At 42.6% G+C, this 70,629-nt stretch overlaps 2 protein-coding genes across 3 annotated transcripts; one reads left to right on the top strand and one right to left on the bottom strand.

Moving 5' to 3' along the window:
• Positions 1–27,261: 27,261 nt before the first annotated feature.
• Positions 27,262–29,217, top strand: LOC147449543 (pentatricopeptide repeat-containing protein At2g33680-like). The gene has a single exon (XM_086521588.1). The coding sequence runs from the start codon at positions 27,262–27,264 to the stop codon at positions 29,215–29,217; it is 1,956 nt and encodes a 651-aa protein (XP_086377714.1).
• A 163-nt stretch (positions 29,218–29,380) lies between these two features.
• ABCI20 (non-intrinsic ABC protein 9) lies at positions 29,381–60,220 on the bottom strand. Of its 2 annotated transcripts, XM_086521972.1 has the most exons (10): positions 60,158–60,220; positions 59,902–60,061; positions 33,380–33,513; positions 33,179–33,298; positions 32,968–33,063; positions 32,819–32,895; positions 32,705–32,741; positions 30,860–30,937; positions 30,570–30,735; positions 29,381–29,697 (listed from the first exon to the last, which is right to left on the bottom strand). In XM_086521972.1, exons 1-10 carry the CDS (start codon positions 60,203–60,205, stop codon positions 29,405–29,407), a joined length of 1,209 nt encoding a protein of 402 aa, XP_086378098.1. In that variant the 5' UTR covers positions 60,206–60,220; the 3' UTR covers positions 29,381–29,404. The 2 variants fall into 2 exon arrangements, with proteins under 2 accessions (XP_086378098.1, XP_086378096.1); XM_086521970.1 differs by lacking the exons at positions 29,381–29,697; positions 32,705–32,741; positions 60,158–60,220 and having other exon boundaries at positions 30,422–30,735; positions 32,743–32,895.
• Positions 60,221–70,629: the final 10,409 nt, after the last annotated feature.

The following is a 70,629-nucleotide window of genomic DNA, read 5'->3' on the forward strand; positions in this document are numbered from 1 at the left end:
TGGGTTGCTCTAACGATTCTCCTCTTTTGCGTCCTAGTTCGCTCTTAAACTAGGTGGTGTCCCTTGTGTAGTTGGGATTTGGTTGTGGGTTTGTTGTTTTGGTTTGTGTTGTGTTGTGCCCCAACCCCATTGAGCAGCACGGGAGCCTTGAAGGGTGTCTAGAGGCCACTCTTCTTGTTGCTCGCCCTGGACCGCCTCATTAGATTGAGCATTAGATTGTGTGTGTTTTTCTTCTTTATTAAAAATAGTTGCTTGATTATGTGTGTCTTCTTCTTGCTTTTCCCACTTTTTCCCTCTTTCTTTTTCATGCTAAATTGTTTTGCTTGAGATAATTGGTCAAGAATTGATGTGTGTGTGTGTGTGTATGTAGATGCTTTCACAAGCTTTATTATGCACTAAGGTATGCCATTTTTGGCAAGAATTAAGCTATTACCGATGGATTAATATCCTCATGCTTTATGCTTAGTTCCTCTTATTAATTTCTTGCTTAAGTGTGTGTGTGTGTGTGTGTGTGTGTGTGTGTGTCTCTCTATGTGAGCTCACATTGAGTGTAATGAGTGGCCTAAAAGCCAAATAAACACTTTTCAATCCCTTTGAAAAGTCTTCTTGGTGGAGCAAACTTTATGACTTTTTCTTTGTTATGCAACTTTGGCCACTTTTGCACACCTATCATTTACAAAGTTCGTCAGTCATCAATCAACACCTGCTAAAAACATCTCTCTTCACATGAAGAATACACTTCCACTTCATCAATTGATTGCTCATCATTGCTTGCATCATCCTTCCCCTCCAGCAAGCTACTCGTTATCACCCAAGTGGGCATACCAGTGCTTTGCAAATTTGGCCAGGCTATCTATTGCGCGTCATTACTCTACTAGCCCCTGATGCTAAGCACCATCCTAGTAGCTCGGTTACCTCTCTCTCTCATCTACTTATTCTTAATGTCTTCTCAAAGATGAATTCATTATCTAAATAGTGAAATAGTGCAAGAAAACTCTAAAGAGAACAAAATGTTGAAGGAAAGGTAATAAAGAAGAAATATAGAAATGTATGAAGTCACACAATGCAAAGTAAACTGCCTCCTTATATAGGCATGGAAAATCTCTTCACTTTCATAGGGCTTTTCATTTTCTATACTCACCCTTCACTTATGCACTCAATATATTTTGAAAGAATTTTTATCTTCATAAGTTTAAGGAGACCTAATCTACTTATTCCTAAATGTTATGTTATGAATCTCTTAATATGATGGTCTTGTTGGTCTATCCAACATGTGCATTATCCACCCACATGTGGGAGGGGTTGAATGCTTAAAGCCCTTTTCTTTTACCACACTCTATTAAAAGGGTTCTTAGGGGAATTCTTTTGGGCTTTTGATGAAGGGTTGATATTGTAGGCCTCTTGAAGCTTCCAAGGTTTGGAATATGCTAGTAGCATACAAACTTGGGACAACTTGGTGACATTTTTATCTTATATTTTCTTGGAGGTTGATATGAACCAAGCCCCAAGGGCATACCCGATACATTTGACAGCTCTAAATTTCTCAACATACATGGCTACGAACCACATTCTAGCACATGCAACTACTCTCATATGGGCATCAAGGTCACACATTTTGAAGTTCTACTTGTATTTTTGTCTTTCAAATTTTCATTTGAATAAGATTTCTCTGTTGTGCAAAGCAAAGTTCTTTGACAAATGTACGACAAACCATGGCTTCTACTACGTGGCACAATACTATCCTTTGACTTAGGATCAAGGATAGTGGTTCATCAATTTGGCAATAAGAGGATATAAGCTCACAATTGTAGTTGGCAATAACCAACTATGATGTATCCATGCCAATACACATCGTGCAAGGCACATAGGGCATTTGCACACATTGTGCAGACCATCATGGAAGTCAAGGGCTCATCACACTATGTCAAGGGCTTATCACATGATTTTTTTGCTATGCATGCATGGCATGCCAATATTGTGGATTCATTCCACAAAAGTATGGTTTACGTCTCTGCTATACCATCAGCTACTTTGTTCAAGAAGAATTAAGGCTAGTAGATTAACTTGTGATCATTGCATATGTCTACAACAGTGAGCACTTTACATCATTGGCTCGATGCACAAGGTGCAACTAATATAGATGACTCTTTACTATGATCACAAGTAGGCATGGCTTACTTATCAAGCACCTAATTCATGCAATGATAGGAATAATCTAAGAGCTCCTCAAAGTAGGGGATCTCTTGTTTTTAAACCCAAGGAAATTTAGTCGGACTACATTTTTTGGTGTGTTCGACATCTTTCTCTTATGTTCATAGCAACAGAAGAGATCTAATTGTGAATAAGATTCCAACTTGCAACAATCTGTTGCTTTGTTCCTCCAACATTGATTGTCTCCATAGGATTGGCACTTTTAGGGATATGATCCACCTAATACACAATCACTCCACAGGTTTTGAAGATCATCGCTTGATCTCATAACAATTGTACTTTTAAGGAAAGAAGTCCGCAATCTGATAAGGGATACTGGACAAGTTTAACTTTCCAAATTGATTCCAATCATTAGTAGACACGGTAGCCCATTTGGGTCAACGTTGGCTACTAGGTTGAGCAGTTTTCATACAGAGTCTAACCAACATTCCCAATTTTAACAAAGGGGTTTGGATTGCAAGGGCAACACCCAGGGTTATCACTGCAATACTGCTTCATTTTTGCTAAGTGTAACAGGATATGGCTATAACATTGATTATAGCGTAAGTAACATTAGTGAGCATTTCCTTAAGAGAAAAGAGCATAAGGAGAGCACTTGATTAAAGGTAGCAAAATGAACATTATACCTAGTTATCTTGGCATGAACAATACTTGTAAAAGAGAGTGAGAATTAGAGGAATTTACAACAGTTGAGGATTGCATTTACTTAGAGCCGGTCCCCCCTCCAAAAGGCTTTTTTATTATAGATTCTCCCATGAAGAGAGACTTGGTATAATACATGATTTTTTTCCTTGAGACCTTGTTGATGCAATGAAGATGGTAAACTTCATGTAGCAAATTTATGGCCGTAACTACCTTGCAAAAACATTAACTTGTCCCTGGCCTCAATCCCAAGACCTCAAAAAACTTCAAAGGTGGAGAGAGCTAGCAAGGAGTGAGGAAGAGAAGAGGAAGAATATGTAGTATACGAGAGAGAGAAGTAGTTTATTCACATATCATTACTCATAGAGCATAGCATAGCACAGTAATTATGATGAAGAAGATGGTAAGCATTGCTTTGAAGCATGACTCTTGGTTGGATTTACATTTCATAGCCAGAGGTGTTGGTGTAGTCTCTCTACTTCTCAAGCTTGGAGAAGGAGATGGGTTCTTGATCAACATCATGAGAGAATGTGTGAGTGTGTGGGAGAATGAGCAAAAAGGAGCCTCCCTCCTAGCTTTGCTCGACCCCTCTCACTCCCTACTGATGCTTGCACCTCATTGGCCCTTGCCAATCTCAGCCAATCATAAGCTTAGGTCATAACTAGCAATAGAGATAGCATTTGGACAAGTTTCCTCCTTGTCCCTTTGAGAGAGAGGGCTTGAATAATGCTTGAATAATTATTTAATTATTTTAAATTCTTATTGGACCTCTCTAAAGGTCATCCAATAGGCTTTAGGCACAATATGAAGGCAACCTTGCTAGGGACTTGACATGTATCCTATATGCCTCTTGTGGAAGAGGTGGCTCTTGGTGTGTGTGGGTGAGGTTCTCTCTCATCCCCTACTTCTTGGGCTCGCCCCGTCCTTTGTAGGCCACTTAATGACTTTCAAGCACCTTAGTCAGCTCAAGCACAACAAGCACCTCAAGCACAGGCCTAGCTTGCCTAAGGTCTAAAGCACCTAAAGGTCATAGGTCTAAGGACTTTTAACACTAACCTTTGGAGGTCTTTAATGAAGCTAACCCTAAAGTCTTTTAAGCTCCATTACCTGCTCATTGCTCGTTGGTAGACCATCTCCCTTTTGGACCTTGTGTTGAGATAGATCTAAAAGCACATATCTATATTCTTAAATGATCATTTCAATATGAGAAAATCATTTGCGATAGTTAGATATTATATTTTATGACATTACCCTTCTCTTTAAATCATAGTCCTCCTTGACTATGAGGTAGATAAGATAAAGCCTTAGTCATTAGTCTATGTTTCTTAGCGGGTAGAGGATCCCTTTTTACCCTACGACATCGTTCCAAAATGGATGACCAATCCATTTGGTTCTTGGGAGACTTAACTGCCACAAGAATGTATGCTCTTTAGTCCATATCATACTCCAAAAGTAGAGTGACAAATTCTACTTGGTGTTTGGGAGACATCGTCATCACAAACATGATTCTAAGTATGCATACTACTTAAATTTGTGCACAATAAAAAGAGAACTAGTCTTATAAGACAAAAACATTGTTCATTCAAAAAGCATTTACATTTTCTTACTCTAATGTAGCATTGTAATCATTGACAAGATTGTACTATCCTTAAGTTGTGTTCCTTGCATCCATCTAGTATCTTCAAAAGGATAATTTTTTAACCTAATAAGATACCATCGGCGGATAATCTTACCATGTCTTAGTACCTTGTCTTCATGTTGAAGGATGGATTTGGGCTAGAGCACCTCTTCCTGATCCTTGATCTCGAGTGGATCTTCAATTATCGGTTCTCTTGGTGTCTCTCATTTAAGGCTTAAGTAGGCTCACATGAAAAGCATTGTGTATGAGCCGATGATTGGGCAATTTTAGTTGATAGTCCATCGCGTTGATTCATTTTAAGATTTGAATTTTTTCCTGTTGTTTGCCTCAATCAAGCCTTGGGAAACTTGAGTAGGACCCAGAGTCATTTTCCTTGAAAGTTAAGGCCCTTCTTTGTTTGTTAGTAACAGATTTTTTCCTTTGATGTGAGATGGATATAGCCTCCTTAATCTTTTGAAAATATTCTTGTAGGTTTCGGCTATATTCATCAACAGTGAAGATCTTCCCATGCACCTTAAGCAGCAAGGGACTCTTAGGTCTTCCCTCAACAATTTTGAAGGGTGCCTATCCTGTAATAGTATGGACAGTGTTATTGTACACATACTCTACAAGAGATAGGTACTTCTCCCATTGTGAGTATTGATCTAATTCCGTGACATAGGTCTTGAGTAGATATAGAATTTTACTGTTAGCTATCTCACTTTGGCCATCCGTTTGTGGGTAATAGGCCGAAGGGAAATTTAGCCTTGTATCTAGATTCTCAAAGAGACCCTTCCAAAAACTACTGGTCATTTGCGGATCTCTATCTGACACTATGGGATGTTGGCAAGCCATGGTGTTTGAAAATTTGTGATATGAAGAGGATTGCCATTTGATGTGCCTTAATAGTCTTTTTGATAGGTATGACATGTGCTTGTTTACTAAACATGTCAACTATTGTCCATATTCCCGTATTCTCACAGATAGACTTGATTAATCCAAAGATAAAATACATAGATATACTCTCCCATGGTGAATTAGGAATTGGAAATGGCTGGAGTAATCCAAGTTGCTTCCCTCTATCATACTTGGTCTTTTAGCATACCACGCATTTTGAAACATACTCTTGTATGTCTACTTTCATAGTAAGCCAATAGAAATATGTCTCTACTCCTCGAAGAGTAGGTTGAATCCCTCTATGTCCCACATAGGGAGGAGCATGAGATTCATACATTACTTTCTCACGAAGGGAGTTAGTAACACATAGCCTATTTCCATGAAGAAGATAACCATCCTGCAAGGTGAACGGTTCTTCTTGCTTCCCTAAGGCAAGGACTGACATTATATCCTTGAAATCAAGGTCAGTATCATACTCATCTATCATAGAAGATAGACCATTGTGAGTTATTATAGACAGTGCATTTACTTTTGGTCATCGTGATAGCGCATCGGCCACTTGATTGTGCTTGCCAGCATTATGAGAAATATGAAAATTAAATTGTGAAAGAAAATTTACCCACCTCATTTGTTTGTCGAAAAGCTTGGTTTACGTCATGAAGTACTTAAGACTTTGGTGATCTGTTGGTAGGATGAATGAAGTCCCCAAAAGATAATGCTTCCATGTGTCAAGGTAATGTAGAACATCTAGTAGCTCCTTTTTATATATGCCCAACACTCGCTCATCGAAATTGAGTCTTCTACTCTTGTATGTTATGGCATGCCCTTCTTGAAGCAAAACTTCTCCAAGGCAATCTCCACAAGCATCACATTGGACCTCAAATGGTTTTGAGAGGTCCAACACTGTAAGAACAAGTTGAGAGGTAAGCTTTCTTTGAGCTTGTCAAAATCAGTTTGCTCTTTTGCAATCCATGTATACTTAAAGTTCTTCTTTGTTAAGTCATGTAATGGTCCTGCTATTTGCGAGAATTTCTATGAAGCATCCATAGTATGGAAACATACCAATAAAGCTTCGTAGCTCATGTAGATTCCTTGGGTTAGGCCATCTTTTTATTACCTCTAACTTTGTTGGATCCATACGGATACCATCTTGAGAGATCATGTGACCTAAGTATTGAATCTCTTGAAGGAAAAGTTCACTCTTCTTTTGATTGAAAAGTTTATTCTCTCTCAAAGCTTGAAAGATTACCTGGAGATATTGCTTATATTCCTCGAGAGAATTGAAGTAGATGATGATATCATCAAAGAACACTCCAGTAAACTTGTGGTAGGGTTTAAAAATTTTCTCCAATAGGCAGTTGAATGTGGCCGGAGCATTTTTCAAGCCAAAAGGACTGACAAGATATTCATAAAGACCAAATGTTGTGCAGAAAGCGATCTTTACTGTATCTTCATTCATTATCCTTATTTGATGATAGACACTTTTGAGGTCAATCCTACTGAAGTAGGTAGAGTCTTGTAGCTTATCAAATAAATGTTTTACCCGTGGTATGGGAAATCTATTCTTGATAGAAATCCGATTTAGTGCTCTATAGTCAACACACATACAGTATGTGCCATCTTTCTTTTGCATTAATAGGTCGGGTGAACAAAAGGGAGAGGAAATAAGACTCACCATCCCCTTGTGTACCATTTCATGAACTTGCCTCATAATCTCCTCTTGTTGATCTTGAGAAACTCTATAAGGAGGCTTATTAGGCGGTGAGCTTCCAGGTAGAAGCTCTATCGTATGGTCATCATCCCCTTGTTTTGGAGGTGACTCTCCAGGGATGTCATTGATAAAAACATCTTGGAATCCATTTAGGAAAATAGACAGCTCTAATTCGTCTTTATTCCTACCATTTCCATTGGATAAAACATCAAAATCATTTATGGACTCTTTGACAAAAATCATATACGTGGAAATTGAGCTTTTCATTGACTTATCAAAAGCAAGGGATTTTACAAGATGACGTATAGTATGACCGGACTCTTTAGCATCTATATACATGTTCTTTTCCCTGTTAAATTCTCCTTTCAGGGAAAGTCATATTGGCAGCCATGCAATTGAACCATGGTGCCCCTAGGATAACATCCTCTTGTTGGAGAGGGGACATGAAAAAGTCCTCTTTGTCGACGTAGCTTTGGACACATGAAGCATCAATTCCCCAATCAAGTGAGTAATGGAGGCTTGTTGTCCCTTGAATTCTCCATTGGTAGTCACACCATCTCCCATCTTGAAAGCTTGTATGCCCAGCTTAGTGACCAACTCCGTTGATATGAAGTTGTGATTAGATCCAGGGTCAAAAATGATAAAGGCATCATGCTCCCTCACCTTTCCCCAAGCATAGGAAAGGGATGATCCTTTGCAATGAGTATCCTCTTTTAGAGCTTCAACCTTGGAAGCTCTAGGAGTTTCATTGCGTGCATTTCTTTTGGGGCAAGAATGATAGCCATGTCCTTGCTCCCCACACTTGAAACTTTTATGGTCTTTGCAAAAAGCTTCTAACTCTTCATGAGAGAGTAAATTTTTACCTTTCTAAACTCCTTTCTCCTTATTGTTATTGTTGTTGTTGTTGTTGTTGTTGTTGTTGTTGTTGTTGTTGTTGTTGTTGTTGTTGTTGTTGTTGTTGTTGTTGTTGTTGTTGTTGTTGTTGTTGTTGTTGTTGCTGCTGCTAGAATTGCCTTGGGAAGAGTTTTGAGCATTATTCTTCCCTCTAGGTTCATTTTGGTCTTTAGTTTCTATGGGCTTAAAATTCCTTTTAGCTCCTTGTTGGAAACTGATTCGTGAAGCGGCCATAGTATGGTGTATCACTTCACTGATGGTCCTAGGCCTTTGAGAGTTAACATACTCGGCCATATCTTCAGGTAGTCCCGCACAATTTTATTGCTTTTGTTTGGCGAAGTCTATCTTTTGGTAGACGGTAGCTTTGAGATGTAAATCCCAAAACTTGTCCACATACTTGTGGATAGACTCATTGCAAGTTAGCTTCAAACTTTGCCATTCAGTAATAAGCACTTTGTCTTGGGTGTCGCTTGCAAGAAATTGCTTCATTATGGAAACTCGTAGAGTTTCCATGTCTTGGGAGCTTTGCCATTACCTCGGAAACTAGCCCACCATTGTCACGTGGACTTTTGAAAATGCATAGTTACATGATGTAGCTTGGAGGACTCCCTGAAGCCTGGTGGCTGCATCAAATTGTTGGATGAAGGCCAAAACTTTGTCCGTAGCACCAAAGGTGCCATCATAGGTGAGAAAAGAGATGCTCTTTCCTCCCTCCTTGAACTTCTTAAGCTTGTAGGACCTTTTCCAAGCAGCATAGGATTTGCGATGTCCTCCCCTCTTGTATTCTCTATGAGAAAACCCGTTGCTTTCATCGGAAGAGGAGGAAGATGAAGAAGATGGAGAAGAGGGTGACCTCTTTCTTGCAAGGCCAAAACTTTGTCTGTAGCACCAAAGGTGCCATCATACGTGAGAAAAGAGATGCTCTTTCCTCCCTCCTTGAACTTCTTAAGCTTGTAGGACCTTTTCCAAGCAACATAGGATTTGCGATGTCCTCCCCTCTTGTATTCTCTATGAGAAAACTCGCTGCTTTCATTGGAAGAGTAGGAAGATGATGAATATGGAGAAGAGGGTGACCTCTTTCTTGCCTTTTTCTTCTTTTGATTCCTCTCTTTCCTCTCAGAATGACGAGGAGAAGAACTATATGATGATCCTTTTCTCTTGGGAGAAGTTGGGGATTGTTGAGGCCGCCGCCTTTGTGGAGCCACATCCTCTAAAGAATTTGGAGATTCACTTCTTTCTCTTTTATAGGGTTCCTCCTCTTCTCTCACCAAAGAGAGTCTTCTTTTGGAATTCTCTACAAGAGGCTTCCGAAGTTCTGTCTCCTCTTGGGGAGTTGGAGAATCCCATGAGTGGAAAGTTGTTGGTTAACTTTGGCTTGCAAGGCACGGTTGCCCATAGCTTGTTGCAACCTAGTAACAGGATAGTTCATAAACATGGAGGAATCATTAGTAGCAGCTTCATGTGAAAAATCAAAGTTGTCAATATTCATTCTACTCTCTTTATTATTGTCAACCATGCTAACTAAATTTATATCTATGCTACTTTGTGCTTTGGCAACTCAAAACTTTAGTTGCTACTCTTCTTTACTCTTTGAAAATTAGCTCTCAAGCAGGCACACCCATGGTTAGAGGTTGTTGATTGCAAAGAGTAGTGGAGAGGGTCTAGCATTGCTCGGTTGATAATGGTTCATGTTGAGCTTGCTAGTAGCTCAATAATGGTTAAGCCAAAGGCAAGCCCCGAAAGACCCCATTATTAAGCCTATAGTTCCCAACGGTGTACCTCAAACTAAGTTCTTTTCAACCGGGATAATAAATCCATGTTCCACTTACCCTCTTGCAATGAATAGGTCCAACCTTTCATGGAAAACTTAAGGACCTCTCTTCTTAAGCAAGAAAAGAGAAACCAATAGCTCTGATACCAGTGTAACGGAATATGGCTATAACATTGATTGTATCAGAATTACAGTAACATTAGTGAGCATTTCCTTAAAAGAAATCTTAAAGAGAATAAGGAGAGCATTTGATTAAAGGTAGAAAAATGAACATCATACCTAGTTAGCTTGGCATGAACAAAAGAGGTTCATCCATGACTATACCCAAATATTATAAGGGAATCAAGCAAAAAGTCATCTTCAAAGTACATGATTCACCTTTTGTGTGTCATTTAGGCTATGCAAAGTTGCTAAGTCCATTTAAAAGATTTTCTTTTAAGCACCTTTTTGGTGGGATGTACTCAATTATGTGGTCTTAGAACCTCTCTTAAACCAAGCAAAGTCTTTTTTGGATAAAGGAGATTTTTTTTAAATCTGAAGTGGAATGCCCCTCTTATTTTAAGCTCCCTTTTTGAGTTTATCTAATATGAGAAAATATATACCCGCACAGAGACCAATCAAACCCAATTTTTTTATTTCATCTCCTTTCCATTTTCCTTTGTTTTTGCATGCAATCTTTGTGCATAGACAAAGTATGTTTTCATAACATGGCATCCAATAGTTCCAACCACAAAATGTCTTGGATATGAAGTGAGAATGCATCTGTTGGAAATACATCTACAAGAATGCATATGAATATGGAGAAGATGAAGAAGAAGCTCAAGGAAACACAACACATGAAGAAGTATCAATAAATGTGCTTGCACAAAGATAAGCTCGCCTTAGAATGATATACATATATACAAGTTGGCCAAAAAAAAATCAGCAATATGTTCTTCGCTTGGTCAAATGAGTAGAATGTCACCAACCTAGAGAACAATGATCAGTTGAACACCATGTGCACGCTTGATATACAAAGTGCTCTTAAATCAGCCTTTGTGAAACACTAGGGGCCATAACACCTAGTGTGCATGCATTCAACACAAACAGATTCGAACCCGCATATCCATAACTATACTGGCCAATGCTTATGGCTAATGTTATGCTCACAGCTCACGAGGAAAGAGCTAATTACTTTCCACGTGAAAACCATGCTAACATATTTAGACCATAATAGAATGTGAGAATCATCATATCTAGATACCAAATGAACTAGTTCATTAATTGAACATAGCTTTGCTACATATATAAACAACCATCCATTAAAGTTGCTTAACAATACTTGAACCTTAACAAATCTTACTAAGTATCCGATAACTTTTTTTCACTGAAATTGTTCCTAATACAGTGTGCTCAAAATGGTCTAACAAATGGAGTTGACCAACACCTAAGGACTTTGTTGCGACACATAATTGAAATAACGTGTGCCAGTGTCAGTCCAGAGACTCATATTCTCCACATTTGGAATATGTCTCAGATAAGGATATGTTAAAAAACACCATCCTACAAGTATGAGATATACTTGTATATGGAGGTAATTGTAAACACTCTATGACAAGAGTGAGAGGGACCCTCGTTATCCTTACTCCACACTGGTTAAACTGAACTCTTGAGTTCTTAAACCATGTTGTATCCCATGTGACAACATGTGCCAAACCAAACTCTACATGTAAGTTCATAACTGCATAATGCAAAAATGTATGTTGGATAGGCTACAGCCCAAAATAATTTGCTCCTACATGACCTTGTCATGTGTCTTGAAGAGAAAAATGGATGAGAGCATAGAAGCTTATATATCCTACTTGTAAAAATTGATGAAAATATATTAAAATATGAAATAAAACCAAATCAAATGTGTACCTGGAGGTTGATCATAGTGTTCACTTACCCGTAGTCAAATGCACAAGACCAAATCTCCTACCTGAAAAGTCCTAGGAACACTAATTGAAAGATAAGTGTCATAAAATCTAATATCTAACTATCCCATATGATTTTCTCATATTGAACTGATCATTTAATGTGGAAAAATAAATGGGAACAAGAGTTAGAATATAGATATGTGCTTTAAGACCTATCTCAGCACGGGACCAAATGGAGAGAAGGCTACATCTCACGAAGGGTCCAAAGGGGAGATGGTCTACCAAAGAGTAATGAGTAGGTAATGGAGCTTAAAAGACCTTAGTGTTAGCTTCATTAAAGACCTCCAAAGATGAGTTTTAAAAGTCCTTAGACCTAGGACTTTAGTTCCTTTAGACCTTAGGCAAGGTAGGCATGTGCTTGAGGTGCTTGTCGTGCTTGAGTTGACTAAGGTGCGTGAAGTACTTGAGCTGACTAAGGAGCTTGAGGTGCTTGTCAAGCTTCATGACTAAGGTTCTTGAGGTGCTTGATGAACAAGGTTCTTAAGGTGCTTGAAAGTCATTAAGTGGCTACAACGGAGGAGGCGAGCCCAAAAAGTAGGGGATGAGAGAGAATACTCACCCACACACCAAGAGCCAACTCTTTCACAAGAGGCATATAGGACACATGTCAAGCCCCTAGCAAGGTTGCCTTCATATTGTGCCTAAAGTCTATTAGATGACCTTTGGAGAGGTCCAATGAGAATTTAGAATAATTAAATAATTATTCAAGCAATATTCAAGCCCTCTCTCTCAAAGGGAAAAGGAGGACACTTGTTCAAATGCTACCTCTATTGCTAGTTATGACCTAATCTTATGATTGGATGAGCTTGGCAAGGGCCAATGAGGTGCAAGAAAGAGTAGAGAGTGAGAGGGGTCGACCAAGGCTAGGAGGGAACTCCTTTTTTCTCATTCTCCCACACACTCATACATTGTCTCATGGTGTTGAGCAAGAACTCCATCTCCTTCTCCAAGCTTGAGAAGTAGAGAGCCTACACCAACACCTCTTGGCTATGGAATGCAAATCCAACCAAGAGTCATGCTTCAAAGCAATGCTTACCATCTTCTTCATCATAATTACTATGATATGCTATGCTCTATGAGTAATGATATGTGAGGAAACTACTTCTTTCTCGTATGCTACATCCTCTTCCTCTTCCCTTCCCTCACTCCCTCTGTTGCTAGCTCTCTCCACCTTTGAAGGTATTTGAGGTCTTGGGATTGAGGCCGGAAACAAGTTAACGTTTTTGCAAGGTACTTACGAGCATAACTTTGGTGCATGAATTTTACCATCTTCATTGCATCAACAAGGTCTCAAGGAACACAAAGCATGTATTGTACCAAGTCTCTCTTCATGGGAGAATCTATAATACAAAAGCCTTTTGGAGGGGGGACCAGCTCCAAGTAAATCTGGTTCTCAACTATTGTCAATTTCTCTACTTCTCTCTCTAAAAAAAAGCTTGACATTGCATAATAGCAACCAATATTTTGAGTGCCTACATGCTTTGGAGCAACGTCAGTGCCATCACAGCCATTATAATATTGGCAAGTGTGAGGGATTTTGCTAGCTATGGCTACAAGGGAAGTTTTTAAGGCAGGTACCTGCATATGCTTTTGCGCTTTCTCTCTCTCTCTCTCTCTCTCTCTCTCTCTCTCTCTCTCTCTCTCTCTCTCTCTCTCTCTCTCTCTCTCTCTCTCGCACACACACAAACACGCACACACACACACACATAGTGTTAAGAAGGTCATCTCTCTCTCTCTCTCAGCAAGTTGTGGGCAGGGACAATAGAGATTACATGATAGGTGTGTGAAGCAGCTATCACTCTTTCTCCCCCTCTCCCTCCTCTCTCTCTCTCTCTCTCTCTCTCTCTCTCTCTCTCTCTCTCTCGATGAGTGGTGCAGTCAAGAGGCAAAGTGGGGCGAGGGGCTATGTGTAGCTGGAAAGGGAGGAAAGCATTCACATCTTGCCCATCTAGATACCTTAGAAAAAACAAATTTCTTTTGAATCATACCCATAAAAAGCAAGTACGTACTGGTTCGTCCACCATGATTGTGAAAAATTAAAAATCTATTGGAGATTCTCCCCTTTCTCTCTCTCTCTCTCTCTCTCTCTCTCTCTCTCTCTCTCTCTCTCTCTCTCTCTCTCTCTCTCTCTCTCTCTCTCCCAATGTGTGCAATCTAGCCACACACACAATTTCATATCAACTAGTTGTATGGGATTGCGCACACACGCCTTAAAGCCCCTCGCCTTTACCACACTCCATGGGGAGGGTTCTTAGGGTAATGCTGTCATAAAAATCTACAATCGAACCAACCCAAATGATTTTTTCATAATAAACTGATCATTTAATGTGGGAGAGTAGATGGGAACAAGGGTTAGAATATAGACATGTGCTTTCAAGTCTATCTCGGCACGGGGCCAATGGTAAAGGGGTCCAAATGAGAGATGATCTGTCAAAGAGCAAGGTTAACTAATGGAGCCTAAAGACCTTAGGGTTAGCTTCATTAAAGACCTTCAAGGGTTAGTGTTAAAAATCCTTTGACCTTATGTAAGCTAGGGCTGAGCTTGAGGTGGGAACCCGACCCAAGCTTGAGGTGCTTGTCGTGCTTGATGCCTAAGGTGCTTGTCGTGCTTGCTGACTAAGATGCTTGAGGTACTTGTCGTGCTTGCCAACTAGGCAGCTTGAGGTGCTTATGGGAACACTACCCAAGCTTGAGGTGCTATGTCATGCTTGCTGACTAAGGTGCTTGAGGGTAAGGTGTTCAACAAAGTCAACAAAGATCCCTACAAAGAGGGGGCGAGCCCTACAAGAAGGGGCTAGAGAGAGAACACACACACCCTCACACAAGGCAAGCTTGGTACAAAAGAAAGCAAATAGGACACTCGTCAAGCTCCTCCTCATGTTGCCCTCATGGTGTGCCTAAAGCCTATTGGTTGTCCTTCCAAGGGGTCCAATGATAAATTAGTTAATTCAATTAATTGTTTTAGCATTTATCAAGTCCTCTCTCTCAAAGGGGAAAGGGGGACACTTGTCCCAAGAAACACCCTTGTTGCTTGACATGCTTCTTGTATGTGATTGGCTAGGCCTGGGAAGGTCCAATGAGCTTCAAGCAGGAGCTACAAGGGGGGGGGTTGACCAAAGCAAGAAGGGGGGCTGCTTGGGGGGTCTAATTCCCCACCCACACACTCATTCTGTGAAGTGCAAAGTGCAAGAGCTCCATCTCCTTCTCCAAGCTAGTAGAGAAGTTGAGAGCCTACACCAACACTCGTGGTTATGGAATGCAAATCCAGCCAAGAGCCATGCTTCAATGCTTAAGCTTTCCATCTTCTCCATCTTCATTACTATGCTATTATGTATGCTAGCAAGAAGAGTGATGATAAGTGAGGAACTACTTCTTTCTCCTATGGAATGTTTCTTATTCCTCTTCCCTACCCTCATTCCCCACTAGCTCTCTCCACCTTCGAAGGTGTTTGAGGCCTTGGGACTGGGGCTTGGGATAGTTAATGCTTTTTGCAAAGTTTATGTTATGCTCGTTATGCATGAAGCTTTCCTTCTTCATTGCATCACCTAGGTCACAAGGAAAACAAAAATTGTATTGTACCAAGTCTCTCTTGATGGGAGGATCTATAATACAAATGCCTATTGGAGGGGGGACCGGCTCCACATAAATCCGGTCCTCAATTGTTGTCATGTTCTCTAAACTCTCTCTCTCTTACAAAAGTGTTGTTCATACCAAGTTAACTAAGCACTATGTTTATGTTGCTATCATCAATTAAGTTCGTCCTCTATGCTCACAAAGTAATCTCACAAAAATGCTTTCTCTAATTTTCCTAATTCCGCTACTCTCAAAGTTCATAGGCCATTTCCATTACATTGGTATCAAAGAGTTTGGTTTCTCTTTTCTTGCTTAAGAAGAGAGGTCCTTAAGTAGCCTATTAATGGTTGATTTTTTTACTTATATTAGGGTAAGTGGGACTGGGATCTATTATCGGTTTTTTTGAGCCCACCTCGGGAGCTTTGGTCTTAATAATGGAGTCTTTTTAGACTTGCCTACGGCTTTACCATTATTGAGCCATAAGAAGTCTGAAAGGAGCTATCCCTCGGCAAATCTGCAATAGTAGACCCACTCCACTACTCTATAATTAACCAATTCAAGCCGGGGTGTAGATACTTAAGTGCTGATTTTCAAAGGCTAAGAGGAGTAGCAACTACGGTTTTGAATTTCCAAAGAATACACTAAGTAAGCACTCAAATTATGTTAACATGGCTAACAATAACCAAGAGAGTAGAATGAACATTGATAGATTTGATTTTGCACATGAAGGTGTTAATGATGATGCCCCCATGTTTGTCAATTATCTTGTTACTAGGTTGCAGCAAGCTATGGGCAACCCTACTTTGCAAGCCAAAGTTACTCAACAACTTCGCGCTTATGGAATTTCCCTTCCTCTCCAAAAGGAGGCTTAGGAGGCCTCTTGGAGATACCCCCAAAAGAAGACTCTCTTACATACGAGAGGAGGAATCCAAAGAGCAAGAAAGTAATCAATTTTTAAGTTCCTCTGAAGATGTGGCTCCACGAAGATGGCGGTCTAGACGATCGCCAACTCCTCCTAGGAGGAAACGATCAACCTACAGTCCTTCTCCTTGTAACTCCAAAAGGGAAGAGAGAAAACAAAGGAAGAAAAGGGCAATAAAGAGGTCACCCTCTTCTCCTTCTTCTTCACCTTCCTCCTCTTCCGACAAAATCTATGGCTATTCTCCTAGAGAATACAAGAGGGGAGGGCATCATGAATCATACCATGCATGGTGAAGATCACAAAAGCTCAAGAAGTTTAAAGAGGGAGAAAAGAGTATCTCTTTTCTCACCTATGATGGCACCTTTGATGCTACCGACAAAGTATTGGCCTTCATCCAGCAATTTGATGCAGCCTTTGGAGACGAGGGCTTCACGGAGTCCTCCAAGCTATGCACTTCCAGAAATCGGTTCGTCAATGGTGGGCTAGTCTTTGTGGCAATGGTGAAGCCCCAAAGACATGGAAAACTCTACGAGTTTCCATCATGAAGCAATTCCTTGCAAGAGATACAAAGGAAAAAGTCCTCATTGAATGGCGCAGTTTGAAGCTTCTCTCTCATGAGTCTATCCACAAATATCTAGACAAGTTTTGAGATTTACATCTCAAGGCTATTGTCTTTCAAAAGATAGACTTCGCCGAGAAAAAGCTGTTAGAATTAGGGTTGCACAGAAATGCACACAGCTTGGAGAAGACGAAGGAAGCTCAAGGCACACAATGCTGAAGCAGGGAGCGGATACTGTGGAGGAGAATCTGTAGTACTCCCCCCCCCTCCAAAACAAAAACTAGCGCCGATGTAAATTCTTTTGGGTAGAGAGAGAATGTACCTATCCTCCCTCCTTAGCCTCTATTTCAACCCAAAAAAATCCTATGACAGCCTTAAAAAAAGCCAATGAGAATACCCTCATTCAATGGCCTTGTCTCCTAAACCACACACATTTTCAGCCTTAATCTGCCCCGGTGGTCCTAGTGTGTTCACACACATCACTACCACATGTATATGGTAACAAATCCCCCCTGGAGTGATGCGGTGAACGAGAGTTGGCACATGAGTAAAGGGAAGTGCCATGCCCTGAGGCCATGATCAGTACACAAAGGGGAGTAAACCCAAAGCTTTGTGGAAAGCTTCAAGCTTCTCACAAGACAATGCCTTTGTGAAAAGATCTGCAAGGTTGTCCTGTGTTGGCACATAAGCCAAGCTGATCTCTCCTACTGAGAGCCTCTCCCTGACATAGTGGTAACGCACCTCAATGTGCTTTGTGTGAGCATGAAAAATTGGGTTCCTCGCAACTGCCAATGCGCTCTGACTGTCAGTGTAGATAGTATTGGCAGTGTCCTGTCCAACACCCAAATCAGCCATAAGGTGTCTGAGCCATACACACTCAACCGTAGCTGTGAAGACTACCCTGTACTCAGCCTCACAACTCGAAGTGGCCACAGTAGGTTGCTTCTTTCCCAACCATGATATACATGAACTGCCAAGCATGAAACAAAAACCACTTGTCGACACTCGCGTGTCAAAACAACCAGCCCAATCTGAGTCCGAAAAAGCATGTAAGTCTGGCGGCAATGACCCCCCCTTGGGATAAAACAAGCCAAGATGTAAAGTGCCACTAAGGTAGCGGAAAATCCTCTTGACAGCCTGCCAATGCTTAGACCCTGGGCTATGCATAAATCTGCTAACCTGTGAGACTGCAAAATGAATATCTGGCCTCGTGTTGCATACATAAATGAGGCAGCCAACAACAGTTTGGTAAAGAGTGACATCAGCAGGATCGCCAGCATCATGTAGACTCAACTTCAAACCTGTTTCCATGGGAGTGGCAATAGGTTTGCAATCCTCAAGTCATAGCAATGTCTCTATGTAACTTTTCTGACACAAGGCAATACCACCATCACACTGCTTAAACTGTATATGGCCAAGTAATGATGCAACAGCCCCAAATCTTTCATCTTGAAAGTAGCATTCAAATCAGCCTTAAATTCAGCAATATGTCTCTAATTTGGTCCATTGATCAACAAATCATCGACATAAAGAACCACAATGAGAAGTACATCACCCTCACGCTTTACATACAATGTGCTTTCTGTTGCACTGTTACGAAAGCCTCGTTTAACCAAATGAGTGTCAGCTTTCTCATACCAAGCACGAGGAGATTGCTTCAACCCATACAAAGCCTTCTTACATCTGCACACTTTGTCCTCTTGTCCTTTTATGACAAAACCGCGAGGCTGCGTTACATAAACTTTTTCAAATATGTCACCATTCAAGAAAGCAGTAACAATGTCTGATTGATGTACATCCCAACCAAAATGAGCTGCCAATGCACATAGAAAACGCACAGTAGTCATACGACAAGTGGGAGAAAAAGTCTCTTCATAATCAATGCCTTTTTGCTATACATAACCCTTTGTAACAAGTTGAGCCTTATGGCGATCGATCTCACCATCCGGCTTGCGTTTCAACTTGTAAACCCACTTCGTACCAATGGCCTTTCTACCAAGAGGTAAATCACATAAAGTCCATGTGTCATTTTCTATAAGTGCATCATATTCTGATTGCATCGCAGCCATCCAATTTTCTGAATTCTGTGCTTCATCAACAGACATAGGCTCCTCAACATCATGTAAGCTAGACACAGCCAAAGCATAACAATCTGATGCATAAGATGCATGGCGAGAGCCTGAATGAGTATGACTAGACAAAGGTGCATCCAATTTACTGTCACGCAAAGTGTGCACTAGCCATTTTGGCATACCTCTAGCCTCTTCATTTTCAGCCCTTTCCTCATCAAGTACATCATGTACATCTGCATCAGTAATAGGCTGATCTATAACATTTTCAGAAACCCCCATAGGTTGTACATTTTCCTCATTAGAACTTACATTTGTATTTCCACCACTGAAAGGAGGCAACAAAGTGTCATAAATGTCCTGTGAGCTTACATTACTGTCTCTAGTACATGACAGCAAGGGCTGAACAGAATGTTCCACAAACACTACATCCCGTGAAACCAGAATACGTTTTGTTTGCGGATGATACAACCTGTAACCTTTGCTTTCAGCACTATAACCAACAAAAATACATTTGACATCCTTATCATCCAATTTTGTGCGCTGTGTTTGTGGCACCAAAGCATATGCCAAACAACCAAAAACACGCATGTGCTCAATAGAAGGCTTCTATCATGCCATGCTTCATATGGAGTAATAGACTGCAAAGCTTTCGTAGGACACCTGTTTAGTACATAAGTGGCACACATGATGGCCTCAAGCCAAAAAGAATGCGGCAAAGCTTGACTTTTGACCATACATCGTGCCATTTTCGTAAGTGACCTGTTTTTCCTCTCAGCAACACCATTTTGCTAAGGTGTATAAGGCACTGTATGTTGGTGTTTTATCCCATGACTAGCCAAAAATGCATTAAATTCATGAGACATCCCCCCCTCGATCGGAACGGAGGGTGCCCATAGTACATTTTGAGACATTTTCAGCCATAGCCAGAAATTGTTTGAAGCACATAAAAACTTCGGACTTTTCTTTAAGTGGAAATACCCATGCATGCCTGGAGTAATCATCAACGAAAGTCACGAAGTACAGGTAATTGCCCAAGGACGGAGTTTGCATGGGCCCACAAACATCACTATGCACAAGCTGCAACCTGCATGTAGCCCTAACTGTACCATCCTTTGGAAACTTAGAACGTTGCATTTTACCCAGAATACAGCCTTCATAAACATGTTTGATAGGTGCTTCAAGAGGCGGCAAAGAAGCAACCATATCACATTTCTGCAAATGCAGCAAACTGGGAAAATTCAGATGACCAAAACGTGCATGCCAAAGTTTTGCATCTGAAATAGCCCTTGAATCTACAACAGCATTTGCAAAATTTTGTCCACACTTGTCTTACAAAGTGAGCTTATACAGCCCACGGCACAAAAGGCTAGATGCAACAATTTCATCACCAAAACTGAGATCATGAACTGTACATCTGTCATCCACAAATTTTACTACAAGTCCAAGTCTAGCAAGTGCGGATACAGGCAAAAGATTCTTCTTGACCCCAGGTACATAAAGAGCATCAACAAGTGTGAAAGAACTGCTATTAGCAGTAGTAAGCACAATCTTTCCAACTCCCTGAACTGGATAAGAGGCGTTGTTGGCACAAGTGACTGAATTCCCATGAGGGGCAGACTCGAGAGAGGTAAACAATTCACGATGTGAGGTAATGTGCTTTGTAGCACCACTGTCAAAATACCACACATGTGAATCTGCAGCAACTGACAAGCATGCATCATGGACAACAGGATTGTAAGTGCACTCTGCGCTAAAAGCCCATTCTGCATCAACATCAGCATCACAGTCTCCTTTCACAGAAGACTCAACAATGGCTGCATTTGTAGTGGAACCAGCATTTCCAGTGGAACCACCCTCTTTCTTCTTAGCCTCTTTGGCCTTCAACTTAGGACACGACTTGGTCAAGTGATCATTAGCTTTACAATAATGGCAACGCATCTTCTTTTTTCCCTTATCACCAGAATTGCCAGACGAAGTGTTGCCAGCAGAAGCATTAGGAACAGAAGTTTTGCCACTCGAAACAGAACCATGAGAAGTGGCTACATTATTGTGCATAATGCATCAAACTTGACAACTTCTGGATTTCCTTGGGTCATAAGTCTCCAAGTACTAGCAAAAGTCTGGTAAGAATCTGGTAAAGCATCAAGAAAAGTCTGCACAAGGGAACTGTCTGAAATGACTTCACCTATAGAAATAAGTTGCTCATTGATATCCTTGACACTAGCAAGGAAAGTGTCCATATCATCTTCCTCATGCATAATCTTCGACTCCAGCTCTTTACGCAGCAAAGCAATTTTAGCCTCATTGCGGCTTTCATAAAGACCTGCTAGAATATCCCAAGTCTGTTTTGCAGATTTTGTTGAACGGATGTGAGGAACAATGGTGCGCTTCACAGACAACGCAATCAATGCATGAGCCTGCGCATCCTTTACATCCCAACGAGCTTGTTCTGCCGTAGGCAAAACAACTCTAACAGTAGCAATCCTTGCAGCAAGACCTGCAACATCCTCAACATCACCTACATCCTCAGAACCAGAACGTACATCAATACCTTGCACAATGTTCCAGACACCCTTTGACACAAGAACATGTTACATCATATAAGCCCACATAGGGTAATTGTCCACATCCAACCTGTCCTCAGCAGCAAACATCTTGAACACATCTATGTTGTTGTTGTCAGTCACGGTAAATGTTGCACCTGATATGAAAACTGCCCAAAAATAGGACAAATGGATCCGGAACAACACATGCTATATAGCACAAACCGTAGAAGACTGTAAGGCACCTGTTATGCAGAAAACGACACTGACAAAAACACTGCACAAAATGAAAAAATAGCCTGTGTAGCACTACCTATAGTGGAAACGAAGGCCGAAATGAGCCCAAATCAAAAATCTGAGCTGACCAAGCTTTACGAGCTTTCCCGAAATATTTGTCGACCTGCGAACGCTCCTTAAAGCTCACTGAAATCGAAGAAAGTGAGCAGGCGTGTACTGGAGCAGCTGGCGAATAAGCCCGGGAGGACGCAACCTGCTCTAATACCAATTTTTGGAATTAGGGTTGCAGAGAAACGCACACAGCTTGGAGAAGACGAAGGAAGCTCAAGGTACACAATAGAGAGTGTATTACTTAGTGTGTAATGGAAAGATAGATATGTAATGAAATTGATATTTTGATGATATATTTGTGAAATATTTGATATTCTGATGAAGCATTGCAATGTTGATTTGAATTGTGGAATATGATTACTTGTTGGGTGTTGTGTGAGCAGATTAGTGATTGGCACGTGCTGGACAATAAGGCGATAGCAGTTATTCGGAATAAAACTGCCACCATTGGATTTTCTATGGCAAGCCTTAGTATTTGTGGTTTAGTTATAAGTTGAGATGTAGACAGCTATTAATTGTTACATTGAGCTCTGTATGAGCCATGACTATTTTATGCCCAAGTGTGAATTGGATGTAACTCAATTTTGAGCATGAACTTCTCTATAAATTAAATACGTGCAGGAGGGACATGCTCACTCTTGCACGGGGGGAGATTGCACCCAATGCTTGTGCTCTTCTTCTCTTCTCTCCTCCCTCTTCTCTCACCGTGCTCGCGTAGCACTCCGCTCTAGGAGGTGCGCCTGCACGTGTTCTTTCACTCTCTCCCACTCTCTGTCTCTCTCTGTTCGTATTGTGCTCGATTATGGGTTTGTGCGAGTCGACAGGTACGTAGATTTATTCGTTTATGTCTTGCTATGCGTTATTTTGCGTATTTTGCAGGGCTCTCTACGCTCCCGTTTGTAGCAAGATAGCCCTAGAGTGATGGGCGTATATACAATGCTCGGGGGAAAAAACCTCCTAAAGAGGGAAAAAATGCCCCGGCGGTCCTAGTGTGTTCACACACATCACTACCACATGTATATGGTAACAAAAGCAACAATTCTGTGCGGGATTACCTGAAGAGATCGCCGAGTATGTCAACTCTCAACAGCCTGGTTCTATCACTGAAGTAATCCACCACACCATGGTTGCTTCGCGCATCAACTTCCAACAAGGGGCTAGACAGAATGTCAAGTCCATGGAAAACAAAGACAAAAATGATGCAAAGGGAAAAACCAATGCCCAAAATTCTTCCCAAGGAAATTCCAACAACAACAACAATCAGTCCAAGGAGAAGGGACTTTACAAAGGTAAAAATAAACTCTCTCTTGAAGAGCTTGAAGCTTTTTGCAAGGACCATAAATGTTTTAAGTGTGGAGAGCAAGGACGTGGCTATTGTTCTTGCCCCAAGAGAAATGCTTACAATGAGACTCCTAGAGCTTCCACCATCGAAGCTCCAAAAGAGGATTCTCATTGCAAAGGATCACCTCTCTCTTATGCTTGGGGAAAGTTAAGGGAGCATGATGCCTTCATTTTGTTTGACCCTGGCTCTACTCACAACTTCATTCAACAGAGTTGGCCACCAAGTTAGGCATTCAAGCTTTTGAGATGGGAGATAATGTAACTGTCGACACCGCTTTCAAGGGAAAGCAAGCCTCCGTTACTCCCTTGATTAGGAAGTTGAGGCTTCATGTCCAAAGCTATGTCGACAAAGAAGACTTTTTCATCTCTCCTCTCCAACATGAGGATGCTATCCCAGGGGCATCATGGTTCAACCGCATGGTTGCCAACATAAAGTTCCCTGAAAGGAGAATCTACTTCACCTACAGTAAAAAGAACATGTATATAGATGCTAGTGAGTCTGGACGTACTGTACCACTTGTAAATCCTCCTGCTTTTGATAAATCAATGAAGAGCTCAGTTTCTACGTACATGAATTTTGTCAAAGAGTCCCTAAAAGTACTAATGTTTCATCAAATGTAAATGGTAGGAATCAAGAAGAGTTAGACTTGCTAAATTATTCCAAGATGTGTTCATCAATGATATCCCTATGGACTTACCTCCAAAACGAGGGGATGATGACCATCGTATTGAGCTCCTTCCTGGAAGCTCACCACCTAACAAGCCTCCTTATCAAGTCTCACAAGCTCAACAAGAGGAGATCATGAGGCAAGTACAAGAGCTGGTAGACAAAGGGATGGTGAGGCCTAGTTCCTCTCCCTTTTGTTCTCCAGTCCTTTTAGTGCAAAAGAAAGATGGTACATACCGTATGTGTGTGGACTATCGAGCACTAAACCATATCACTATCAAAAACAAATTTCTGGTGTCTCGGATAGAAGATCTATTACTTCCGTAGGATTGACCTTAAAAGTGGCTATCATCAAATAAGGATAGTGGATGAAGATATCCTAAAGACCGCATTTCGTACAATGTTTGGTCTTTATGAATATCTAGCATGCCTTTTGGCTTGACCAATGCACCAACCACGTTCAATTGTCTAATGGAAAAAATATTTAGACCCTACCGCAAATTCACTGGAGTGTTCTTCGATGATATCATTAAGGCTACTCCAAGTCATTGGAGAAACACAAACAGCATCTTCAAGTGATTTTTCAAGCATTAAGGGAGAACAAGCTTTTTCTCAATCAAAAGAAAATCGAATTTTTCCATGAAGAGATTCAATGCTTAGGTCATATTATCTCTCAAGATGGTATTCGTATGGATCTATCAATGTTAGAGGTAATAAAAGCAGGCCTAATCCAAGGACTCTACATGAGCTAAGAAGCTTTATTGGTATGTGTGCATACTATAGACACTTCATAGAAACAAATTCTCAAATAGCATGACCATTACATGACTTAACAAAGAAGAACGTTAAGTATTCATGGACTGCTAAGGAGCAAAATGCTTTTGACAAGCTCAAAGAGAAGCTTACCTCCCAGCCAGTCCTCATGCTTCTGGATCTCTCAAAGCCATTTGAGGTTCAGTGTGATGCTTGTGGTGATTGCCTTGGAGCAGTCTTGCTTCAAGAAGAGCATGCCATAGCCTATGAGAGCTGAAGGCTCAATATGCATGAACGGGTCTTAGGCATTTATGAGAAAGAGATTTTAGTTGTTCTCTATGCCCTAGACACATGGAAGCATAATTTATTTGGAACTTCATTCATTTTACGAAAAAACCATCAAAGTCTCAAGTACTTCATGACGCAAACAAAGCTTTCCGACAAACAAATGAGGTGGGAAATTTTTCTTTCGCAATTTAATTTTCATATTGCTCACATTGCTGGTAAGAACAATCAAGTGGCCGATGCACTTTCATGACGATCAAAAGTTAATGCAGTGTCTATAGCAACTCACAATGATCTATCATCTTCTATGATAGATGAGTATGCTACTGACCTTGACTTTAAAGACATAATTTCAGCCCTTGCTTTGGGGAAGAAAGAGAAACCATTCACCTTGCAGAATGGTTATCTTCTCCACGGCAATAGACTATGTGTTACCCACTCCCTTTGTGAGAAAGTTATGCATAAATCCCATGCTCCTCTCTATGTGGGGCATAGAGGCATTCAACCTACTCTCCGAGGAGTAGAAACGTACTTCTATTGGCCTACCATAAAAGTGGACATACAAGAGTATGTTTCAAAATGTGTTGTATGCCAAAAGACCAAGTATGATAGAGGGAAGCAACCTGGATTACTCCAACCATTGCCTATCCCAAATTCCCCATGGGAGAGTATATCCATGGATTTCATCTTTGGATTACCCAAGTTTATCCATGGGAATATGGGAATATTGACAATAGTTGACATGTTTAGCAAGCAAGCACACTTTATTCCTGTCAAAAAGACTATTAAGGCACACCAAATGGCAACTCTCTTCATATCAGAGATTTTCAAACACCATGGATTGCCAACATCCATTGTGTTAGATAGAGATCTTAGAATGACCAGTAATTTTTGGAAAGGTCTCTTTGAAAATCTAGGAACAAGATTGAATTTCTCTTCGGCCTATCACCCACAAAACTTGTCCCAAGCCTACCCTTGTTGCTTGATATGCTTCTTGTATGTGATTGGCTAGGCCTGAGAAGGTCCAATGAGCTTCAAGCATGAGCTACAAGGGGGGCTACTTGGGGTAGGAAAGAGGAATAAGAAACATTCCATAGGAGAAAGAAGTAGTTCCTCACTTATCGTCACTCTTCTTGCTAGCATACATAATAGCATAGTAATGAAGATGGAGAAGATGGCAAGCTTAAGCATTGAAGCATGGCTCTTGGTTGAATTTGCATTCCATAGCCAAGAGTGTTGGTGTAGGCTCTCAACTTCTCTACAAGCTTGGAGAAGGAGATGGAGCTCTTGCACCTTGCACTTCACACAATGAGAGTGTGTGGGGGAGTATACCCTCATTCCCCGCTAGCCCTCTCCACCGTCGAAGGTGTTTGAGGCCTGGGGACTGAGGCTTGGGATAGTTAATGTTTTTTACAAAGTTTATGTTATGCTCGTGATACATGAAGCTTTCCATCTTCATTGCATCACCTAGGTCACAAGGAACACAAAAATTGTAATGTACCAAGTCTCTTTTGATGGGAGAATCTATAATACAAATGCCTATTGGAGGCAGGAGCGACTCCACATAAATCCGGTCCTCAATTGTTGTCATGTTCTCTAAACTCTCTCTCTTACAAAAGTATTGTTCGTGCCAAGTTAACTAACTATTATGTTTATGTTGCTACCATCAATTAAGTTCACCCTCTATGCTCACAAAGTAATCTCACAAAAATGCTTTCTCTAATTTTTCTAATTCCGCTACCCTCAAAGTTCATAGGCCATTTCCATTACAAATGCATTCGGGCTTTTGACGAAGGGTTGATACATTATTAAAAGGGAAAATTACCAAAATACCCCTCAAATTTAAATTTCCCAAAATACCCTTGTATTTATTTTGGTTGAATTGTTCAAGATTTTTTAATCTTTATTCTTTTTTTACAATTGAGATCTGTTTTTGCGTGCTTAGCATGTAATTCGTCACAAATTACCTCGCAAAAAAGGTAATTATGTCTAAAGATAACGAAGCAAAGCCTACATAATCAACTCAAATTATGGATTTAGCATCTTATATTGATAAGCAATGAGTCTTCTTATGAAAAGCTACAAATTTTTTAATCTTTGGACAAATTTAATTTCACAAACAGGGGTATTTTGGGAATTTTGGAAAATCTGAAGGGCATTTTGGGAATTATTTACGAAATATTGAGGGTATCTTGGGAATTTTTGAAATTTGAGGAGTATTATGGCACGAAGGTAGAGGGGAGCAGCAGAGAAGAAGAGGAGTATGGCCGTAGCGGCCCTGCTCTTCCTATGGAAACACCACTTTAAAGAGCCCCTTCAGCAAACAGCTCGCTCTTCTCTTTGTTACCCGAGCCACACACTGATTGAATGCTTCTGGGACGCCTCCGCATGTTTTGATGAACCTCGCAGCGTTGATTTCATCGCCAAAAACTCCGTAGAGACACAGGTTGCAAGCGCTGAGAAACGTAGAAAAGGAGAACGGAGTATTATGAGAAAATGACGACTCAGGCTCTCCAAAACTTCCATAGTTCTCATGTAGAGCGAGAGGGGAAACAGAAAGCAGAGACTCTGCTTGTGAGGAATGGGGCCCCTTCATTTTCGCAAGAAGAGAGAGAGATCTTGGGTACACTTAAGGCTTTTGCTTCCCAGAAGGACTTGCATAGAGGCAGCAAAATACACTATGCTATATGTCGAAGGGGGTTTTTGCAAAAAAACATTCATATCGGGACTGCTCTCGTTGATATGTTCGCAAAATGTGGTGCTATGGCAAAAGCACGGCAAGTGTTTGATGAACTTCCATCTCGCAATGCCATCTCCTGGACTGCCCTCATTGCAGGGTATGCACAGCATGGGCAGGGCGAAGAAGCACTTCAGTGTTTTGAAGAGATGGGACGACAGCACATTTCCCCTAATGCAATAACCTTTGCTTGCATCTTGAAGGCTTGTGGCAGCATTGGAGCAGTTGAGCAAGGCAAAGAAATCCATGCTGAGATCGCCAAAGAGGGAATGTTGAAGAGCAGTGCCGTGCTTGCCACTGCATTGGTGGACATGTACGCGAAATCCGGTGCGCTGGAGAATGCCAGAGAAGTGTTTGATGAGTTTCTGGAACGTAATGTTATTGTCTGGACAGCACTAATAGCAGGATATGCCCAACATGGCAAAGGTGAGGAGGCACTTTTCTACTTCAAGCAAATGCGACAAGAGGGTCATTCCCCAAATGCAGTAACCTTTGCTTGCATCTTGAAGGCTTGCAGCAGCATTAGAGCACTTGAGCAAGGCAAAGCAGTCCATGTGGAGATCGCCCAAGAGGGAACGCTTAAGTTCAACGTCGTGCTTGCCACTACATTGGTGGACATGTATGCCAAGTGTGGTGTACTAACGCATGCTAGAGAAGCATTTGACGAGCTTCTTGATCGTAGCGTTATCATGTGGACCGCACTACTGGCAGGATACGCGCAGCATGGAAAAGGTGAGGATGCACTTTCCTCTTTCGAGCAAATGCAACAGGAGGGCCATTCTCCCAATGTGCTGACTTTTACTAGCATCTTAAAGGCCTGCGGCAGCATGCGAGCAGCTCAAAAAGGCAAACAAATACATGCTCAAGTTTTGGTCGATGGATTGCTGGACAAAAGCAGTGTTCTTTGGACAGCATTGGTGGATATGTATGCCAGGTGCGGTGCGCTGGAAAAAGCGCGTCAAATATCCGACGGGCATGCATCTAGAAATATAGTCTCTTGGACCGCCCTTATTTCAAGATATTGTGAGCAAGGACACCTTGAGGAAGCATTGAATTGCTTTCAACTGATGCAAAGTGATGGTCTTTCTTTAGACATTGTAACCTTCGCCTGCGTATTGAAAGCTTGTGGTCGTATAGGAGCAGCAGCTAAGGGGGAAAAAGTTTATGCAGAGATAGTGAGAAGTGGGCTATCAGGGAAAATGTGTATGCTTGGAGGTGCACTCGTGGATATGTATGCAAAGTGTGGGGCACTTGAGAAGGCAAAACAAGCGTTTGCCAAGCTTTCCTATCGGAGTGTAGTTGCATGGACTGCGTTGCTTGCAGGACATGCGCAAGTTGGCAAGCATGAAAAGGTTTTTGATTTATTCATCAAAATGGAGGAGGATGGCATCGAGCCGAACAAAGTCACATTTCATGTTGTTCTCCGTGCATGTTGTTCACTTAATTTTGTGCAACAGGGCCAAATGTACTTTGATATTATGAGCAAAAGGTATGGTATCATGCCAACTTTAGAGCATGTCACATGCATGGTGGGTCTTTTCGGTCGAGCAGGGCATTTGGATAAGGCAACCATGCTCATAGAGAAGGTACCATCTTGTACTCAACTTCCAGCATGGTTGGCTTTGTTAAGTGCTTGTAAAAAGTGGGATAATGTGGGTCTTGGAAGATTGGTCTTTCAACATTTGAGACAGCTTGAAAAGAGTGGAAGGATCTAGCAGCATAATGGTGCTAGAAGAAGCCACGCTTTTTGAATCACTATCTTTTCATGTTGGCAACATAGGTGACTATTGCTCGGCAACAACTAAAAAACACTAATTTTTACCACAGGCGATGAATGAGAGCTTTGGAAGAAAAAGAGTTTGTTCAGAACATAACCTTCTTGGACCATTTTGCGAAATCAAGCTACAGAGCCAAGTTGGGTAATTTTGCACTCACATTGGTCCGAATTCCAAATGGTTGAGCTAACAACAGCCCTCTGCTAGAGCACCGAATCCAATCAGTCTCAGTGGTGGATGACTTGTCACCCGTCACCAAGATCCATCCTACATGCAGGGCACTATCTATAGAACAGGCGAAAGTGGACATCACAGTCACCTCCAAGCCACAGAACCTATATGCCATGTATTTGGTAGCCGACAACGTGACAGGCCAGGACTCTACTGAAATAGTTGGTGTTCCGTACCACATATCAAAACCTGCAGGGAGACACAACAACAACATGCTAGTCGTGCATATCCTATTAGACAGCTTAGAAATGAACCCATGAGCCCTCTTCATAAATGCTCGCTAACCCTAAAAGGGAAAATTCATATTTGGTAGATGTCGCTCCTTATGCTCATGGGTGTAACCCTTTATTATACAGATCTGTTGCTGATTTTTCTCATTGGAAGTAGAATCATAACACCCAAAAAATCCGCACTAAAATAGTCTCATCTGCTGTTGTTTTGCTCACCGACACTCTACTTAATTAAAGAGCTCCCTCCAGCTATGGGCTGCACTCAAAAGAGTGGTGAATTTAGTGTGAATAAGTCTCCATAGTTGAAATTATGAATCATATGATATACATATCAATACCTTTTCTTTAAAGCATGTGCATATAATCACAAATACCTTAGAAACAATTTTCAGATTTAAGTCTGTGGCTATTATGTATGAATTGCACTACCAAATCAACATCTCTTTGTAGGTAGGCAGCTCCAAAATATATTGAATAGTTTCAGACGTAAGACATTACGCCTTGCAACCCACATTGTCCAATCTGCCTGGAGTCCACAATGTTTTCGCCTCTTTAAATCAGACATCGGACCAATTTCACCTTTTTCTGGCTTGATAAGCATTAGTTTGGAATCAAAAGAGAGGCAACCCGATTCCTCCAATATAGGACATCAGTATGATAAAACAATTAGAGAAGACTTCATAGACATTTTCAGCAGTAAAACCTCCATGAATTTATACGTTTTGTGACATTGTAAACCTTTTTAAACAAAAATAATCGTTAGTACTAGATAGGTAGCAAGAATCTACTGCCTCGACACATGGTTTGAGCTCAAATTGTAAGGCCCTTCACCAGCTCGAGTAGAATGCAGCCTCCCGCCTGCCCAGCCATTGTTGAACACCTTGCTTCTATTAGCTGCATAGTTCAAGTCTGTGCTTGCTCCACCTCTTTCCCGCTTTTCCTTGCGCTTCATTCTGCCATCTTCAATCTCCTTGCGAAGCCAGCTCTCCACAAGCCTCTGCATACAGACAGCATTGAATGATTAAAACTCTTTGTATCACATAGTAGGATTTAGGTTTGGGGTTTAGGGTTTAGGATTTAGGGTTAGGGTTTAAGATATTAAATGAACAGATTTCACTAACCATAAGCGAGGTTTCCTTCAACTCCTTAAAATCGGAAAGAGGCTTCACAAACTGCAAGGTTCCTTGTGCTACATATGCCTAAAAAATTGGATGGCAGAGCTCAGTTCAAAACTTGAAATTGATCCCTTGAGCTAAAGCTAACGCTTGCTCATTCCAAAGGGAGGCAATTAAGCATCATGATCCTCTTTAAACTCACCAAAACAAATACTGGATCACATCTTAGGACAAATAGACATCGAGCATTGTGTTTGTTGAATATGTATTGAATTGAATATAGCTGTACATGCCAACAGGATGTAACCTAGTGGTTAAGGTGGATGGGTGGGGGCGGTGCATATAGACCCAAGCTCAATACCCAGCGGGATCTTTCACTTTCAATTGTACGTTTCAAAAGTTAAAAAAAGGCTGTACAAGAACAAATTCTCAAGACTTCACATCAAGATTCAACATCATCCATTGACTGTTTTGCTCATTGGCACGCCCCAATCAAAGAGGGCTAGCACCTTGACAGACATTGCAATAAGAACCGTTGCTGTTTTACATCATGCAACCCAGAAGTCAAAAAGTAAGCACAGTCAGTACCATAAACTATGACTTAGCAATTGGTACTTACCCCTGGTCTGATAGAACTATTTAGTGTCAGATTTATTGACCGAGGTTTTACTTAGGAAAAAGGAACTGGCAAAGGTATATATCCATTGCTTAACTAGGCTATTGCGGAGAGAGCAAGCGCTTGCCACAATGACTCAGCCTTGATAGTTTGTGATCACATAAATTGAAGAGGAACACCGCCACAAGCCACCAGTCAGCTACCTCTCACATTGTCATACAGTCTCTCCGACATGGTTGTCATCATATGGTCGTATGGTAAAGTACGGTACGGTTTCTTATGGAAAAGTACAGTGCATTTCCAATTATCCCATACAGTTTAGATTCATACAGTGTCTTATAAAAAAACCTCTTAAAAACCATAAAAATTATCTGCAAATTACCTCATGAACGTCTTGAGGTTAAAGGACCTAAAAACTAAAGAAAAATGACCTACGGAGTCGGCACAAAGACCAAAGACTCAAGGCACAGCCTGTAACATTGTTGAAAAAAAGTGGACCATATTTGTATTCATACGGCCATAGGACCGTATGACCATATGACATGGGGTCTTGTACAGCGTACAGAAACTTCAATGATCTCTGCTAATGAAAGCCTGCATCACAGCTATACACAATCAACATGGTTTTTCATCAGGATTCCCTTTTGAAGCTCACCTCTTACTCCAAGGACCTAAAAATGTATACATGTACACTCCACCCTCCTGATTATCAATGCATCAACAAGACAGCAAGACATAATCAAGTGCATGTAATAACGCCGCTCCATCCTCCAGCAAAATGGCCTCACACTCTCCATCGAAAGGGACTTCACAAAAGACTAGAGAAAATGCAATAGTAGGTAGCACTTCTTAGAAACCGCGATTACTAGACTGAATCAGTATTGAATCGGTACCTAACCTGATATAATAAAAGTCTCACTGTATAAAAGACATGTGCACGCATAGCACTGTAATATGTACGTAGAATATGGGATTTTTGCGTGCGCTAGATTAAAAAGGGCTAAATGGTGGTTGAAGCCTTCTAATTTGGCTTTAGCTTTGTTGTTATTGTTTCTAATGTAACCATTGTTGTATAGGGTGTCTTAATAGTATCCCTGTCATCGCAAAGTTCTGAATCACTCTGTTCTTCTTGGCGAGTAACAACACTAGACCCCAAGGACCGACATTGTGAAAAAATCAAAGTAAACAATTTTAACTCAAAGTAGCAAAGCTTTATGAAAAAAGAGCCTTAATACCTGAACCTGTAAAGTTACTGCCGGGAAATCAATCTTACTATGTGTGATGGCCATGTTTCAAGACCATCAAATATATGGGTTGCATAGATAATCGTTGCTCCCCTTATTTGACACTCAGAGAGTAGAAATGCTAAAAGATCCGCTCTAGCCAACACATCTAAATCAACAGTTATCTCATCCAATAACAACACCTGCATCATTTCAAAAAAGATTAGCAAAACACAATTTTTTGCTAGGCAATCATTTGACTTCATCATTGGAACCTTGAAAGGCCGCAGCAGACCCATGCAAATTTGCACACGCCTCCTCTGCCCGTCAGACACTTTGTGTAAGCGCCAATTCAGATCAATGTCCAAAACCTGAAAACGCCCTAAGCCAGAGGGTAAATAATAAAGCCTTTACACCTTAAGCATAGATAGATGCATTACATAAATTGATTCAGAACTGCAGAGAAACCGGCGCAATTTTTCACACCTTGATCAATCTATTTCGTCTATCGGGGTCTATCCCTTGAACACCAAAAATCATTTTTTCAGCAGATAAATCCATCTGCAAAGGCACATCAAATCCTGCAAATGCAACATCCCTCCTCCACTGCGTAAACACCACTTTATGATAACGTAAGTTAACTAGCTTGGCAACATTAAGAGAAAAGTACAAAGAAACCAGATTCACCTCTCCACCAAGGTAACTCAGATCGCCAGAGGAGGTCAGTGCAGTGTCATGAAATGCAGACCTGCCCAGCACACGAACCATTTCAGGTTCAACCATGTGCTTTCCTCCTAAGAGCTTCAAAATAGTGGTTTTGCCTGAGTTAAAAATATCCCATTTAAAAAACTCTCTCTCTCTCTCTCTCTCTCTCTCTCTCTCTCTCTCTCTCTCTCAAACAAGCGGATAACACAAATGGAAAGGGAGATAAAAGAATGGAAAGCAGAGACGGAGGGATGGTGGAAAGAGAAGGCCAACCTTCTTCAAATGTTTCTCAATGAAGGCGCACAATGGAAGAAGGAGAAAGAGGACTTGCACGCAGAGCTACAAGCACTTAAGGCGGACTCACAAGCACTTAGAGAAGAGGTCACAACCCTCAAGCGAGAGCTTGCGGATAGAGTAAGCAGTGGACTGGAAGAAGGGGAATTCCAACCCTCGGTGATAGAGGAGATCAAGGTCATCAAGGAGCAGATACGGGTGATCACAGAGGAGGAGAAACAGAAGGTGGTGAAGACGTCTTCGTGGATGGATGTGATTACGAAGACGCAAAAGAAGGCGGATGAGGCCGAGAAATGGATAGAAGTCGCTAAGAAAGGGAAAGGGAAAGAAACCACATCCATCCCCACTCCTACAATCATCAACATGACTCTAGAAGAAGAGCAGCGAAGGAAAACTAGAGCCTTGCATATAAGAGTAACCGGTCTAAAAGACCGAGATGATGTGGAAGGAGAAGTCAAAGAACTTCTCCGCGTGATGGGTAGTGAGGCTACTCATACAAAGGCATGGAGGGTAGGGAAGAAGACACAAGGCAATGGGGAGACTTCAAAAGGGAGAGTTTTAATCATCCGTTTCCCATCTATGGAGGCAAAGGACTTCTTGAAGAAACGCCCTACACTAAAGAGAACGGGTATATTCCTTGGAAATGACCTCACTCTCACACAGCTTGCGCATATGAGAGAGGTAATGCCAGAGATTCAAGCGGCAAGGGAGAAGGGAAAGATGGCCTTCTACAGAGATGGCCGGGTGGTGATTGTAGAGCGGAGCTCCACATGCAGTGCGAGACCCATGGGACCACACTCAAAGTTGCCACCTGGAATTGTAATGGTTCTATGTGCCTTGATGTGGGTGCTTTTGAGGATAGTTTTACGGGAAGAGACATCGTCTTCTACTCTGAGACACATCATGCCGAGGGGCAATCTATGCCTCACATTAGTGGATATAGATGGGAGACAGCCTGTAGACAGGAGACACGATCAAAGCACAGAGGGCGGGGCTCAGGAGGAGTGGCAGTGTTATTCAGGGAGGAGTTGCATCCATTGATACATATAGCCCGCAGGGATGAGCAAGCTAGGTACATGTGGGTGAGATTGAGAGCAGAGACAAGCAGATATCTTTACATTGCTATTTGCTACTTTCCCCCGGGTACGTCAGTTTATGCACCACCTAGAGGACAGTCCCCCTTCTCTATTTTGGATGATGACATATGGGAGTTCTCTAGAGATGGTGACATCATCATTCTAGGGGATTTCAATGCTAGGACTGCCCATCATCAGACAGTATTTTATGATACTTCAGAGGAGATGCTGAGAGAGTTGGATGTTGCAGAGACGGGCCTATCCAGACTATCACAGGTTGGAGAACACACTCAGTATGGACGACACTTGATAGACATGGGGACTGCACATGGATTGGCCATCTTGAATGGCCTACAGAGATTTCCCGCTGCGGGGGGTTTTACATGCTTTCCACACAGACATGGAGCCAATACAGTGGATTATATCATGGCACAGTCGAGCCTCATCTCTAGTGTCCAGGATCTCACGGTTGGACCCAGACCTGTTGGTGTGGCAGTGGACCATGCTCTTGTGTCGTTGACCATCTCTTTTCAATTTAGTGTAGCACACACGCTACGGGCAGCAACCCCTACTCGCTACACCTTCACGCGGGAGAAGGACTCTATATACATAGATGGGATCTACAGACGCCTGTGCACAGACGAGCCAGGGCGACCTCTGGAGGAGCTTACTACTATACTGACACAAACACTACATGATGCAGCAGCAGAGGCATACCTACACACCCAGCCTGAGCAGAGACTTCGTTCGAGGAGCATGCCCCAGAACAATTGGTATGATGAGGAATGCCGGGACGCTAGAGCGAGACTTCAAAGGGAGGTGCTTTTGGGGGACATCACTCACAGACAGTTACAGATTGACTTCCGATGCCTATTGCGGCAGAAGAAGAGGGCATTTTTGGCTCGCCTAGAGCAAGATCTATACCAGCTATTCTTGAGTCACGACTCACGTGAGGCATGGCGGCTCTTTCATGAGCAACCCCCCCCCCCCCCCCCTACCATCACTTCTACAGAGGCCTGGGGCCAGTATGCATCATCTCTGTACACAGTTCCTGAGCAGCCCCCCCTTCTTGACCCCCCCCCTCCCCCCTTGATCCATGCCCACACACGTGCTTTTTTCACCGCTGAGATGGTGAGGAAGGCCATTGAAAGGATTAGGATTGGGAGAGCATATGATCATGATGGCTTAGTGGCTGAGCATTTCACGCATGCCACAGATTTACTAGCAGAACTTCTAGCAGTTATGTTTAACCGTGCCATGTGTGAGGGCTTGCCTGATACTTGGAGCCTATCTACTATTGTACCTATCTTCAAGTCGGGAGACCCTATGGAGCCTGGGAATTATCGCACTATCATGATTGGACACACATTGGCACGGTTGTACGCATCTATTCTTGAGCAGCAGCTGAGTAGATGGACAGAGAGGGAGGGGATACGCGTAGCCGGGCAAGCAGGTTTCAAGAGGGGTTTTTCTACTCTTGACCATATCTTGACACTCAGAGCCATCATTGAGGAGGGCAGATCGCGTGGGAGACGGATCTATTGTAGCTTTGTGGATTTCCGCAAAGCATTTGACACAGTGCCCAGAGCTAGATTGATGCACAGATTACAGCAATTGGGAGTACCCACAGAGCTCATTGGGGGGTCATGGCATTATACAGGTCAGTAGTGGGGCATGTACGCACCCCAGAGGGTCTATCCACACCGGTGTACTCCACTATTGGGGTGAAGCAGGGCTGCCCGCTCTCTCCTACTCTATTTGGTATGTATGTGGATGAGGTTTCTGACTACATTGAGAGAGATGGTGATAGAGGTGCACAGCTGGCAAGGACATGGATTCCAGTATTGTTATATGCTGATGATATTGTGTTGATCTCCGACTCTTCGGAGGGGATGCAACGTCACTTGGATGCTTTGCATAGGTTTGCCCAGGAAAGTGGTTTGTCCGTCAACCTTGGTAAAACCAAGGTCAAGGTATTTAATACCACCCCACAGTGAATCAGGAGGTCAGCGCCTGCATTCATATACGGCCAAGAGAAGGTGGAGTATACAGATGCTTACACTTACCTTGGAGTGGTTTTTAGTGGGCCAGCATTTTCATTGAGGAGGGCAGCAAAGACTAGATTGACCAGAGCCCATGCAGCATTGGGAAGATTGGAAAGGATGTGTTCACAGGTTCAGTTTCAGGAGCCTCGGACGAAGCTCTGGCTCTCTGACACTTTGGTGGCTTCTGCATTGCTTTATGGAGCTGAGATTTGGGGACCCTCACTGGATCATCACGGGAGGACAGGCCGCAGTGATGGATGGGGGGACATGGAGAAGCCTCTATGGAGAAGTCTCTATGATCTCGCGGCTCATTAGAGCCGAGGTTTCAATAACACGTGCTATTGTACGAGCAGAGCTGGCTGCCCCCCCCCACTAGTGGTTGAGGCGCTCACCAGATCCGTCTCCTTCATACACCGCATGTGGGAACTTCCCAGAGACAGATATGCACGCCTTGCACTTTAGTCCTCTCGACAGTTAGCCATGCAGGGAGATACAGCATGTTGGTATGGGGAGATGACATCATGGTTTCAGGCGCATGGGTTCAGCATAGACAGATTGCCTCCCTTCCAATACTCACTGGATGCGCCCTCTCTAACTCTAGTCCGAGATCACCAGGCTTATTCGCCAGGACTTGACTCAGCTAGACACCAAGAGGACATGGATACAGCCAGTGTAGGAGCTAGGCACGAAGATGGCTTTCTACAGAGAGCATCTCCTCCAGCTTACGGAGGATGGTTTTGTGACGAGGCCCAGATACATGGACACCCACTTGTCTCATGGGATATGATGTGCTATTGGCAGATACGCACATCTTCACACAAGCTGCGGATCGAGTCTGGGAGATACAGCGGAGTACCAGCAGAGGCCAGGACATGCCCCCTGTGTGACATCGAGCCTGAGACAGAGTTGCACTACATATGCCACTGCCCCGTCTACTACGAGATACGAGGCCGCTTCCATTGCTTGTTCAGAGAGGGCTTTGGACCATTCTCTAGAGTCATGCGGTACGAGGATCAGAGATGCCTGGGTTTGTTTTTGCTCGAGTTGCGCAGACACACAGAGAGCCTGATGAGAGGAGAGACTAGCCAGTCTCAGAGACAGATCACAGACTTCTTTAGAGCTGACACTGGACACCCCGAGGAGTTACTACCACAGCAGAGCTCGTCGCCTTACACCAGAGGCACACCGATCGACCGAGCAATTGAGCTGGGGAGATCCAAACGCCCACGACTGCAGAGGACTACACAGCATCGATGGAGGCTGCATCAGAGGATTCGGATCACTTTGGCTCGACATGCACGACGCTCGGTCAGACTACTAACCATGGAGGAGATTGATGAGATCCACCAGCGACCGATGCTGGATCTCCTGTGATCTAGCTATCCCAACTAGTTGTTTAGCTACTTAGTTCACACCTAGCAATTTAGGATTCCATAGTATTTTATTTTGTCATTTTGTCATTCTGTCATTTTGTGTTTTCTTCTTCAGCTATCCAAGCTTCAATGAGGGCTCGATTTGTTTGATCAAAACAAAAAGGTAGACTATTGATGAGCTCTAAGAAGGGTTGAAATTCTTCAAAGCTAAGGCGATAAACAGAAATCTCTAGAACTTCATTTTCTGGATCCAAAAGAGCAACCACGTCCCAAGTGATAAATTGCACTTGCTCTACAATTCCCAACGCACAAGCGGTTTGTATAAAAACTAGATCTTCATGCTCGTCGAAGGCCGTGAGAAAGTAGCAATTGACTAGGAGCTCCTTTCCTTCGAGTTTCAATGGAGACTATCTTGGAGAAATGGTGGAGCTTGCTTCTCTCCATGTTTCGATGGAGCCTAGCTTGAACAGTTGGTGTACCTTTGCTTCTCTCTATGTTTCAATAGAGTTAGCTTAGACATGTGGTGGATCTTCAAACTAAGCCAACTACTATCAATGTTTCCTAGCTTGGACAAGTGGTGGAGTGTTTCTCTACTCCATGTTTCAATGGATCTTAGCTTGGACAAGTGTTGGACCTTAAAACAAAAACCCCATGTACAACATAGAATGGATTTTCTACTTTGTATCAGATCCACCACATTGTAACTTTTTGGTCTCATAGGTCACTTTGGCCTTTTTAAGACGTTAATATAACATTACATTTCATTTCATCCTTCCTCTCTCTCTCTCTCTCTCTCTCTCTCTCTCTCTCTCTCTCTGCCTGCGTGTGCGCTCGTCTGCTCTGCTTGCACGCTGGACTGTCTACGCCCTGCCCTGCCCCCCTTCGCGCCAACCTCAGTCCCTCACGCCCCTCTCAGCCCTAGCAGCCCCTCGTGCCACCCTCAGCCCTGCTGCCCACCCTCGTGCTCCCTCAGCCCGCCTTGCCAGTGCAGATTTCAGGTGGGCAGAACCTGCAGAAATTCAGGAATTCAGGCAGAAATTTTTCAGAGCTTGAGTAATCTCAGAGGGGCAGGAAATTTCCAGGTTTTCAGATTTTCAGAAATTCAGAAGTGCAGAAACTTCAAGATTTTCAGTACTTTCAGTAATTTCAGAAGTGCAGAAACTTATTAGAGAATGTAGATGGGTGTGGCATAAGCATGTATGCATGATGTGGGAGCGCAATACACATGTATACATAATGTGGAAACACGTGTCTACATAGTGTGGTCTTCTCTATCTCTCTCTCTCTCTCTCTCTCTCTCTCTCTCTCTCTCTCTCTCCCCTACTGTGCTTCTCGATCATGAAGAAGCAAGTTGACAAGGAGGACCCTTCGGAGTAGGCCATTCAAAAATGCAAAGAAGAGATGTGCGAGACCATCAACAAAATTAACCACAACCTCCTAGGCACAATAAAGATGCTCGAAGAACACGTGTCGGCTCAGGAAAGCAAGATAAACACACTTGAAAGTTGTGTGATTGCCCAAGATGCGGAGATTGCATTACTGAAGGAGCTTGCAGAGGTGCAATCGCGAAACACTTTTGAAGGAGAGCTTCAAACCCTAGTAATTGAAGAACTCAACACGATTAAAGAGCAAGTGCGGGCCATCAAGGAGGGGGAGGAGAAACACAAAGAAATGACGACTTCTTGGGTGGATGTCATCACAAAGACTCGACAAAAAGCAGACGAGGCCGAGAAATGGATCGAGGTTGCTAAGAAAGGGAAAGGCAAGGAAACAACACCCATGCCTACCATTATTAATTTGACACTAGAAGAGGAACAAAGAAGACCTGTGCGTGCCTTACATTTGAAAATTTGTGGCCTTAAAGACAAAGATAATGTGGATGAAGAGGTAAAAGAACTCATGACTATGATGGGGGTTAATGAGCCGACGCATACAAGAGCTTGGAGAGTGGGCAATAAGAAAAATGGCAGCAATGGGGAAACCTCGAAGGAAAGGGCACTTATCCTTTGTTTCCCTTCCATGGAAGCGAAGGACTCTTTGAAGAAGAGACCAACTCTTAAGAAGACGGGCATCTTTCTCGGAGATGACCTCACCCTCTAGCACATTGCTCGTATGCAAGAGGTAATGCCGGATATTAGAGCGGCAAGGGAAAAAGGAAAGATCGCTTTTTATCGGAATAGGAGAGTGGTGATATTGGAGCGACGCTCCGCATGACGGTGCGAGACCTATGGGACCACACTCAAAGTTGCTAATTGGAACTGTAATGGATTCCTACACCTTGATGTGGGTGCTTTTCAGGATAGTTTCACTGGGAGAGACATTTGAGACACATCAGGCCCCGAGGCAGTCTATGTCACATGTCAACGGATACAGATGGGAAACAACTTGCAGACAGGAGACTCGATCACAACATAAAGGACGGGGCTCAGGGGAAGAGGCAGTTTTATTTAGTGAGGAGTTGCAGCTATTGGTACATATAGCTCACAGGGATGAGCAGGCTAGGTACACGTGGGTGAGACTGAGTGCAAAGATAGACAAATATCTCTACATTGCTATTTGCTACTTTCCTCGGAGTATATGTGTAAGGTGCAGCGGAAGTGAATGTTGAACTTTGCTCAAGATGAGTGCTCCGAACTGTGCTCAAGGGTTCCTTTTACTTACGGAAGGGAGAGCCTTCCGTTCCTTTAGTGAGAGAGTGCAATGGACACAAACAAAGTGGTGAACACTGTGAATGAAGGTCCTAAGACTGAGAGATAGAGAGAGAAGAATACGACACCAGAATGTTGTCAAAACCCTCCTCCGAAGGCCCCACTCTCTATGGCGAGAGCGGTCTACTATTGATTGCACAAATCTCTACAATGCTTGGACTTGCCGACAATGTCGACGACGATGAGGACAAGGACGAGACGGGCTGAAATTTGAAAACGCTAATGGCTGAAATTTGCAAACCTTTATCTGTTGAATTCTGACTCTATGTCGGTGACGATGTCGATGACAACGATGCAACGACGACGCGCTAAAAACACAGATGCTGAAATCTGTGTTTTCCGGGCTGAATCTGCAAACTGCACTAGATTTGACCGTGCAACGAGGATCTGCTGCAAGAAGGTGAGATCTGCGAGGTTCGGGACTTGTTCTGCTGTGTCTAAGTGCTGAAAACTGAAAATGCTGGTGCTTGTGTTGGTTCCGTCGCAGTAGATCTGCAAAACACTGAGGCTGATCTGCAAACCAAAAACGCTAGGGCTGAAAACTGTTCTGCTGCGGGGAATCTGCCAACGCTGGGGCTGTTATGTGGTCTTGCTGTCGCCAAGCTGCTGCAATGCAAAAACATTGGGCTGATCTTGGTCTTGGTGCAAAAACACTAGGCTTTGCAGCTGGTGCAAAATCGCTAGGTCTACTGGGGAGTCCTGTTGAGAAGTTGCCTGTTGAACCGGAGTTCCTGCTGCCTCTTCTGCCAGAAAGTGCTAGCGCTAGGTTTCTTTATATACTTGCTTGCTAAAATTGCCCTACCTAGTTCCCAACAAAAGTCACTTAAAAATAATAATAAGTGAAAAATGTCAAAAATAGGGAAAATAGGTCTATGCACTGTAAAAATGCCCCTCATGGGTTCTGATGGAAATCTGATGATCATGCAGTGTGCAACCAGAGGATATGCATCTACTCTAAGTGTCTGGGCATGCACGATCTGCGAACTGACTCACAAAAGTGCTAGATCAATTCCTAATCTAACTGAACTGAACCCATGTCACGAAGTAGCTTGTCCACATACACATAGGGTTAGATGTCCACGTGACATCCCCTCCTTTTCAAACTGAGGTACTGGTACCGAACTGTATGACGTCGAGGGAGATCGCCAACAACTACCGGAATCCTAAAAAGGACTCTTCGCCGACCCACTCTGATGCATGGGTCATGCGATACTTGAACTTCATAAAGGTCTGCAACGCTTGCTTCTTTGGGCCACGCCGAAAGCGACACAATCCTTCAATGCTTCAACTTCGTCTATAGTCAAGCATCTACCTTCTTCAAGAATCTCCGAGCCTGAAAATCCCCGAAACCACTTCCAACACAAAAACATGAATATACCCATTCCATGTAAAGTGACTCGAAAAATTCTAGGCTTCATTAAAGATTGTGCATGTAATGGAGATGAACAAAGTGACGGAGTACCAAACCGTTCATCAAACACACGCAAACAATGGAGTCGAATCTTGACTTTTTGATCTAAATCAATCAATTGTGGCAGATCACAATGGAAATGCCGATGCTTGATGCTCAATCTTTCTTGTGCTCTTTCTGATACTGTGTCATGCCAAGGAAGAAACATGGAATGTGAATTCCTTGAATGCAAACATTTCATCTTTTCATGAATCATCCGCATACATCCGTGCTCATTCATGAGGGAATCGTGCTCATCGTACAATATGGCATGCCTGTGAAAAGGGATCACATAAGAATGGTGAGTAAAATACAGGAAAGCATCACGAATGAAACACTCGAACAATGCGTGCTGACTAATCATTCGTACACATAATACTTCCTGTGGGGGTTCTTTGGACCTAGGCTCAAGAGCCAAGATTGGTTCTTTCTGAGGAGGTTCTGTAGACCTGGACTCGAGAGCCAAGATCGGTTCTTCGTGATTGATTGAATCTGCAATGAGGTTCGCTTCTCTAGAAAAAGCATCAACTAACCTATCATCCTTGTGAACAATCACATCATCTCTCTGCAAATCATCATGCTTGTGAAAAATCACATCTTGATCATGCAAATCATCATGCTCATCATTATACTTATCATCATGCTTATCATTATCATGCAAATCATGTGTGTCATGCTTTGGAGAAGACAAGACTAAGAGAGTCTCCTTCTCCTGAATCCTGTCAATCTTCGCCTGCACATAAGAAATGAGAGATGAAGAATGAACAACTTGCTCTCCATGAATGACAAGGAGAGAGTCACTTTTGGCATTGAAAATGAACGTATTTTCCGCCCAATCAATGAGAGGTTATGTTCACGAAACCATCGTATGCCCAAAAGCATATCACATCCTGAAAGAGGAGAGACTACAAATTTCCTACGGAAGGACACTTGTTGAACAGTGAACAAAACATCAAGGCACTCTTGCGTGATGAGAGAGTCCATACCGGGAGAGAAGCCAGACACCTCGAAAGGAGATGTCTTGCGAACCTCCAAGCGGGCTCTTTCGACAAGAGAGTCACTAATCAAATCATGCATACTGCCTAGGTCAAACAATATGACAAAACGCTGACCCTTCACATGACCATGACACTTAATGAGAGACTCATCACTGGGAGGATCATGAGAGACTTGGGTCACACTCGTGTTCTCATTTATTGCATTGACAGAAGAAGTGGGTTCTGTGGGCTCTTTAGATTCATTCGATTCAAGCTTAGGACATGTTCTTTTTATGTGACCCTTGATGTGACAATGAAAACAACGACCTTTTTTAGAATAAGTGCTTTGCTCTTCCGATGTGATGTATCCTCCTAAAATTCCTTGTTCTACCTTCTCATCTGGAGTGAGGTTAGGTTTAGCAATTGTGTTAGCTTTACCCTTAAGTTCATTTGGAGAGTTCTTTTCTGAGAGACTATTGGAAGATTGGTTAGAAGAGTTACCGTTCTTACCGTTATGAAGAGTGTGAGAAGTCTGAGAGTTACTTGTCGAAGTCTTGTTTTCCTTGGGCTTTCCCTTGTTGTGCTTCATCTCCTATGCGAGAGCAATCGCTACCGCCTTGTTGAGATCGATTGGATCAAGTACCTCCACATCAAAACTTGATATACTCGTCCAATCCATAAAGGAATGCCTCTTTGCGCTCCGCATCCGATTTGTGTAATTGAGTGCCGAGCTGCAAAACACGATTAGAGAAAGACATAACTAGCATACCATTTTGCTTGAGACCGCGCCAATTGTCCTTCAATCGTGCGAGGTACTAGGGTGGCATAAACCGCGCCTTGAGCTTGCCTTGGAAGTCGGCCCAATTGAAAGAAAGAGGCACGTCTTCGTTGGCTTCCTCTAGATACGCGGCCAATTGTGCCTTTTGCCATGAGTGGTACCAATTAATGGCATCACCGGCAAGGTACATGGCTGTCGTCAAAACCTTGCTATTGCCTGTCTTCTTAGTTGTCGCAAAATAAGCATTAAATTGATGCAACTAAGAATGAATAACAGTAGCATCCATCTTACCATCATACCTACTGAAAGTCAACTTCTCGATGATTGGGTTGTTGGAGTCCGAAACTCGGCTTGCACCACTTGATGAACTACCAACATCTTTGGCCGGCTCGGACTTCGAGGTGAGAACCTGTCGGACCAACTCTTGCATGCGTAGTTCTCTCTGTGCCTCACGCTCGGCCTCCGAGGCCGCTCGTCTTTCTTCGGCGGCCTCCTTTCTTTGTGCTTTTCTTTCTTTTCGTTCCTCGGCCGCCAAGCGCGCTTCGCGGTCCAAGGTTTCCTGTTTAGTTTGGCGTTCACGCTCCATGGCTATGCAATTCACTTCTAGTTGTGCCATCGCAACGTCGCAACGCGATTCGCTTCTTGTTGTTGTGCCATCATGTCCATCATCGACTTGACCAAAGCCTCCATAGGATTTGGTACAATCCGTGGCGTAGATGGGGAAGGGGAAGGGTCAAAAAAACCTCCTGGTGGGGAAAATTCTTCTTCACCTTCTTCATGCTCATCACCTTCATGCAAAGTATCCATTCCGCTTCGGGTGATGACCATACACTGAGATCTTTGGTTCTTAAGTTCACGAGGAACTTAGGTTCTTGTGGGTCTTGGGTTCTTGGATTCTTGAGTTCTTGAGGTTCTTCTTTCGCTTGCAATCTGTGTTAAAGAAGAATCTTCTCTTCACTCGAGCTCTTCTCTTCCCGCGGGCGCACCCGTTGGCGGCCTTGCGCTCACACCAAGGTTGCTTTTTCCCACCTCACATCGATTGGCCAGCCGCTGTCAGGAGTTTTTTGGAGCAAGGGATTGCGCATATGTACATACCCATGCATGGTGCATCAAATAAAGTATTGCCCATTTTCCAGAGCCAGGTGGTTACGTGGGGCCCACATGTGTACAGGTAGGACAGGGTGTACATAGTGCATCGATTTTCACTATTATCAATACTAGTGCGTTTTTTCTACAATAAGGAGTTGTTAGCGCGTAAAACTTCTCGAGGAAGCTATCCGCGGGCCGACGACGTGAGGTCAGCAGGTGCGCCAGATGGCATCTAGTGGCGTCAGGAGGGCGAACGAGGTCAATACTTGCACGCGGAGAAGTACGGACACAACGTGGGTGTTTGCTTGTGAGAATTATGGAGAAAGGTCATCATGAGGACCTTTTTTTGGGTCCACTTCACGTGGTGGCGAGATGCATTATTGGAAAAAAGCTGAGTGCCAGGTGTGCGAATGATGCAAAAAGGTGACAACTATGCACTGCGAGGTCAGTTTTTGGCCTGTTCGGGGTCCGTTTGAGGTCATCTAAAAGGCCAAGGGTGACCAACTAATAAATCTAAGTGTGGGAACTGAAAAAACAGAGAGAAGACCAAAAAAACGTGGAGAAGAGAGGAGGAACAGCCGCAGGTGTGTTTTTGCTCATTTTGGAGCCTGTTTTGGCCGTAAACTGCTCATCCGAGGTCAGATTTGAGCACTTTGACATTGTAGACTGGGGTTTTGGGCCGTTCCGGACGCGATGGCGCTATCCATTTTCCCAAATTCCTCACTCTTTTTCTGCTGTTTTTCTGTGTAATCTTCTCCGGTGAGTGAAGCTTCTTCTCCAATTTGTGATTGTATCTGGTATCTTTTACCCATATTGTGTGAGCTGTTTGCCCCATTGGTGTTGGCCCAAGCTCATTTGTATCTAAATATCAGAAGTTCTCCTCTTTTGAGCTGATGTTTTTGGGTGTGTGTGTGTGTGTGTGTTTGTGTGGAGTGGGCAAGTGGATAGTCTCTCTCCTCTCACTCCAGAGGTGTGTTCCCTGTCTCGGCCAAGTGTGTTGTCTAAGCCGAGTGGTGCCCCATAGTGTGTGTGTGTATCTTCCCAAGAGTGTGTGTCGGGTCGTTATAGAGGCGCTGTGTGTGTTTTTATCTCGCTCACATTCTTTTGGCGCCCCCACGGAGGATCTTCTTCGAGTACCTTCTGCTTCGAGCTTCGAGCTTCGAGCTTCGGGATTACAGGTTGCAGATTACAGGTTACAGGTTACAGGTTACTGGTACAGGTACAGGTACAGGTAGTTGGAGTACAATGATATACTAGCAGTGATGTCACTTGCAGTTGTTGTGGGAATGCATCACTTGGCGCCTATTTGAGCGCATTGTCTGCTGGATTGTACGTTACTTGTGGAAACTGCCATTGTACGCATTTGTGGAGCCATACTTGGTTGTATTTGGCAGTCCCAGCCATTTCTGAGACTTGGTCTGGAAGATAGTCATTTCTGAGACTTGACTATATGCGATTTGCATTAGCCTTCGTGTGAGGGTCGATAGCGTGAGGTTTTTATTGAGCTGGGGGATTCTCAAATATGGAGATCCTTTCGGTGATACAGGTAGCTGGAGCACACTTTTCGTGACCTCGCCATAGGCTATGTACTAGTGATTCTTACTTGATGCTCGAGTTCTATTGTTGACAGTTTATGCATACATAGACAGTCTATATTTTGGGTTCCTACTGCTCTACTTCTGGGGAAACTCTGTCGAAATTTTCCCAAGTTATGATGGCTGGTTTTTTGAAATTTTGAGCCATTTATGCTGTTATGCTGCTGAAATTTTGGCAAAACCAGAGGTTGAGTCAAGTGTGCCTTCTTGGGAGCTTCATGGTTGGCTTTAATGGATGATCAAAATGGCCCTCAGTTCACTCCTTTTCATTTAACTCAAAGAATTCAGATTAATGTTCATGTGTCCAGGAAGATCTTTTTCCAGCAGCGCATAGTCTTTATGTTTGGGCCAAGAAGATTGAGAGAGATCCTGGAATGTCCTTTGCCTGTTGTAATTCCAATGATCAACTATGAAAACTCATTTGATGTGCATGTGTTTGTTCTCATCTAAAGCTGAGCTCCATTGAAGTTTCTGGGGATTGGGTGGTGAAAAGTTTTGGGTTCTTGCACGTGTGTTTGAAGGGGTCCTCTAGCCATGGCTTTCTCTTATCCGGAGTTTCATGGAAGAAGTGATGAAGATGTGGAAGAATTTTTGGAAAAGATGGAGGTTGCCTGCATTAGCAACCAGATTCATGACCCTGCGCAGATGTTACGCCTTCTCCAAATTTGTTTGAAGAGTGATGCACGAGTTTGGTCTAAAGCATTTGAAGAGGAGTTGTGTGTGGCTGATCCACCTGTAAGGTTGAGTTGGGACAATCTAAGGCATGGATTGGAAGTGGAGTTTGTGAAGATAGAAGATCCTGACAAAGTGTGGCAAGAAGTACAGGCTTTGGTACAAAAGGAAGGTGAGCCAGTAGATGTGTACATACGAAAGTTTTCATTGGCATGGGAGCGAATGTGCAAGGCTTTAGCACCACAGGTACCCCCGCCTGACATGATGAAGAAGGACAGGTTCTTGGCTTGTCTTTGGGAGAATATACGTTGGAGAGTAGAGCTAAAGAAGCCTAGGACATATGAAGATGCACTAGAGGTAGCAAGGAACAAAGAGTGGAAGCTGAGAAAAATGAGCCAGTTAGGGGTGGAGTCTTTGCCCATGAGGTCTGAATTTCAGCCTATGGACTCTTTACAAGGTCGTATGTCAGGGGTTCATCATGAACCAGTGGTTCCTGTTACTACTCAGGTTATGCCAACTGTGGTCACTACAGCAGTGCAAGATGATGGCCTAAGGCAAGACATGAGGCAAGTGGTTGATTTGATGAAGAATCTCAGCCTAAACATGCTAGGTCAAGTGGGAAATAATCGAGGTCGAGGGCGGTTTGCAAATCATCCAGGAGGTGAAGAAAGACCTAGGAATGGTGCTGGACAAAGTAATAGTAGGTTTTGGAGGCAGACGCCCACATGTTATAATTGTGGAGAGTTGGGTCACATCAGCCCGCAATGTGATAAGCCACCAAGGATGGGGGGAGACATGTATCCATTGCCAAGACAGGTGCTAACTAGGTCAAATGATTATGGCATCGAAATTAAGGGAGACGAAGGAACCAGTGGACTGACCAAGGAGGAAAAGGGAAAGACAAAAGTGCTAAGTGTAGTCACCTTGGAGAAGGCATCAAAGCTAGAGGATACATTAGTGATGCCTATTGGAAAGAGGACCACAGAGGAAAAGGAAGGAAGAAGTGCCCCAGGTCCTAGTAAGAAGAAAGGAAAGAGCCATGAAGGCGAGGATGTCAAGGCCAAGAGGAAAAGGAGAGCTCGTCGAAAGTTTCATGTTTCAGATTTTCCACTAGGGGATGGGCAATTAAGCTATGACTTGAAGGAGGATCTGACGAGCAGGAAGGCAGATGTTACTTTTGGGCAGCTTATAGAGATGGTGCCTAAGCTAAAGCGACAGTGGAAGAGGATGGTTAACCCCATGGAGAAAGAGCCAGAGAGAGGTTCAATAAAGGTGTTGGCAATGGACGAGCTACCAGACATTTGTCCAATAGTAGATGTGTGGCATAAAAGGAAAAATTTGGGACAAGGTTATGTGGATGGCGGAGCCCAAATATGCGTCATAACACACTCATGCGTTGAGAAGATGGGTCTCACAGTGGCTGGGGTGTCAGGTTTTCGGATCAGATTGGCAAACCATCAAAAAGTAAAATGCTTGGGTGTTGTAAAGAGCTTAGAAGTGGAGGCATATGATGCAAAGGCAATGGTTGATTTTCATGTGATGCCAGCAGGGTTGGGAGCATATCCTATTATACTGGGCAGACCATGGTTACGTGCAGTGGGAGCTGTTCAAGATTGGCGACATGGTACGATTAACCTCTATGGAAAGACAGGTACCAAGAAGCTTTATAATATGGACACAAGGAAACGATTAGAGGAGCTTTATGAAGATGAGGATGAGTCTAGTGATGAAGACTCTTCCACGGTGACAGATGAGGACAGTGATAGCACTACCAGAAGTGATGAGGATGCTGATGTTGCATTTCTTTTGATGGACAAAGAAATCCAGGAGATTTGTTTAGTTGCATTTGCGAATGAGGTTGAAGATGAAAGTGAAGGGTCTTATGAAGTGATTGAAGGGCTGATGCAAACCAAGGTTGAGTTGTCAAAGAAGCAGGAATTAATGACGCAAATGATTAGTGGAGACCTCTCAGCTATGGAGAAGGATATATTTTTGCATATGCTGGCTAGTTTTCCTGATTTGTTCATTACTTCATATGAAGAGATCAGAGGGTTTAAGGGTGGAGAGATGCATATAGAGCTAAAAGAAGGTGCTAAGCCAGTGCGGCAAAGGCTAAGAAGGATGGGTCAAGAGCAAATGGAAGCCTTGCGGGTAGAGGTGGACAAGTTATTGAAGGCAGGGTTCATAGTTCCAGTGGAGACCACAGAATGGGTGAGTCCAGTAGTAGTCAGTCCAAAGAAGGATGGGAAGTGGAGAATTTGTGTAGATTTTAAACCCTTAAACGCAGCCACTAAGAAGAACCCATATCCTCTTCCATTCATCGATCAGATCTTGGATTCAGTGGCAGGTTATGAGAGGTACAGTGTGTGTGATGGTTTTTCAGGCTATTTTCAATTGAAGATTGCTCTTAAAGACCGCACAAAGACATCATTTATTACGCCATGGGGCTGCTATTGCTACACAGTGTTGCCGTTTGGGTTGTCAAATGGACCATCTTTCTATCAAGAAAGAGCAAATTGGGTGCTGGAACCATTCATTGGTAGTTGTGTTAAGGCTTTTATGGATGACTTCTGTGTTTATAGCAGTAGGGCGGAACACCATGAGAAGCTGCAGATGGTATTGGCTCGATATGATGAATGTGGAGGACAACTAAATCCAAAGAAATGTCATCTAGCACAGCCAAGGGTGAAGCTATTGGGCCATATGGTGTCAGAAAATGGCATTGAGGCTGATCCAGATAAGGTGAAGTCTATAATTCTTCTTCCATCACCTATGAGTACGAAGCAATTGGCAACCTTTATACACAAAGTGAAGTACATGGCACGGTTTATTCCATTGTCTTCGCAGCTTCTTTATCCATTACAGCAAGTGGCAAAGCATGATCCATTGCAATGGGATGACAAGTGTGAAGAAGTGTTTCAAGAGGTGAAAGAGGTGTTAGGGGGGTTGTCAGCCATGCAGGCTCCTGATTGGGAGAAAGTTTTTTATGTAAATCCATCAGTAGGGGATGATGCCATTGGAGCCATGCTATTGCAAAAGGGGAAGGGCAGCCATTATATGAGGCCAGTGTATTGTGCAAGCCGAGTGAAGTTGGTAGCGGAGAGAAAGTTATCGGAAGTAGAGCTAGTGATGGCCAGTGTAATATTTGCTTGTCGACGATTTCGTCATTACTTGTTACCACGGCCTTTTGTTTTCTTGACGAGTTATGCCTTTTTGCCACAGTTAATTAATGGTACTAACATGTCAAATGTGGTGAAGAAATGGATAATTGAGCTGCAAGAGTTTGAGTTCTCTTTTCTAGTGGAAGATAGTACAAGGGCTACCCTAGCTGATTTGTTGACCTACAAGGAGAATCCCCTTATTGTTAAGGAAGAGGTGGTGAGAAAGGTAGTTGAAGAAGTGCCACAGATCAGCCATGCACATGTGTTGTTCTTTGATGGTTCATACAGAAAGAGCCACGATGCAGCTTCAGGGGGTATAGCACTTTATGATCCAGAGGGGAAGCTAGTATGCAAGAGAGGGTTCAAATTGGATGCGCATAGTAACAATGAGGCTGAATATGCTACATTGGAAGCCGGATTACACATTTGTTTGAAGCATGGGGTTCGAAGGTTGAGCATAAAAGGTGATGCCTTGTTAGTGGTGAAGCAAGTGCTGGGTGTGTGGAAGAGCAAGAACACCTCATTGAAGGAAATGTGCTTTAGAATTAAAGGCCTGTTAAAAAAGTTTGAAGCATGGAGCATCAGACACATTGAACGTGCTCTAAATGGAGAGGCACATGAAGCAGCTCAAGGCATGATTGGGGAGCTATTCGTGTTGAGGACCAATTTACCTCTTTATCATGGCCGGGAAAGTTTGGCTCAAGAAGAGGAGTTTTTGCTAACAGGAATCATTCCAAAGGAGATTCAGAAGTCTAAGAAGTATGGCTTTGTGCGTAGAGCATACAGGTACAAATTGATTGGTGATGTCTTATACATGAAAGGGGCTGATCTCGTGTTGAGACGTGTACCTTGGCGGGAGGAGCTTTACAGAGTGTTGGAAGAGAATCACGAAGGCGCATGTGGTGGCCATTTTGCTCTAAAGATCACCTTGCATAAGATTTTGCAAGAGGGGTATGTATGGCCTAGTTTGCACAAGGATGTTCACCATTGGTGTAGGTCTTGCAATAGGTGTCAAGCATTTGGGAAGAGAGTGTTGAAGCCAGAGCTACGAAAAACCATTATGGCGTTTGATGTGTTTGAAAAGTGGGGAATTGATGCAATAGGCCCGTTACCTATCACAAGCAGGGGCAAAAGCTATATTTTGACGGCAGTGGACTATCTCTCTAGATGGGCAGAGGCTATAGCAGTAAAACAGATCACTGCAAAGGATGTGGCAAAATTTGTGTATGATGAAATATGTTGCAAGTTTGGGGTGCCACTGGAGTTACTTTCAGATAAGGGGCCTGGCTTTAGAGCTAAACTGCTAGATTTTTTATGTGCAAAGATGAAGATTAAGCACCAGCATACCACTCCTTATTACCCGCAATGTAATGGCTTGAATGAAAGATTCAATGGTGAGTTGGTACAGATTCTTTCGAAAGTGACAGAGCACCAAGGAAAGAATTGGGATTTGGAATTGCCTAGTGCATTATGGGCTTACCGTACTTCGGTGAAGACAGGTACAGGGTTTACTCCATTTCATTTGGTGTATGGAAAGGAAGCACTATTGCCTGTGGAGGTAGAGTTGCCTGCGGTCAAGATGTTAGAGAAGTTGCTTGGGCCGCCTAGTGATGCATTCAAAGAGAGGCTCTTGCAGTTACAAGAGGTCCAGTTGGATAGGATGAGCGCATTGGAGCATTATGGGCAGATGCAGGATAAGGCTTTGACAAAGATAAATGAAAAGGTCAAAAGTAAGGGTATCAAGAAACATGACTTGGTTTTGCGCTACAACAGTAAGCTGGACAACACCTTCCAAAAGAAGTTTCAAATTAAGTGGGAAGGCCCTTTCACGGTAGTAAAGTGTTTTCCAAATGGCACATATCAACTGGCTAACCTGGATGGTGTTCTACATAATTCAAGGGTAAATGGGTTGCGTCTTAAATTGTATCATGCTAGATTGATGATGGTGGAGCAAGATGAGTTGTCTGTGGATCAAACAGTGTTGGTGAGGGATGAGGAGACTTGTGATGCGGCGAGTCTCATATCTCTCTTTGCTGCTGCTGATCATGAATGATCTAGCAGGCTAGGGGATGGGCAAATTATGTCAGGAGTTTTTTGGAGCAAGGGATTGCGCATATGTACATACCCATGCATGGTGCATCAAATAAAGTATTGCCCATTTTCCAGAGCCAGGTGGTTACGTGGGGCCCACATGTGTACAGGTAGGACAGGGTGTACATAGTGCATCGATTTTCACTATTATCAATACTAGTGCGTTTTTTCTACAATAAGGAGGAGTTGTTAGCGCGTAAAACTTCTCGAGGAAGCTATCCGCGGGCCGACGACGTGAGGTCAGCAGGTGCGTCAGATGGCATCTAGTGGCGTCAGGAGGGCGAACGAGGTCAATACTTGCACGCGGAGAAGTACGGACACAACGTGGGTGTTTGCTTGTGAGAATTATGGAGAAAGGTCATCATGAGGACCTTTTTTTGGGTCCACTTCACGTGGTGGCGAGATGCATTATTGGAAAAAAGCTGAGTGCCAGGTGTGCGAATGATGCAAAAAGGTGACAACTATGCACTGCGAGGTCAGTTTTTGGCCTGTTCGGGGTCCGTTTGAGGTCATCTAAAAGGCCAAGGGTGACCAACTAATAAATCTAAGTGTGGGAACTGAAAAAACAGAGAGAAGACCAGAAAAAACGTGGAGAAGAGAGGAGGAACAGCCGCAGGTGTGTTTTTGCTCATTTTGGAGCCTGTTTTGGCCGTAAACTGCTCATCCGAGGTCAGATTTGAGCACTTTGACATTGTAGACTGGGGTTTTGGGCCGTTCCGGACGCGATGGCGCTGTCCATTTTCCCAAATTCCTCACTCTTTTTCTGCTGTTTTTCTGTGTAATCTTCTCCGGTGAGTGAAGCTTCTTCTCCAATTTGTGATTGTATCTGGTATCTTTTACCCATATTGTGTGAGCTGTTTGCCCCATTGGTGTTGGCCCAAGCTCATTTGTATCTAAATATCAGAAGTTCTCCTCTTTTGAGCTGATGTTTTTGGGTGTGTGTGTGTGTGTGTGTCTGTGTGGAGTGGGCAAGTGGATAGTCTCTCTCCTCTCACTCCAGAGGTGTGTTCCCTGTCTCGGCCAGGTGTGTTGTCTAAGCCGAGTGGTGCCCCATAGTGTGTGTGTATCTTCCCAAGAGTGTGTGTCGGGTCGTTATAGAGGCGTTGTGTGTGTTTTTATCCCGCTCACACCGCTAAGTGCACGGTCCGCTCTCAATGAGTGAAAAGAGAGACAAGGGGAGGCTGGACAAGCCCTTCTTTCTTGGGTTTCCTGTCACTCTTCAAAAGCATGACTAGGAATCGACATGCCCAAGAGGTCTTGGGTTACGTGCGACCGCAACAATATGTGGTTCTTGTGGTTCTTTCCTTGAGTGATACAGAACACTGCCAAAGCTCTGATACCAATGTAAGGTGCAGCGGAAGTGAATGTTGAACTTTGCTCAAGATGAGTGCTCCGAACTGTGCTCAAGGGTTCCTTTTACTTACGAAAGGGAGAGCCTTCCGTTCCTTTAGTGAGAGAGTGCAATGGACACAAACAAAGTGGTGAACACTGTGAATGAAGGTGCTGAGACTGAGAGATAGAGAGAGAAGAATACGCCACCAGAATGTTGTCAAAACCCTCCTCCGAAGGCCCCACTCTCTATGGAGAGAGCGGTCTACTATTGATTGCACAAATCTCTACAATGCTTGGACTTGCCGACGATGTCGATGATGACGATGAGACGGACTGAAATCTGGAAACGATAACGACTGAAATCTGCAAATCTTTATCTGCTGAATTCTGACACTATGTCGGTGACGATGTCGATGACGACGATGCAACGACAACGCGCTGAAAACGCAGATGCTGAAATCTGCATTTTCCGGGCTGAATCTACAAACTGCGCTGGATCCAACCGTGCGGCGAGGATCTGCTCGGGAAGGTGAGATCAGCGAGGTTCGGGACTTGTTCTGCTCTATCTAAGTGCTGAAAACTGAAAACGCTGGTGCTTGTGTTGGTTCCGTCGCGGTAGATCTGCAAAACGCTAAGGCTGATTTGCAAACCAAAAACGCTAGGGCTGAAAACTGTTCTGCTGCAGGGAATCTGCTAACGCTAGGGCTGTTCTGTGGTCTTGCTGTCGCCAAGCTGCTGCAATGCAAAAACGCTGGGCTGATCTTGGTCCTGGTGCAAAAACGCTAGGTCTGCTAGGGGGTCCTGTTGAGAAGTTGCCTGTTGAACCGGAGTTCCTGCTGCCTCTTCTGCCAGAAAGTGCTAGCGCTAGGTTTCTTTATATACTTGCTTGCTAAAATTGCCCTACCTAGTTCCCGACAAAAGTCACTTAAAAATAATAAGTGAAAAATGTCAAAAATAGGGAAAATAGGTCTATGCGCTGTAAAAATGCTCCTGATGGGTTCTGATGGAAATCTGATTATCATGTTGTGTGCAACCAGAGGATATGCATCTACTCTAAGTCTCTGGACATGCACGATCTGCGAACAGACTCACAAAAGTGCCAGATCACTTCCTAATCTAACTGAACTGAACCCATGTCATGAAGTAGCTTGTCCGCGTACACATAGGGTTAGATGTGCACGTGACAATATTCCCCACCTAGAGGACAGTCCCCCATTTCTATTTTGGATGATGACATATGGGACTTCTCTAAGAATGGTGACATCATCATCCTGGTGGACTTCAATGCCAGGACTGGCCATCACCAGACGGTATTTTATGATATTTCATAGGAGATACTGAGGGAGCTGGAAACTGCAGAGATGGGCCTATCTAGATTATCACACGATGTAGAGCGTGCCGAGTATGGACGACACTTGATAGACATGGGGACTGCACATGGACTGGCCATTTTGAATGGCCTACGGAGATTTCCCGCCGCGGGAGGTTCAATGCTTGAGATACGAGGCCGCTTTTACTACCTGTTCAGAGAGGGCTTTGGACCACTCCTAGAGTCCTGGGGTATGAGGACCAGAGATGCCTGGGACTGTTTTTGCTCGAGTTGCGCAGACATAGAGGGAGCCTAATGAGAGGAGAGGCTAGCCAGTCTCAGAGACGGATCACAAACTTCTTTAGAGAGAGCCTAATGAGAGGAGAGGCTAGCTAGTCTCAAAGACGGATCACAAACTTCTTTAGAGAGAGCCTAATGAGAGGAGAGGCCAGCCAATCTCAGAGACGGATCACAGACTTCTTGCATCTCTAGTATGAGAACCAGAGATGCCTGGGACTGTTTTTGCTCGAGCTGCGCAGACATACAGAGAGCCTAATGAGAGGAGAGGCTAGCCAGTCTCAGAGACGGATCACAGACTTCTTTAGAGAGAGCCTAATGAGAGAAGAGGCTAGCCAGTCTCAAAGACGGATCACAGACTTCTTTAGAGAGAACCTAATGAGAGGAGAGGCAAGCCAGTCTCAGAGACGGATCACAAACTTCTTTAGGGCGGACACTAGGCATCTCTGGTATGAGGACCAGAGATGCCTGGGACTGTTTTTGCTCGAGCTGCGCAGACATAGGAGAGGCTAGCCAGTCTCAGAGACGGATCACAGACTTCTTTAGAGCGAACACTGGGTAGCCGAAGGAGCAGCTACCACCACAAAGCTCACACTCTCCTTACACCAAAGACACGTTTATCAATCAAGCAACCGAGCTAGGGAGATCCAAACGCCCACGACTGCGGAGGTCTACACAGCATCGACAAAGGCTGCATTCGAGGATTCGGGTCACTTTGGCCCGACATGCACGCTGCCCAATCAGACTATTGACCATGGAGGAGATTGATGAAATCCACCAGTGATCAGTGCTAGATCTCCTGTGATTTAGCTCTTTTGAGGATTGTACACCCTGCTCATTCACTAATCCCCCCCCCTGCCCCCCCCCCCCCCAAAAAACACTCATATCCTACACGATCCCATTTCAATACCTTTCTTTTTATTTTTGGTACTCAGACACTATCAAATTCACCGCGTTGTAACTTTTTAGTCTCATGGGTCATTTTGGCCTTTTGAAGACGTTAATATAACATTTCATTCCATATCTCTCTCTCTCTCTCTCTCTCTCTCTCTCTCTCTCTCTCTCTCTCTCTCTCTCTCTCTCTCTCTCTCTCTGTGTGTGTGTGTGTGTGTGTGTGTGTGTGTGTGTGTGTGTGTGTTTTTTACTGTTTTTAAACTAATACTATACACAAAAAAACATAATAGTTCAAAAGACAGCTGGCTTTAGACAAGGGACGAGTAACACAAAAACGACCCAGTCTTTGATTGAACATTAAAGTGAGAACGAGCTATCATTTTGGTGTTTTTGTACAAATAATAATCCATGATAACAGACTCTAGAGTGAAAAAAAAGGTGAGGTACATCAATGATGGACAACAACTAAGCCAAAAAGATCCTAAGTAAAGATAGAGTCCTCACCTGCATCCATATAAACAAGACAAGAGATTCGTTAGCCTTGAATACGTATTACAGGTGTCGACAAACCCTATCACTTGTTATCCATGTCCTACCTTTTTAAACTTATACCTACCATCCCAAAAACAGTTGTGAATATCAAAAAAGCAATTGGACATGCTTTGTCCTTTTCACACCAACATCCCCCCTCAACTGAATGCAGAGAGAAGGCTTTATTACATCAGAAAAAAATCCTAATACAAGTGCAATGGTGCCTATGTGAGATGGGGTTAGTGCGCTCTTTTTTTGTGATTGCAAGTGCAATCAGTGAAAAAAAAAAGAAAATCGGTTACTAGCTTAGATTTAAGGACAGCATTGACATCATCATCCAGTGTCAAACACAAGTTGAGGAATCAGAATGAGTTGTTGTTGAGGCTTCATCTGGAACTTCGCCTTCGGCTCAAATGCACTCGCAAGTGTTGAGGTCGAACCACTTCATCAACATCACTTCCCCCCTTTCGACCTTGACAGGAACGTTCATAATCAACCGCAAGACTGTGCAAAAGTAAGGATAGAAGAGCATAGCATAAACCAGCAATGACTATTCATCATCGCCATAAGCCAAGGAAGCATTGTCGATTGCCATCAAGTTGGAATTGTGTCTGAGTGAAAGAGCAGCCCCATCATCGTACGGATCTTCACGCCAGTGATATTGAGTCCCAGAAGTGCGGTACGAGGTTGGGTTCGAATTATGGCTCGACAACAATATTTGCAAAAGAGAACACTGTCATAGCATTTGAGAACATCCAGTTGAGAAAGTATAACCGGCCTGTACACAATAGAGGGCGGTACTAATTCAATCACCTGTTAACTTTACACAGAGCACCGAAAAGAAAAGAGAACACAGATGCGTCCAACGACTAGATCGTCATTGCGCACACGAAGACGGACAACCTGTAGGCCTCAAAGACTGGCACCCCCTTTCGGTATTTTTTTATTCAATTGCAAATAGACGATCCAAACCCTTAGATCAAACTCTCACCAAGCTGTTCAAACCTATCAAGGCCTGAAAACATAGGTTTCTGACCTGATCTCGGCAACATAACGGCTGTAGGTCAAAAGCACACCTGTAGGACGAATTCCCTCGCATTTTAGAAGCTTTTCGGTGAGCTGTAACAGAATTTCAGTGTATTGTAATTCCCTGTTTTGCCACTGTCGGGTGCCCAAACCCTGTACATGCATCCGAAGGCTTTCCCAAGGCTCCCCTAGTGCTAATTTGTAGTTTAGGTGCGAAACCCTAAACCTACAGAAAAACACAGCAGGCTGTAATCGGCTGATTTGGATCGTTTTGAGCAGAGCAAACACGTCTACGCGTGTCCCAAGCGCTCCCGCACGCAATGAGACAATCCCCTTGTAATTCGGACGAGTTCTCACCGCGAGAAAACTCTCCAAATTCGCTATCTTAAACCATATAACTTCGGGCAAAAAAATTTCTTAAAAGCTTGCCAAGTGTAACAGACTTGGACACTCCAAGTCAAGAATCAATCACAACAGCACCAAATAACCACTTCAAAACAGTTCATAGTTCACAATAGATTTGCACTAGCCCGGCGGAGTTCCGTGCCTAGATATATTTGCCCCAAAGACTGGCACCCATTTTGGTATTTCTTTATGTATTATTCAATGTTCAAAAGTACAAGAGTGGATCGGGTCTCACTCTCAAACTCTGCGTCCAGATGCTCTGCAGAGTGGGAGCCCAATCCACATGTTTATTTTACAAGGGATGCCAAAACAGAGCCCCAAAAGCTTCAGATCAAAAACCTAAAAATAAAAGCAAAGGCTCTTTTCCTCTCTCAAGCTCTCTTGAGCTTTAGAAAAAAAAATAAAGCAAATATTCTCTCTTTCTATCTCAAATTGCGTAGAGCCAAAAAGCAGCCACGCATTTCAGCCTGCACAAAATCCGAAAAGTTCCGTACGGTGCCACACCATCATGTCAATGCTTTTTCCGAGATTCAACCTGCTGCCCTTTTAGGGTTAGGGTTAGGGTTAGGATTAGGGTTAGGGTTAGGATTAGGGTTTCTGATGTTTTTAGGGTTTTTGACAAATTTTAGGGTTTGCAAGTTTTAGGGTTAGGGTTACCAAAATTAGGGTTTTCAACAGCAATCAGGGTTAGGGTTTCCCGCATGCTCTCGGGCAAACACTTCATCACTTTGTGACACCAAGTCCTTGGAGTGAGCGGCTTGGTAGCTATAGACTTTCACCACTGCATGACACTACATTTGAGAAAAACAATAGCTCGAAACAAATCTTGGATCCTTATTTGCAAGTGATCTTTATGGCTTATGCCCTGTAAGACATCAGCAGTGAAGACGGGAGCACGTCCGATGCGCGATGAAGTAAGGGTGGGAGTGGCTAATAAGTCCAGGGTTCTTTGATACCAAGATTCTTTGATAAATTTCTTTGAAGGACTCACCACAAGATAGCAAATGCACATTCTTAGTAGAGAAACAACAAGACAGCACAAAGTCATTTGAACTAGAGCCAAAGAAATAATAAGACAAACATTTTAGTTGTTTTATTCTCTACTACATTAATGTTGCTGCTCTTCCTACTCAATTTGGCTCAACCCCTATTCAATGCGCACTCTGATCTGATTTACTTATCATTCGTTCTCCATGAGTAGGTTACCCACAAAGGAGGCTCCTGTTGGGATCCGCCATTGTTGCAGGCATGGTGATTGTGGCACTACAATCACTCGTCTCATCATGCGACACAGAAGGAAATCTACCATGTACTTGTGCAAGAAAAAGCTCTCTCTCTCTCTCTCTCTCTCTCTCTCTCTCTCTCTCTCTCGTGTGTGTGTGTGTGTGTGTGTAGATTTACCTGCACCATTGGCGCCCACAAGAAGGCATCGGTCACCAGAGCGGAGTGTGAGGGAGAAGGAGCGGATGAGGGGCGGGGCGTGGGGAGGGGGATAACCATCAATGCCCGGGTACGTGAAGCTCAGCTCCTTGGTCTCGACCGTCACCTGGGCCATTAGAGCCTATAGAAGTTCATTGCATTTTTTGGCTACATAAGTAGTCCTTCATGTGGCATGCAACCATTTGATTGAAAAAAAGGAGGGGTTTTCCGGACCCACCACAAACGCGGCACCCTCGCCCCCTCGGAAACCAAGAGCTGCGTGCATTTTTCAGCACCAGATGCACAAGGACGTTCGATTTCACCACTACAAATCTGCACCCATTGATATTTCGCAGCAGATTTAGTTGTTATGTGCAGTGTGAATTGAGCGATGGAAGAAAAGAGCTAGAAGGGCTTGCTGCACTTGCGCAATCTGAATTGGCCCTTAGTACAGGGTTGTGCATCTCCGGACTATTGGATTAAGGTTGGGGATTACTGCCACATGGCAAGCTATGATGAAAAACTTCTTTTTTTATCATTTTTTGTAGGTGCTTGGTTTTTTTTTTAATTTCCTTATTGGATGCAAAAAAGTGAGCGTTAAGAATGAACGTGATGGAAGGGAATTGTTATCTTTTTTTCACAAGTGTCATGTCACTTTGGCATTTTAAATCAGTAAATTGAAAAGAGTTGATATCAAAACAATAAAATGGAAAGGAATTGGCAAGTCTCTTATGCCAATGCTCCTGCAACCTTTAATAGGTTAATGGAAAGACTCTTTCATATGCATAAAGCATACACGGGCATATTCTTTGATGTGAAGACTTTGGATGAGAATGGTGAGCACTTAAAGGCAACTTTTGAAGAATTGTTGCTACCAAGCTCTATTTAAATGGAAAGAAAAGTGAATCCTTTCTAGATGAGATGAACTTAGGGTCAATGCTATCTCTATTGCATATAGTCATGATCTTACAAGCATGATCAACAAGTATGTAGAAAATGGAGACTATGTAACTATTATGGATGACCTATGGAATGACAAGGCCCATGAACCTTTCGCATGGTTCATGACTATGCATAACAAAGAATCTGTCTGACAAGGTTATACATGAATCACATGCACATCCTTATGCATAGCACTGTGGAATATGAACCACAACCCAAGTAATAGATACTTATTCTATTTGAACCCCTATGCAACATGCATTCAAAAATATGTACAGAAATGCATAGCATGTCAAGCGATCAAGTATGATAGACACGAGGCCCCTAGATTGTTGCAACCTTTGCTAATTCCAAAAGCTCCATGGGAGAGTGTATCTATGGAATTTATCTTTGGCTTACCAAATTTTATACATGAAATTACAGGGATTTGAATAGTTGAGTTAATTGATTTAGTAAATAGACTCATTTTATTCATGTTAAGAAGATTAATAACTTGCATCACATCACATGGCTATTTTGTTCATTCACCAAGTTTTTAAGTACCATGGTATGCCAAGTTCAATTTTCTTTGATAAAGATCCACGTATGACAAGTTTTTTTTGGAGGGGGCTATTTGAAAACATGGACACATATCTTGATTTCTCTTCAACATATCACCCTCAAACGAATGTCCAAATTGAAATCATAAATTTGAATATTCTTGATCTTCTCAAGGACTATGTTGGTGAGAAGGACCAAGATAATCAATGAAAGAAATACTTACCTTTGGTAGATTTTGCATGCAATAACCCGGTGGATACTTTGACAAGAGGTCGCCATTTAAGATAATTGAAGTTGTCCCAAGCCTCCACCATCTTAAAAATGCATCAAAAGTTATTTGCAATCGATGAAAATTTATGTGACATTAACATAGATTTTTAAAAGATAAAAGAATCTATTGAAGCGTCATAGCAAAAGTAAAAAAGAGCTATCGACGAGCATAGAAGACCACTAGAGTTTAAAAAGAAGAACGGGTTTTTCTTAAATTCTCGGTTCTAGAAAGAATCAATGATACAATAGCTTATAACCTCTAGTTGCTTCAGCACTGGCATATATATAATGCATTTCATGTGAGTCTACTTAAGTTGTTTAAGAGTACACTTTCAATGGACCGAGGATTTTCATTACCCAAGCAAAAAAAAAACGAGCAAAGTAGAATTTTGAGTAAAAATGAGCAAAACTCTATTATTGCACAATCATAAAAGAGATAAAGACAATCACTCAAAGCATGGTTGAAACATTTGGAGAGATGAGAGAATGTGTTGTTGCTGCAAAAAATGTTAACAAGTCAATGAAGAGAGAAGACACATGACTCTTGAAAACAAGGAGTTTTCAAAGTCAATCTTTCTCTGCAACAAATTTATTTTCAAACAGTTCCATCACAAAATTGCCATCGACCACAATCTTACAACATGCCCACTCAAAAGATGGAAGATACAATGCTTTTAGAACCTATCCATTCTTGATTTCTACAAATAAGAGGACAATAAACACCACCAGAAAACACTGTTTTGATTGTGTTACATGGTTTTATTAGAAGAACATTATAGAAAACACAATTCTGAGCCAGAAACCAAAAGTATATTTGATAATTTTTACTTAGAAGGAAGCATCCATGTGTCTCATATATCATCTGGGGAAGAGATGCTTGACTTAAAAATGATCTAATTCCATCCTAAAATATCTTCATCTATATAAACTCATTCCATGATATTTTTATGCATGACAATATGAGAGAGAGAAAACAATTAATCATTTTGACTATATCATTGTGCGTAAGATGTCCCAAAACCTTAACAGTAAATATCCATAGATCTCATTTTGAGTTTAAAGGAGTTTTGGACTCAAAATGAAGTGAAACCCTTCAAAAAGCTTTGCATTGCTCTAAATTTTTATAATTGGTAGAATTTGACAGGTTTGACCACACCGGTGCGTCCAAAACGCCCAAAATTGTAAAACCTAATTTCTATATGTTTCATTTTATATTCAAAGATAGGGTTTCGGACCAAAAATATCCCAAAACCTCTCAAAAGTGTCCCATACCAATGCAAAACACTTTTGAGAGCTTTAAATGAAAAGCCTAGGGTTATACTACATGCTCATTTCCACCGAGTCATACTCCATTTATAGGCCCTCGACCCTCCTACAAGAGACTCCTTGACATGCATGAGTAGTTTAGGGCCTTGCCCTCCTTGGTCCTACCATATGCCTGACATTACTCCCTCCTTGGCGAAGCATTTTTTTCCTTTTAAAAAAAGTGGAAAACTTTTCTTGAAGACGCTAATGTTTTCCATAGTGGCACCTCCTTTGGGTCTAGCTGTCCACTTGACCGATACCATGATTGTCAGGGATATGTGCAGCTTCATACGGTTCAGTCTGAGGTTCAATGAAACCAACAAGAACATCTAGATCGTCTATATTATTAACCCTTTGTAAGCGTTGCTGGAAACAATTTATATCCACTGGATGATTGAGTTATCACAATTAAGAGGTAATTAAATGAATGACAAGTTTTCATACTTTCTGAAGGTGCTGGAACACGTAAGAATACCTCTTAACTTTTTGTGAAAGTGACTTGCCGACATGTCTTATCAGTAGAGTTCTTGTATCTATCTTATTGACGAACAACATTCAGCATTTCCATATGGTCATGGACAAAGTCCTTGACTTGCTGACATGCCTCATCATTAGCCATCTCCACCAGAGCTGGTGATAGAGGTTGAAAATTGTTCATAAGCATGGAGGGACTAAACTTAGTCGTAACATGCTTTGCATCATGATAAGCAAACTTCAAACTAGAGAGGTAATCTTTCCAATTGGATTTCTTCTCACTAACGTATGCTCTTAGCATATCATCTAGCACTTGCAAGTTGCCATCCATCTCTGGATGATCGGCAACACTGATATTGACTTGTTTTCCCAACTGTTTACACAAAGTCCTCCAGAATGACTAGTAAACATGGGTTCACCATTACTCACAAAATTGCAGGATAATCTATATAATTGATATAGATTATTAACAACCAACTTGGTTAAAGAGTGGAATTTATTGGAATAAACTTATAAAATTTATGCAATCTATCTACAAGCACCCATACCAAGCCATGACCATCTATGGTGATTGGTAGACCCGCAATAAATCCCATAGAGGAACTGCATATTTGGTGCTAAAAAGCTTCATAATCTGTCAAATTCATGAAGTTGCATGCCATTGCAAATATGCCTTTGCTAATCACTAGGGTCCATAACACCTAGTGTGCATGCATTTAGCAAAAACGTATCCGAGCATGCATTTCCATGACTACTGATTTGTAGTTGCCAATGCTCATGGGGGATGTTATACTCATCTCGTACTTGTAGGATGTTCTTTTTTCGGACATCCTTATCTGAGACATATTCCACATTTGGAGAATATGAATCTCTGGGACTAACACTAGTGCCCATTATTTCAACTATGTGGCATGACAAAGGTGCTAGTCAAATCCATTTATTGAACCATTTTGAGCATGTCGTATCAAGAACAATTTCAATGGCCAAAAATTGCCGCATATCTAGTTCAAACTTGTTAAGGTTACAAGAGAAATTAAACAACTTTAACGTATGGTTGTTTACATATGCAACAAAGTTATGTTCTCTTAATGAACTACTTGATTTGGTATCTAGATATGATGGATTTTCACATTCTATTATGGTCCCATATGTTAGCATGGTTTTCATGTGGAAAGTACTTAGTTCTTTGTCCGTGAGCCATGAGTATAACACTAGCCATAAAGCATTGGCAAGTATGGTTATGGATATGCAGGTTCGGATCTTTTTTTTTTTCTAAATGCATGCACACTAGGTGTTATGGACACCAGTGTTTAGCAAAGGCTGATTTGGAGCGGCATGCACATTCATGACATTAGTAGCTTCTAAAGCATTTTTCACTATATGTGCAATCTCTCTATGAGATCTCTATGATATTCATTGTAGAGCTACCAATCACCAATAGAGGTCATGGCTCGGTTTGGGTGCTTGAAGATCATCTCACTACATTTAATCAAGATAGTTGTTCCTTAATTATTCATTAATCAGCAATAATGCAAGGAATTGTGATCCCTGTTTACAGTCATTTTGGAGGCTATCTATAAACGGTGGGGAAACACACCTCAGTACTCTTTGTTATCCCGAGAGGATAGTCAATTTACAAGTGTTAATTTACTGCTAAAGGATATGCTAAGAGCGTACGTTAGTACCAAGCAGTCCAATTAGAAAGGCTATCTCTCTAGTTGGAGTTTACTTACCATGATTCAAAGCATAATGTGAGGCGAGATTAAGTTTAGCCTTTTCATGCGGCTTAAAATTCTAGTCAAATGGACAGTTGGATCCATGACGGATGCCACTATGGAAAATATTAGTGTTATTGAGAAGAATTTTTCCACTTTTGTTTTCGAGGATGAAAACACTTCTCCAAGCGGGGAGTAATGGTAAGGCCAAGGGCAAACCCAGGGGGGTCACGGACCCAAGCTAAGGATCGACTGCTAGATGTGGATGGGGGATTTTAGATATAGACGGACAAGGGCTATATAATAGGATGTAAGGACAAGGGAAAACCCATGGGGGTCACAGAACCAAGCCAAGGGTCGGCTGCTAGATGTTGATAGGGGATTCTGGATATGGAAGGCCAAGGGCTAATATAATGGGCAGTAGAGTGGAAAATCCTTGAAGCAATTCTTTGGGCTTTACACTGGAATCAGAGACAAAGTTTATTTTGGAAAGGAGGGGCATGGTTCTTCTGCCTTTTGCATGCATGCAAGCCGTGGAGAAGAGGTCGAGGATGACCATGTGCAAAGGGTCTTGGCAAGCAATGATGAAGAAACTCTCAACCATGTGTGCAAGGCCTCCAAGCAAGGGGAGGGGCTACTATGGACCATCACCAAATCAAGCAAGAGAGACCTTGACAGGTTCGCATCAGCATGGCGGCAAAAGTTCCTCACTGTGGCAACTCGAGCCAAGTTCTATGGTGGTCGACCTCTCTGTTGCTGCTCTCTAGCGGTGTCTGTAGTCCGCCATCGCCTTCTTTTTTGAGGCGATTTCAAATAGGGGTGCCCAAGGCCACCAAAACCTACCGTAGCAATCAATTAAGGGTGAATGCCCACCCCGAGCACACACCACGTAGTCACCAAGTTAACAAAGCTTGGCACAGTGCCTAGCTTCGGATGCAAAAACTCAACAAAGTACGAACTTTCAATGGTTCCAAACATCACTGAAAATCTACAAATTGACGTGTATTTTGGGTAGTTTTTGAAAGCCAAAATTGGCCTAGGAACATACACGAATTTGGAAACACAAAGAATTAGATCAGTTTTCAAAGCAAGTTGGCAAAGAATCAAGATGTTTTTTACAAAGGCTATGGCCTTGTTTTTGGCATAGCATCAAGATGTTTTTTATGAAGGCTACGAACTTGTTTTTGGCATCGACACCATCTATTGGTGGTTTCAATTTGGCATGGCCAAGTAATTTACTTGTCGTGGGTGTTCTTCAATTTTCATATGGCGATCTTTGAGCTAAGATACTATCTTTTCTCTTGCTAGCACATCAAATTCCGCCATGGATACGGACATTAACATGAATCATACATTTGACTTTGAGCATTTGGCACCAAATCCACCTGATGTTGCCCCACGATCTGATACTCTCACGGGGGTACTCGTACAACACTAGGGCAAGATGATGGTTATGGGTTGCTTGACATACGAGAGTTTTGTGCACTGCAAATATGCATGTCTGTGTTCGAGAATAATTTTGCAACGTTTGAATGAAAATGCCACTAAGTTATCAGATTTAGTAGTGCAATATATGCAACAACAAACCAAGGGACCTACTGGCAAGCATTTGAATTCTCCTACCCTACCACCTACTATTAAGTGGAATCTTACAAAGATCCCAAAATTAAACCACCCTTTCAACCTTCCCCTACAACTGGTGCTTGCCCTCATCTGTCGCCTACAATAGCACGCCAATCCCCCTCTCACCCTCTCAGCTTCTACTTGCTATGCCCTTGAAGCCCCCTACTTGCTACGGCCTGCCTTGTTCCTTCATCATCTTCACTTCCTTCTGCTTCTACTTTGGTTGGCTCCCAATTAAAGCCCTTCGGCATCCTTCTCACACATAGACACACATAAGTGTTTGCGCTTTAGTCCGCCTCAAGCATGAGCTGCTCTGCAGCCAATCTCTTGCACATCGCATGCCTTTACATTTCCTTTTGCTTGCAGACGATGATATTTTTCATTAGATGCGCTTGTTCGCGTCTATGGAAAACATGTGCACACACACACACACACACACATATGCACATTCTCTGCCAGCGAATACCTACAACAAAAAAAAAGTCCTCTCTCTCCCCCTCGGCCTGACACATGCCCACTAGTCACTGTCACCTGCCAGGTGCCTCCAATCTGGCACTTGACTTTCCTTTCCTATTTGATGCAAAAGAAGGATATTTGAAGATTCCTTTTAATTAAAGATTGTGCGTGTTGCTGCAGGTGACACATGGAGGCGAGCACCAGATACAGGGGAAGGTCCATAGGGTGGTTTAATTTTAGAATCTTCATAAGATTCCACTTAATAGTATGAAATAGACCGAATAGGTGGCCAAAATGTTTTTTCATTAGTATTATGTAGTATCTTGGGAGATCCCTTGAAACTTCTAAAGGGAAAAGGGAAGAGTTTTGCTTCGACGTGCATTTAAAGGGAAAATAAAGCAAGTTTGGGTTAAAGAGAAAAAAGGAAGAAAAAAGAAAAGCGGTGCCTTGATTGGTACGTAGAGGCTCTCTCTCTCTCTCTATCTCTCTCTCTCTCTCTCTCTCTCTCTCTCTCTATCTATCTATCTATCTGTGTGTGTGTGTGTGTGTGTGTGTGTGTGTGTGTGTGTGTGTGTGTGTGTGTGTAGCTGTTTAATCTTAGATAATAAGACATAATTGAACTTTTACATTCAAAAGACAATTGGCAATGTAACAAAGAATAGATAAGTACAAAAACAACTCAGTATTAGAATTATTTAAGTACCATGTTTATAGAAAGAGGTCCCCTTTCAGTATACAGATAGTAAAAGAACTTCCCAAATCATAAGTGAGTGTTCCATCCAGTATAGGACAGCTTGCCAAAGTCAAAAAAACCTTCCAAGATAAGATAGAGTCCTTACCTGCATCCATCCAAACAAGACAACAATTCAGCTAGCCTTGGATGTGTTTTACAGGTATCAATGGACTATACCAGTTGTTATCCATGTCCATCTTACAAACTTTTTTAAAACCTTTTCAAGCTTAGTCCATAAATTTAAAGTAAAGATGTTGTCACTTATTTAAAACCCCAAGCTTTTAGCAAATTATTATTTTGATTAGAAGCCCATAACCCCTTCTAATCCAAGTGTCATATTCCCCCACATCTTTATCAGTTTTTTTTTTCCTTACCTTTTCAGATTAATGAAGCTCCACCACATGAAGCTATAAAACAAGCCTTAAAAAAACCCATTTATAGTGCAAAAAATATCAAGCTCGTTTGTGTTTATTTAGGCCAAAAACAGTTTATGCCCATTAGGGTTCATGGAATACAAATCTTCCCCCAGTTTGTATATCACTTACCTTAATTATCCATCTCTTAGCAAACCAAGTGGCAAGGAGCCCTTGCGGTATCAAGCTAGACCATATGTCAAACCATGAAGTCAAAGGAATAAATGCCTTTACGGTTTTATCTTTCAATTATACATGACCTTGTGAATGCAAAAGTATTGTAATACCTTATCAAGACAACCAGTAACGAAAAAGTCCAGAATCAATATGCAGTCGGCGGGCCATACACCAAAACCCAACAACTATAAACAATCCAACATCCATATGCAGTCGGGCCAAACCCCCAATCTACCATAAAGCCAGTATTGTGCTCGCTCTGTAACAAATAACAAGTCTAAAACCAGAAAACACCCGGGGTATAGCCCCCCTCCCAAAAGGTTCATTTGAACGATTTCTGCGTTAAGCAGCCACAGGGTTAACAAACCCCCCAACCATTGTTAAAAAACCCAATAACAGTACGCATTAGGGACAAACCCTATTACTTAATTTGGCTTGTAATATTGCGTGACCTGCAACATCAGTCAGTCAAAAAAGACTAGTAAATATGCAGAGTAATCCCCCATCCCACAAATTTCAATGCATCAACATTATGTCATGCCATCAACAAGAGGCCCTACATTGCCAAGCCAGGCAATAGTAATAATAAACATCATACCCCAATGAACAGTAAAATGTAGAAAAAGTACCCAATAAGATTCAACAACAGAAACAGTGCAAAAAACATATCAGAACCCCCCAAATGGGGTTTACATCATTCGTGGAGGATATTCCCTTTTGCAACATTCCTTAATTCCACGGAATTTTCACTAAAGTTGTCATGCCTTATGACATAGCAGCACCAGTATTGCCATAGTAAAAAAACACCGCTTACCTGTGTTATTTGAGTTGAGAGCTCCATGTAGAAACAGTCACGCAGTTGCTTGATGCAAAATAATGAACACAAACAAAGCTAAGTGAGGGGCAGAGATACGCCCTCACCTTTTAAGTAGAGGAAGGAATGAGGGCGGTTGCCCTGTTTGGCGCGTACATATCCGTGAGTGGGGAGATCCACAGCGGGTATGGTGAGGCCGCCTTTGGGGTGTAATGAAGAGGAACCCCCAAATCTATTCACGCTTAGCCATGCCAAAGGTAGTAACACTACACAGTTCGTAGGCTAACTACAAGGGCTATGCCCCATGGTGATAATATATGGTAGTGGCTTTAAGTAGGACCTTAAGTAATTAAGCTGCCTTGGGTAGAGAGTTGTGTGTGTGTTTATCATTGCCAGAAAATAAATATATAAAAACCACCCCCAACAGGTCCCGAAAGAAGGGCTGGGTCTATGTGTGGTGTATTTAAAGTAAGCTAATTTTTTATTATAAAAAACCAAGAGTACTAAAGTAAAATTGTGTGTGTGTGTGTGTGTGTACCCGCCCTAACCCAGGCGCCATACACAATGGGTTGGTAGTAGGCCCATTGTGTATGGGCCTACTACCTAATCAGAGAAATGAGATTCTCTTGGTTAAAATGTAACCCATGCCAACTATGCTGGGTGAGAGCATGTGTAATAATGTTGCAGACTTGGTTTCTATTAAACCCGTTAAGGCAATACTTTCTGATTAGTAGATTAACCTCCTCCCAGGCAAGAAAAGAATCAGAGGAGGAATAGCAAATTAAGTGTAGCAGGCTGATACATGAGCTAATAGCGGCCTATTGCTATTCTTTTTTATGAATTCCACAAGTGGTAGTTTCAGGAGATCTCTTTTCCAAACAAACCTAAGGTCATACCCACCGACAGATGGGATCTGAAGGGAGATAGAAAGGTTAAGGAATTGAACTGATGTGCAAAAAGCCCCATTGGGTGTGATGATCTCATGCAAAGATGTGGGTCCAATTTTAAGGCAGTGAGGATAAATCAGAAAAATTTCTTTGAGGAAGTCTCTATTGTTGACACTTAGTAAGTCATCAATATATCTATAGATATGTCTGAACTGTGAAAGATTATTTTCGCATGATTCCATGGTTTTGAGAATCAATTCTTTTCAAAGAAAGCAAGATAAATATTACACATAAGTGGAGAACAAGAGAATCCCATGGGGATGCCTAGGCATTGGTTGAAGCATAGACCGCCAGAAACTAT

This window comes from Adiantum capillus-veneris, chromosome 10 (genome assembly GCF_014529385.1).
Source record: "Adiantum capillus-veneris isolate H3 chromosome 10, ASM1452938v2, whole genome shotgun sequence".
Taxonomy (NCBI): domain Eukaryota; kingdom Viridiplantae; phylum Streptophyta; class Polypodiopsida; order Polypodiales; family Pteridaceae; genus Adiantum; species Adiantum capillus-veneris.

Coding starts and splice junctions, on each gene's coding strand:
- LOC147449543 (XM_086521588.1), top strand. CDS start 27,262: ATGACGACTCAGGCTCTCCAAAACTTCCATAGTTCTCATGTAGAGCGA.
- ABCI20 (XM_086521972.1), bottom strand. CDS start 60,205: ATGCACGCAGCTCTTGGTTTCCGAGGGGGCGAGGGTGCCGCGTTTGTG. Junction 33,064..33,178: donor GACGAAATAGATTGATCAAG/GTGTGAAAAATT, acceptor GGGCGTTTTCAG/GTTTTGGACATTGATCTGAA. Junction 29,698..30,569: donor GCTGCATTCTACTCGAGCTG/GTGAAGGGCCTT, acceptor GTCTCCCTGCAG/GTTTTGATATGTGGTACGGA.